Genomic DNA, 65662 nt, shown 5'->3' with positions numbered 1-65662 from the left:
TGCCATGAGACAAATTTATAATACCAAAGGTATAATTAATTAGCTGGACCTAGAATTTGAGGCAAAACTGTACATACATTCCTGTCATAATATGAAACTCAGCCTCTCCTGCCTGTGCCAACCAGCAGGATTAAAACAGACACCAGGGAAAAGGCTCCCAGGGGTGCCCCAAGATTTTTATAAGACCATTTTGTACCTTATAAGTTGCCTTGATAGAAGCTGAAAGAAGTCCGTCCTATAGGGGAGGGATCAAGAAGGTGAAAGTCCCTTTTTTTTTTTTTTTACTGTTTGGCCTCTGTGACTCTCGCCTAGGTGCTGACCTAGCAGAACGCCTTGTCTGAGCTATCAGATCTCCTGGGTGTCCAGGGTTCCAAGGGTCACAGCTTGGTCGTTCTGAGCACCCTCGGAGTCCACGGGTGATAGAGAAAAGTAGGAATCAGTGACAAGAGATTCCCGACATTCCCACTCAGCAAGTGGGGGATCAGGAAGCCTTGCCAGCTAAGAAACCTGTCACCCGAGACTTTAAGAATGGCGGCCTCACGCTAGTCGCTTTTACCGGGCCGACGGGTGCCCATTAATTTTTTTGTAATCAAATAAAGGACAGAGAAAAAGTTTGTGAAATATCTACTGCCTGTCTGAAGCCCCCAGGAAACAGAGAAATAAATCAGTTCCATTGCAAGAGAAGGGAGAAGGAAGAATGGAAAGGGAGAGAGAGAGCAAGGAAAGATAAGAAGAGCCATTCTAACAATCCTAACAGGGATCTGAGGCCAGGGTAGGGTTCTGTGTCGGATCCCGTGTGGTGCTTAGTGAGGAATGACTTTCCCAACTGTCCCATTGGGACCATTCATCCTCCACTGTGTCTCGGCAGCTCCCCCTCTGCTGAAGGCAAGGGAGGATGGCCCGAGCTGCTGGGAGATCAGCCCCTTACGTGCAGCTCTCGGACGGCCTCTACATGACGTATGTGCCTAGCTCTTCGGAGACCGGAGTCCCTCATACGACGACCACCAGACTTTTATTCTTTGACTGGCAGATGGGCTAGACCCCTTACCTGGTCTGGTCACCAGTTTATCCTTCCACAGGAGATTTCAAGTCAGTCGCCCTTTGGCATTTACTGACTGTCCTGTGCCCTTTTTATGGCCTCTTTGATGGCTCCGAGAGGAAGAAAATGTTTAACAAGAGAAGTCTAGGACAAGCTGAAGATAGAAACAATTTGTGCCTCTCGGCTCACTTACCTTAAATCTTGTGAAATCCCGGACGAGCCCCCAAAATGATACCGGAATTGTCAGGCCTAGTCTCCCAGCCAGGAACGGATCCCAGGCTGCAGGGCAGCGCTGAGCCCCAGCCACTAGACCCCTCACGGGTTGGTGTCTCACGAAGCCGCAGCAGGAACTTCGCAGACGCTCAGGCAAGCAAGCGAGAAGAGGCAGGTTCGTTTATAGAAAGAAAAAGTTTATTGAGGAGAAAAAGAGCAGAAATACAGTGGGACTCTCAGGCCAGGGAACCAGGCCTGGGAGGGGCAAGGAAGCCAAAGTGGAGTCGTGTCCCAGGGAATATAGACCTTCTTTCCCTGATTATTCTAAAGCTCCACCAGTCTCTTTGTGATTGGTCAGTTCTCAGCTGTCTCACTTAATTTGCTACTAAGTGGGGGATCTTCACATTCCTTATCTAACAGGTCTGTCTTTCCCCATTTGTTACATCTTTGTCGTTATGGCCTAGTCTTCCCGGAGAGCATCTCCACACTTTATCACCTGAAGAAAACCAGGACCATCCTGGATATTGTCCGTGGTTCTGGAATGTTTGTTTTTCCCATTTTGTTAACAATGGTCCTGGGATGTTTGTTTTTCCCAGTGGAATTGGTTACATTCCCTTGCTTGTCCTTATCTCTGAAGCCTCCCTAAATTCTTCAGAGGTCCCCTCCTGCACTGTCCCTAAAACTGCCTAATTTCTAGCTTGCCCTGTGTCTCACCATGGAGGCCGTGATTCGTTTTCTGCCCACTTGTAAATGAGCACCTCCTCCCCCTTCTGAATCATCCAGTTCCTACCAAGGTTGTTGGCGCCTTGCCTCATGGCATCAGGATACTTCCCCCTTCCGGGACTGGCTGTGCTCCTTTCGGCCCAGTGCCCATGACGACCTCCGGCGCACCAAATAAGGTCATGTGTGTAATCATTGGCTAGGCAGCGTTGGCCTGCTTCTTCCGCTTTTCCCCGGCTATAAAAGCCCCGCTGAAACCGAAAATAAAAGAGACTTGCCTTAGCTGAACGAGTGTACGTGTCTCCCTCCGTGGTGTACACCTGTTCCTTCAGGTCGCTGCTCTCCCCCCCGAGAACCTCGCTGACCAGTCCGCAGGCTCGGACACAAGGTCTCCACCCCGGCTGTGGGCTGGAGCCAAGTTTTGTTATGTGCACAATCCTGGAAACTTCTGATCAGAGAGAACTGAACATGCAAAGTCTCCTTTTCTAAGCCTATCCAACAGCAAGCCCAACTGCTTTCTAGACAGAACCAGGTAAGATGAAGGTCAATGACATTTTATTTGGGGGGAAAGGTGTGTGTGTGTGTGTGTTGTTGTTGTTAGGCACAGAGTTGCAGCATATATACAAGTTTCTGGACTTAAAAGCTGAAGGCCAATGTTCAGTTCTGCAATAGCACTTACAGGTCAGTGGAACTTGGGTTAGCTATTTAACTTCTCTGGTATTTCATCTCCTTAACTGCAAAATGAGGGTAGTGCTATTGAGTGAGGGGGATACATGTGACATATCTGGCTCAGTAGCTCACATGTAGAAGATAATCAGTTTAATGCTGGGCAGTTCTGAATGTGGGGGGCCATGGAAGAAGGGTGCAGAAGGGAGTGAAAGAGTCTCAGAAGATAAACACTTGAAAGAAAACTCCACTCTGAAGCCATTGGTTCACATTCTGTGAAGTGATTTCCTTTTAAGAAAACTTTATTGAAAATATCTAACTGAGAGGTTTTGGTTTCAAATTTGCTGGGCTTTAGAGAGCACCTCAATATTTATTAAGCCCTCACTGTATGCAAAGTGATGTTTGTAAATTATCTTTCAAGTCCTTGTTGGCTACCAGGTGATAGGTATTATTAATGCATCCTCAAGTTCAGACACATAAACATTTATTGAGCCCTCGCTGCATGTAAAGTGATTTTTGTACATTATCTTTCAAGTCCTTGTTGGATACCAGGTGAAAAGGCTCCCAGGGGTGCCCCAAGATTTTTATAAGACCATTTTGTACCTTATGTTTGTAAGTTGCCTTGATAGAAGCATGGCGAGCAGACCTCTGCTGTCTCGCCCACTGCTCCCCTCAGCAGTGTATTTCATCAGTCTGCCTGTTCTATTCCCCGCTCTGTCTTTAGTGGGTCCTCTCACCCTCCTGCGCATCTAGCCTGTACCCCGGTTCTTGTATAAATAAATAACTAAATAGATCTTTTTAAAAAATAAAAAAAGAAGGGGAAACATGTGACCCCAGGAATCATGATGACAAAGAAACTCGAAGGGATGGGCTGTTCACATAACTTTTCTCTTTTCTGCAGATAGTAGCCTGCTGTGTCTTCAGCATGCCTCCCCTCCTGGGTGTACATCACAGTATCTGAATTCATTGGGGTTAGGTGATGGTAAAAGGCTGAAGGAAATTGACTCAAGTTTTCTTGATTGATTCAGTTGTTAAACAATATTGTCTTATATTGAAACTGAGGAGAGGTGACTCAATTGTCTGCAAGGATAAAGTATTTGAAACTCAAAGCTGTTTGCAAAGTAATTTTCTCCAGTCAACAGTCTCATGATCATGTGTTTGAATCTGGAACCTATTTGCAAAGTAACTTTGCTTAGTCAAACATTCTCATGATTAGCTTAAACTATTGTTCACAATCAAACTTCAAGAAGGATCCTTGTAAATGAGGTTCTGCTCCCAAGTAGGGACACTTGTTGGGACCTAGAGAGGCAAAGAAGTTTTATATCATGTGTCAACTCTGATGGATTGTTTGTCCCAGCAAAGACCCCAAGGCTAACTCCAGAGCCAGTAGGGAAGATGCTATCATATTGCCTTGTTTGTCCTGAACATGGTGGTAGATACTTGTCATATACTTATGGTATCAAGTGACAGAAACCCAATCTGTGGCAAAGAAAAAAGTGTTTGTTCATAAAATCCAGGACAGGATGTGAACAAGAGAGTGGGTAGAAATGAAAATGGACCTTGTGAACAATATAAACCAACAACCTGAATGCCTCTCAGATACTCTTTGCCCCTCATTTGCATGCCTCTGTAGATGGTTTTCTTTTCTCCTGTTGAGTGACTATCTCCACGTGACAGGAACCATAACTCAAAATGCACATTTCAGGGTTTCAACCAGGGAATGACTGTCTTATGCAAGCATTGATAACAAGCAATCACACACACACACACACACACACACACACACAATTTGAAAAGGGATCATGATTATTCCAGTTTGAATTTTAAAATCATGGAAATGACTATTAACCCTGGACCAATCAACTTTGGTTGGGTGGTGGGGGATCATGTAAAAACATGACAACTTCCATTAAAAACCAGACAGCTGGGTTCATGGAAAGAGGGTTCTCCAGAGTAAGGACAGCATGGGGCACAAGGCTTTCAAAATGGTGGGTTTCCACAACAAAGGGATAGCAACATGGCTGCCATCCTGGGCTTAAATTGCAAGGATGAAGAAAAGACCCTCCTTGTGTACCAACCTTGTCTACTAGTGACAGACCCTCCCCATGATTTTTTTGCCTTGTGGTTTTGAAGATCCCAGGAGAAGATATTCCCACCTAAATCAATTATGCCTTCCAAGCTCCAGTGAGCTGAAACAAAGCTATAACCATAGCAATTAACTGGGAATGTGCCTTCATTTTGTGGAGGAAATACATGATCAGTCTATAAGCCACGTCTTCCCATGACAGGTGGAGATCTGAGAATCCTGAGGACTGCCCCACCATGCAGTGGCTGACGAGGTTCCGGGGCATCCACAAATCCTTCCATGGCTTTTATACTCAATACATGCGCTGCCAGTCTTTATCAGAAGTCGGAGCCCCAAGATGGAATGATTATGATAGACCCAAGGAATTTAACTTTGCAAATGATATAGTGGACTACTGGACTCAAATGGAGATGGTGAGAAGGCCTCCTGAGTGGGGCTGGGATGGGAGTGGGGAGACAGGGTGGTGAGAAAAGGAATGAGCCTCACTGGTCTTATCTTGTTCCTAGCAGCCCGGGGAGGCAAGAAACCAAGGGCAGCTTCTGCCTCAGCTTACTAGTGTCAGGGAGGGAGTTGATGTCTGGGGCTTCAATTCTCAACCTAGCCATTTCACCACGTCTCTGAGAGTTGATGGTGCCATCTGTGAAACAGAGATAATCTCATTTGAAAAACAAGACAGCAAGTGAAAGTGACTGGTACACAGTCAGTTACTCCATAATTGTGACCAAGTGCAAAAGTTCTAATCACAAGCTCAGCAAGTTGAATGGTAAGTCTAACTGGAATTCATCTCATCAAACTTGGGCTTGACTTCAGGTTACGTTCGAGAGGAAGGGAACAAACTACCAGATTGCATACCTGAGTGTCTGACATATATAGCTAAGTTATGTCATCCATCCTCCTATGAGAGTGGTGAATCCAACTGCAATCTCCCCTGTCAGTGGGGGTTTTAAGGCATATCCAAAAGATCAGTTCCTGTGGTCTCTGGAGGTTACTTATCTCTGCAGAAAATCCTAAGGGCTTGATTTGTTTTGGTTTTGTTTTTTCCCAAGAAAGGTAAGGTAGTGACACCAGGAATTTCAGTAGACATTGGGTGGTGTTCCTGTAACTAAGTCTCCACTAGTGATGTCAGTAGTGTAAAAATTCATCCAGCATTGTCTTTGTACATAAAAGAGCATTCACCTTAGATGGAGTCGATGAGTTAAATAATTATTAAATTCCCAGGAAGATGCATTCATGTACTAATATCTAAGACGTGTGTGTGTGTGTGTGTGTGTGTGTACACACCTTTTACCTTTTGTGGGAGTCCCCTTCCTACTTCCTTCTTTTTCCTTTCTCTGAATTTCTATAATAACTCCAAAGGGGGGTGGGGGGGAAATGCCTGTATTATAGAGAGCATGTTTTTAATGCCAGATCAAACAATTTGCATTTAATACTTTGATTAGATGGGCACTTTTATTATCCCCATTTCCAGATGAGAAAACCAAAGTTCTAAGGGTTTAAATATTCTCAGAAATTACATAACTAATAAATGAATAAGCAGGATTTGGTTCCAGACCGTCTGAATATATAACGCATTATTTAACCCTGTCACAATCTGATGATGATAAAATAGCTGTCTCCAGGCTACAGACTTTTTTTTAGTGGAATAAGTTAAATTAGAAACCTGCTTTACAAGAACTGTGAACCTTGAAGTTGCTGCTTTGAAAGACTCTCCAGCAGGCAGGCACTGCTGTCCACTCTGGCTCCTGGTCCTCATCTTATGACTTAAGCATCACCTGGAAACTGATCCATGGCTTAATCAAAACACAACTCAAATCATCAGGGTAACCGAATTTATTTTGATCCACATTTTAACGCATTTTACTTGTGAAATGTGAAATTTTATGTGAAATCGTTTGCCTTTATTTAGTTGGCAAAGAATCCATTATAAAACAAAAGAAAGTGCTTTGTCAGTCAAACAACATAAACCAAGGGGAAGAATACAGTCTCTCATTCAGGTCACCAGTGTAGAACTCTAAGTGGCCTTGAAAATCAAATCTTTTTTTACTCTAGGCTGCTAAGATATTACATTCAACTTGAATTGATTCCTGGAGCCACCTCCTAAACCTGTTCATAAAAGGTCATATTATGCCCACATTCATTTTTTCTACTTCTTTGATATGGCATTCATTCATTCAGCTGAGACTTAGCAAGTACCTAACGTACAGCACTACTTTCAGAGACAAATATTCAATGTGTATTTAAACTACACTTCTATTCCCATCTGAGCTTCAAGTCATGTGAGACCAGAAGCCCTCAAAGCAGCCCTCACACAACCCAGAACATTGCTAATAATGTCCACCCTTTCTTTTTATCCCAAGTGGAGCAGGAGCCAGAAATTGGGTGGCTTCTTCCTGACCATGCTGCACCACACCAGAAGAGAGGAGATAAGAATGAGCAAATACACCACAAAATTTCTTATAATTTTGAGTATGGATTTTTATTGTTTTGACACTTGTAGATTGCTGTGGGTACTTGGCTATTTTTTGAACTCCCACAAAGATATTTAATTAGTCTGTTCTTATTTATTTGCTCTTTTGTGAGGGAATGAAAACCTAGAGTTTCTTGGTCTGCCTTCTTACTGATTTCATCTCTAGAGTTAGCTTAATTTAAAATACAAATTCTCCCAGATGTTCAAGAATTAAATTAGCCTGCTTTTTTTTTGTAACAGTAATGGTAATTTTATTGAGCACTTACTATGTGCCAGGCACTGTCATATATACTTGACTATTAAGTTACTAAATAATTTAGTGAACTTTGACTCCTTCTAAGCAGTATTATTGTTCCCATCTCAGAGATGAAAAAACTGAGGCATATCCTCAGAAAGAAACCTACTGTCTAAATGGAACTAAGAGAGACACATGGGAGAATGAATTTTAAGTCTTCCGTAGGTTACATGAAGTCTGTTCATGATTTCATGTGACTTGAGAGGAGGTGACTACAGTAGGTCAGAAGAACTTGACTAAATCACACCCATCCTCCAAATTCTCTTTTCTCTACATATACTTTAAAATAAGGTCTCAGTCTTTGACCTGTGCTTACAACAAAATATGACTTGGCAGAGCATTTGCAAAAAAAAAAAAAAGTGCCCTTTTCCTTTGAAACAAGAAATAATATATGGTGTATAATCTTCAACAGGAGGGCAAGAGAGGTCCAAACCCAGCCCTATGGTGGGTGAATAACCAAGGAGATGAAGTGAAATGGAGTTTCAGAGAGATAACAGACTTAAGCTGCCGTACAGCCAACATGTTGACACAGAACTGTGGCCTGCAACGCGGAGACCGCCTAGCCTTGATACTGCCTCGGGTGCCTGAGTGGTGGTTGGTGAGCCTAGGCTGCATCCGATCAGGTCAGTGACTCAAACAGATCCTGGTAACCCTCAGAGGTGGCCTAGCACTAATTTGTCCTGAAGCATTAGGTGTTTTCTTTTTTTTTTTTCTTTTTTTTTTTTTACCATACTTAAACTCAATTTATTTTTTTTTTATTTTTAAATGTTAGTAGTATTTTATTTTATTTTTTTTTAATTTCTTTTTTTTAAAATATTAAATTTTAAGCATTAGGTGTTTTCTCTTGCCTAAACTTCTTTCTCCTATACAATCTTTCCCTTTATTGGACTCAAATTATATATAAGTGTACATGTACATATATATAAAGCTATTTTTTATTGAATACTTGATAGGAACCTGCAGATAAGAACCTTCAAATCCATAAGAACATTTGAGGTAGGTACTATCACCCCATTCTGTTTATTTATTTATATTTATTTATTATTGAGATAGCATTGATTTACAACACTGTATCTCTTCAGGACCTGGGCCTTTACCATAAGCCATTGGGCCTCCTCCTTCATTTGTTCCAACCTCCACCTTCCCTCTCTAGTAGCCTCAGTTCTGCACTCATAATTCTGGTCTTTGTTTTGGTTTGGTTTTGTCAGGTCCTTTGTTTTGTTTCTCTATATCCACATCTGAGTGAAATCAGCTAGTACTTGTTTTTTTTCTATCTGACTTATTTAGCATAAGCCTCTCCAGTTCCAACCATGTTGTTCCAAATGGCAAGAATTCATCTTTTCTTTTAATAGTTAAGTAGTATTTCATCATGTGTGTATATATATAGCACATTTTCTTAATCAATGCTCTTTTGTTGGGGACTTAGATGGTTTTCATAGCTTGGCTACTGTAAATAGTGCTGCAATGAACATAGGAGTGTTTTGCCTTACTTTCCTTGCTCTGTGTATTTATTTTCTTATCTAATATCTGTGGGTTATTTTACTTTGATTTTGATCAAAGGATTTTGACAAGGAGTGTTCTTGTCAACATTTATTGTAGGGGAATATCTAGTGTTTGCAAATTCCTTCAACTTTTATTTGAGGTCTTTATTTTCCCCTTGTATTTGAAAGAGAGTCTTGCAATCTTGGCTGGCAGTTTTTATCTTTGAGTATCTTTGAGTACATCATTCCATTCTCTCCTTGCCTTTATAGTTTCTGCTGAGAAGTCTGATGTAAACTTGATGGGACTACATTTATATGTTACTTGTTTTTCCCCCCATACCTTCAATAGTCTTACTGCCTCTGTTAATTCTTGCTAGTTTCATTACTGTGAGTCTTGGTATAGGTGTCATTGCACTTAGGTGTTTTTCAGCTTCTTGGACTGGTATATTTAATTCCTTCCCCAGGTCTGGATAGTTTTCCTCTTTCATTTTTTTCAATAGGTTCTCTATTCTCCTCTCTCTCTTCCTCTTCTGGGGTACCCATTATTCTTATATTGGCTTTCTTGATGGTGTCAGATATTTCTCAAATTGCCTCCTCCTTTTTTTTTAACATATTCTTTGTCTTTTTCCACTTGTGCCATTAGGCCGTTACTATTTTTAAGATCACTGATTTGATCCTCCATTTGATCTATTCTACTTTCATAGCTTTCTGTAGAGTACTTTCTCTCATTTATTGAACTCTTTACCTCCTGGATTTCTGTTATTTTCCTGTTAAAACTTTGATTTCTACCTTCTGTTCATAGATTTTATTTCTGAGCTCATTAATTTGTTTTTGTGAGCTTTGTTGTGTCTCTTTGATTAACTTTTTTTCCTTATATTTCTTTGACTTGTTTTTTTCTGAGTTATCTTGTATTTCTTTGGCTTGCTTTTCTGATTTTTCTATCTCTGAGTTTATTAAAGCAGTTTATTAAATAAGCTCTATCTAGTAGGGAGATAGAATCTTCTATCTTTTCATGTTTGAATTCTGGAGAAATGTTCTCACTTTGTGATATCATACTCTCAATGTCTCATACTTGAATGTGTTATGTTGTTCTGTCTGCCCATTTTTTACTTGAAGTTTCCCTCTGTTATCATTGTTTTAATATCTTTAGATACGGGGGTTATTTAAGTCTTTGCTGGATTCTATATGTACTAAGATTTTTTTTGTAGCTGTTGAGTCAGTAGGGTGGGGAGAAACTTGGAGAGATCCAGATGTTGATATGGATGAGTCAGGGTGGAACTGGCTCATATTTGTGGTACCTCCAATATCCTTCATCTCTAGGGTTTCGAATGAGAGACTCTATAGTCCCTGTGTTTTCTGTGTGCTTCCCAAAGTAAGTACCAGTCCCAGAGGGCAGGAAGGAGGAGTGCAGATTAGAAAACCTGCTCTGATATTATCTTTGTTGGGGACCCATCCTATATGGTGTACCCCAGCTCTTCCACAATGTTTCCCCTTTTTCATGGGCGTATGCCTCCATGCAACCTCCACTGCTCCCTGCCCAAGAATTCTGGTTGAATTGACAGCCTCACTACCAATGTTCCCTACTTCAGACCACAACCCACAGCTTCCTTTTTCCATCTACCTCCTGTTCAATATATCATGAATATCTTCAGTGTGAGCCATGTTTAAATCTGCACTAGGCCCTACTGTCCAAGGAATAATCAATCCTACTCCTATATGGGTGACTGTCTGTCCAAATAGACTGTCTGTCTGGCCTCTGGCTTGCTTCTCCAAGGGCCACCCTCTAGGAATTTGTTGTAGACATTGTAATACCTATAAATTACAGCTCAACATCCATAAACATTGGAGCATGCATCTAAGATCCAGGACATTCCCTTCACCTAACTATGATAGGGTTATCACACAAGAAGTCCAATATTGATACAATGTAGATGCCTGAATGCAGCCATAGCCAAATTCCTCAATTGCCTCAATAATGTTCTTTATAGACAGTCTTTTTCCTTAAACCCAAAAATCCAAACTAGCATCATATGTTGCATTTACTTGCCACGTCTCCTCAGTTCTTTTAATCTGAAAGTATCCCCTAGCAGTTTCTGCATGACAGTTATTTTGTAGGAGTTGTCTTTCTCAGTGCATCCCACCAGGAAGTATATGATGGTGGTTTGGTCCAATATGAGTTGTATTATTCTATCACTTTAATAAAGTGATATTCACCTTTGTAAATCTACCTTTCCCCTCTGCAATTAATGAGTAATCTGTGCTGAAACATATAAGAAGACTATGTGAATATCTTGCACCCCAACAGTTTTTTACCCTATGGTTTGGTTATTTGTTGATGATTCATGACTGAATGGCATGGTTTTAAGGTGGTTGTATATGAGAATTTTCTATTTCTAGCACTCACTCTACATTTATTAGTTATCATTCTTCTGTGGAGAGTTCCCTTCCCTTTCAGTTTATCTGTATAACTTAGAGCCAGAATGGGATTCATAGATTTATTACTCCAGTCCTTCTATTATGCATGCTCACACAACACTCTGTTATGCTCTTGTTATATGTATATTTATACATACTCTCCCTCTCTCCCATTCTTTCACAATACAATTGTTGATGCAGACATCAAAATCATGTGGAATCAAGAAGTAACTGCAATGGCAGAGGGAGTATAGAGAAGCTATGTCATCTGTAGAACTAAGAGATAATCCATAAGAAAGCTAAGACATGGGCTGAGCCCCCTAGGGTAAGCAGAATTAAAAATATGTAGAAGCAAAGAAAGCAAATTCTAAGACTGGCCATATCACATGCAAAGGCTTAGAGTCAGAAGAAGTTTGTATGAAGAATGAGTAATTGGAAGTAGAGAATAAAGTTGTGGGAGAGAAAGCTGGAGGTTGGACAGCCTTTCAATGTCAGGATGGGGCGTGCAGTGTTTTCTCGAAGAGAGGGCACAAGAATTAGTGAAGGGGAGACATGTGGAGAGAAATGTTAGTACTTTGTGGAACTTAAGCAAATAATAATATGGAGGATAGGTAGTAGGAAGGTTCAAGACACAGCATCCAGGGAAGAGGTTAGAATCCAATGGGGGCACAGAAAGACTTTGACTAAATGTTGGTGTTGGAAGATGGAAGAGAATGTAGGAAAGTTCAAAGGATAGTGTAACTAATTTTGGGTGTGAGGAATGAAGGGAAAGATTCAAGATGACAACAAATTGTCTGAGAGAGACGTGAAGGGAGAAAGATGGAGGCAGGGCAGGGAGGCAGCCAGTTCCGATGTCAGAGACACTGTTCTGCTGGCATAAAATAGGACCCACCTGCTTACTGGATAGGTCCATCGAGAATAGAAAAGGTTCTAGCAGTGTTTCAAAATTTAATATGCAGAAGGTTCACTTGGGGCTCTTGTTAAAATGCAGATTCTGATTCAGCAAGCTTGCAGTGGGCTGTGAGTCTGTGTCCCAGGTGCAGCTGGTGCTGTGAGTCTGTGGACCACATCTGAAAGCGGCTAGAGGATTTCTATGCAGATAAGTTGGGCTTGAAACTCATGTTTGTGAAAGAAAAAAATACAAACCAACAGTTCCTTCTCCTTCCCAGGAATCATCTTCATGCCAGGAACCACTCAGTTGAAGGCCAAGGACATTCTCTACCGACTACAAGTGTCTAAAGCCCAGAGTATCGTGACCACAGAAGCCCTTGCCCCTGAGGTGGACTCCATAGCTTCTGAGTGCCCCAATCTGAAAACCAAGATCCTGGTGTCCGATCATAGCCGTGAAGGGTGGCTGGACTTCCGCTCATTGATGAAGTGAGTTTCTAGTCTAATAAATGTGCTTTCTGAGAAATGTTGAGAGAAAGTTATTCACCCCGAAGTTCTTGGAAACAGACAGTCATGGTAGGCAGCTCCCCAGGTCTGACACCAGAAACCTCTTCCCAGATCTGTCATTGATTTGCCGCCTGACCCTTGGCTCATTCCATTCCCTCTCTTGCTGTGACTGCTTTATCTTTAAAATAAGAAAATGGAATTGCATCCCTCACTGAAGTATAATCACCTCTGGACTGCACAAAGGAGATGTGGAAAAATCAGAGGGTTATTGTGTTGTATCTTCCTTTGGATGAGGGATTTGAAGTACTATTTTCATATAAAAACAAGTATGTGAAGAAGTTGAAAAAAAGTGAATTTTTTAAGGTGATACTTGAGTCTGAGTCACAGGTAGTTTGGGGAGCAAACACTTTCTGTGTCCCAGGTGCTGGGTGCCTTCAGGAATACCTTGCAGGATATGTTAGGGAAGTAATGGACAGAAGACAGGCCTCTTCTATCTCCAAAGTTCTGATTCAGAAAACCTTCAGGCATCTTTCATATCACACATCAATGGTGCTGGATTTGTTTTCTTGAAATTTCATGGCTAATATTACAGCAAAGTCACATCTTATGCTAGATTCTAAAATCAGAGGAAAAAATGACCCCAAATGTCATGTTGTTTCTTTTGATGGGCAAATCAAAGCTGTGACTTCTCTCCTTTGCACTAAACCCTATTTTCAGATCAGCATCCCCTGAGCACACCTGTGTTAAGTCAAAGACTTTGGACCCAATGGTCATCTTCTTCACCAGCGGGACCACGGGCTACCCCAAGATGGCGAAACACAGCCATGGATTTGCTTTACGATCCTCCTTCCCTTCTAGGTAGGAAAGAGGAATCTAACTCAGAGGTTGGGCCACATTCTGGGACAAAGTGTGTGTGTGTGTGCGTGTGTGTGTGTGCGCGCGCGTGCGTGTGGAGACCTGAATAGAACCAACTCCATTCTGTTTCTCCTTTCTGCTCTCTTTGGTTCATATTGCTAAGGGTCTAAGAGGTAAAAACTGGAAACCCTGGAGGCATGACAGAGGCACTTTTGGGTGTGAAGGAAATGTGGGTGGAGTCAGCAAGCACAGACAAGCCACACAAAGCTCTTGTGTTGCTGTCAGTGATTCCAGGGTTTGGTGAAGGAAAGACAAAATGTTCTAGCAAAGTGACCCAAAGTGATAGAGCCTCTCTTCTCCCCCATCATAGGAAAATCAGATGTGGAGTTTCCCAATCACGTGCTGTTAGAAAAAGTGATTCTTGAAACCAAGTCACGCAAGCCACTACACTAATCTAGCACAAAAAATCACAGAGGCCAAAACCTTGGGTTAATCATTTAATCAATTTTAAACCAAACCTCTTCTTCACGCCCCTCCCCCCAAGTAGCAACATTCATGCTAGGCCAATTTCCACATAGTTTGCAATTCGTTAACCAGATAAGTTTGCAGAGAAGGCTCTTTGTGGACAACAGGTATCTGCATTGATGATCATGGGTGTGGAGCCAAGTCCTCCATGATGGGGGTAGGAAGTAGAGGAGGGCTTTCCTGGCAGCCAAAAATAATACAAAGGAACAAAGATATGGAAAGTAGCATACAGAGATTGAGAATAGTTGGAATCTGGGGAGAGACAGAGACCCGGAGATGGGAAATGAGTGGAGCCCAGATCAGGTGTGTCTTGTGGACATTGGTGTAGAATTTGGAACAGATTAGAAAAACACGGGAGATTTTGAAAAGTTTTCAGCATAGAGAGGACTGATCACATTTGCATTTTGAAAAGATCACCTTGGAGGCAGGATGGAGGATGTGTGGGGTGATAGGGAGGAAAAGTCATTAGAAACAACGGTTAGAGGGTTTTAGAATATTTTGGTACAAGATGGCAGTTGCTTTAACTGAGTGCCAGACACAAGAAGGGTGTTAGCACATTTGATATTTTAAGAGGTGGACAGGACCCACTGGGCTAGATGTCGGACAGAAGGTTAACTACCAGGTTTGAGGGTTAGGCAGTTTCACAGACAGTGTTGACAGGCACCGAAATCCAGAGTCCACAGGAGAATGAGTCCAAGAGAGGCAAGAGAGACCAGGCTCTGCTGGGCATGAGGTGCCTGTGAGACATCCCACAAGAGATACCCAGCAGGTGCCTGGGTCCAATTACTAGCTAGAGAGATGGCCCTAGCTAGAAATTTCTGGTGGGTGTGCCATAATCCTCAGAAAAGGGATGAGAATATATGGGTGTCTCATCAAAACCCTCCCTACCAAGAAAATCTCCACAAAGCCTTAGCCTGCTAGTGAAGAATTGTGATTTCTCAAGAAGTTATGCATCTAGAGATCCCTCGGAAACAGAAAGAGGAAGGTAGAGAAATAAAGTTCCACTCACTTCATGTTCCTTTGGCTTATGATTGTTTCCAGTCCTTTGCCAATATGAGGTATTAATTAGTTCTCTCTCTCTCCCTGTCTCTCTACATTCCAAATGACAGAGGGCCCAATCTAAACCTCTTGAAGCCAAACACTGATTAAGGGAATTTATTGGATCATGAAACAGAGTTCTCCAGGATTTGCCTGTAGTCATAGCTGGAGAGTCTCCGGATTAGGTTTTTATCTCTCCATCTATCAGCTCTGATACTCAGGTTTTGATCTCCTGAGAAAGCCTCATCCCTTATTATACAAAAATGACCACTGGCATCACTTGGGACTCTATCAGATTCAAATCCAGGGAAAGAACAACAGACGTTGACTCTGTGTTCCCTGTCTAAAGGTTCATTATGATCGAACCAGCTGATGTCACTCAAGACCAGGAACTATAGTTTTACAGTCTTTGGGGGGCTGGGTGGGAACAGATCTTGAGCCCACACAAATCACATGAATGGAGTGGCAGGTGGATCGCGACCCCAAACCCAGAGTCCCCCGCCTTGGATTACATCCTCCTGGGAGCACACAGTGAGGCTGTTGTATTTTGGAGTTAGCAGGAGATTACTGCAGCTGAAGACGTCTGATGTCTTCTGGTGTCTGTCAGACCCAGGCTGGATTCTGGCTGTTTTTGGGTGCTTGCTTGAACCATGGACAGCAGGGTCTACACTCTTCATTCACCATCTGTCCCAGTTTGAGCCCAAAGTCATTGTAGAGGTAAGAATTCAGTACCGTCCACCATCACAAACTCCCAGAAGAAACTCATGTTTCAAGATTAAAAACTGGGCTTCATGGAAAAGATTTGACTTAGCAAAGGAGCCCATGAGCATAATCTAACACCAGCCTGGATTTCTCAAAGTGTGAAGCACAGAGTAATACGATCATTGCATAAGACTCACATCAAGAGGCAACCTTGAAGAAGAGGCTTAGATTCCCCAGATCCATGCATTGAACTGTGTGGGTTCGAAACCCAGAATACACATTTTGAGAAATGGAAGCAAACCAGAGTGAGGTCATGTCTCCTGGATGCCAGGTCCCGGCTGTGCCAGTGTGTGGTTGGAGTATGACACATCATGTTTCTTAGTGCACTTTGGACATTTATTAATGGTTTACTTATGACCCTGAGCCTCAGTTTCCTTATCTGTGAAATGGGTGTTTCCATAATTACTATCTCACAAAATTGTTGGGAATAGTGATGAGGTGGCACAAGCTGGCACCGGGACCACACTCCCCAAGTAAGTGGCCGCAGTGGCTGTTGTCTTGTGGTGATAATGGGCTCCTTCCTTGCATGTCCCTACCCCTGAAATTGCTTTTTGCCTCCCCACTTGCTTCCTTCTCAGAGGCAGAGCTGCCCCCCTCAAAATCTGAACCCCTGCTGATCCTTTCCTTCCCCTCCTGTGAGGAGTTCCTCTCCATTAATCTTTAATTTGTGAAAACTTTGCTCTGCCCCTTCAATCTCTTACCTGTCATTTATTGACTTTGCTCCCTCAGCCAATAAACATGCCCAAAGTTCCCCATCTTTGAAAGGCTTCCCTTTACCCTAGTGCACATTGGACCTGCCCTCTTTCCTCCCTTAATATCAGATTTCTCCAATGAACTTTCTCCCCTCCCTGTGGCCACTTGATCCAGCTGACCTCACAGTCCTCCAGGTGTCTGCCCTCATCTTGCACGTCCTTCCTTAGCAGCCTCCTTCGCTTCCATTCTCCAGCCAATGGCTCTCAAAGGTGTACCTTGGGTCTAGCCTCTCTCTTGAGGCTAATTCCCCTTGTGTCCCTCCAGCACCCTGGTCGATATCTGCTCTCCACTCCACTCCCCTACTCCATCATTACCTCCTGCTGCGGGTGAAATCCCCCCAGCAACCCTGAATCCAGCCCCCATCACCAGCTGCCCCCAAAGTCTTCGTATGTTTTAAGCTTGAATTATTTCAAAGTATTCCACAAATTTCCCCCCCTCCCAAATCCCATAGCATTTTAAAGTTTATTGATTGTGCTTTATTTTCTACTTATTACTTTTGTGCATTTCAGTAATGAAATATCTATTGTTCCAGCCTCTCTTAGTGAAGACAGGAGATGTTGACTAAAACAAAGAACGTTTAATTAAAAATGTACTGTTCCTGAGCTGGCACACCTTCCAGTTCCTTTCTGCCCACCCCCCTCAGCCAGCCCTTCTCGCCAAGTCTGTTGCAAGAGCCCCCTGCTCCTGGTGCCACTCTCCCTGGGAAGCCGGGAAACACAGAGACGGGATAAAGTACAACTTAGGTGATTACAACCAGAGCCAACATTTGGTGAGGACGTAGTCAAACACAGGATGTGGACAAGACTCTGCCTCTAATCCTTATGTGTGAGCAATGCTCCCTGGGGTGCACATAGCAGAGACCCACTTTGAAGTGGCTTAATGGGAAAAGGAATATAGGCAGGGAGGACACTGGGGTTTGTTAAGAATACAGAAGAGAAGATCGGCTGGTCATGATGAGCGTCTTGAACGGGAACCAGGAAGACACCAGGAGTCAAGGCAGCTTCCTCTCTGCTTTTCTCTGTGTTTCTGTTCCTTTCTCTTTTTTTTCTAACATTTATTTTATTTATTTATGCATACAAGAGCTGGGGTGCAGGTCAGAGGTGTGGGGGGCCAGTGAGAGGATTCACCAGAGACAGAGCGGATCCACTGAAATACACTGCTGAGGGGAGCAGCGGGCGAGACAGGAGAGGTCTGCTGCACCACATGGGTAGCTCCCTGGCCACCAGGGGATTGAACTTGTGTTTTGCAGTGCCTGAGGATAGCTTGATAGTGCTGCGACTTCACTCCTTGCGCCACCAGGGAGGCCCCTCTGCTCCTTTCTATGTATAAGCCTGCTTGTGCTTCTCCACGCAGTCAGGACCAACATAGAGGACTCAGCATTCCCAGGTTGGCAGCCCCCCCTTTCCAGATGACCAGCAGACTAGACACTGAGTGACCCAAGTCACCAGCCCAGTGAGCTACTCCTGGGCAAGATTACAGGCACAAGACTGCACGGAGTGGGATAGGGTAGGGCTTGGGTGGTGAGGGTAGACTTAAATTTTGCCAAACGGACGTGATTGTGAACTATGGCAGAGGGAGAAGAAATGCAGGCTGGGCTCAGAAAGAGGGACCAAGAGTAGAGGTCGCTTTCTCCAAAGTGTCCATTACACCACATGGTGGTTTTATGTGGAAAATATAGATGTTCCCACTTTACAAAGGAGGAAACAGAGCTGCAGAGAAATGATGTGATAAGATTTGAATTCAGGTCAGGCAGACACCAACACTCACCTTTGCTTCCCTTTCAAGTCCCTGCTCTCACCTCTACCCTGATCCGGAACTCTGAAAGATCCCCATCTCTAACTAAATAATGATGAATTAGACCCTAAATAATCTGGCTTCTCCTAACCCCAGTTTTCCTAAATGTGCCTCTTATTCTTCTGTATATCTAAATAAATGATATTTTTTGTTTCTTATTACATCCTTACTGGGTTTCTTCTGCTCCTGAGACTTGGCTCCTGCTGTCCTCTGTCTTCAAGGACCTTCCCCACTGCTCTGCCTAGACACACTGCATTCATGTGTTGAATGCCTCCAACAAATGCCACCTGGTGCACTGAGCCCCTGTGTCATCTATTCACAAGGAACTTCCAGAACTATCTTCAAATCTCACTTGTGACATTTACCAATGTCTGCCTTATCATGTGAGTCCTGTTTTATGTCCTCAGTTAGCACCTATTCTGCACAAGAGCTGGGACTTCATCTTACGCTTCTGACCTCCCTCCGCAGTACCCAAGGCAAGCTACGTACAAAACTCATGACACAACAAATAAATAAGTGGGCTCTCCTAGAGAAGAGATCAGAACGAAAATGCTAATCATCAGCTAATAATTTTAGTCTTAACCTAAAAATAAAACTTTTCACTTTCTATCTAGACATTCTTCAAATATCCCATCACCCAGTGCATTGCTGCGCCAGGGGTGTACCGGATGATTCTGCAGAAGAACTTTCCCAGGTATGGTACAAGTAGCTGTGGCTGGTAACAGATTTCTAGGAGGAAGATATTAAGGAATCTGATGCATTGTGATCTAATATTTTCTAAGTGTGGGTTTTTTTAGGTGTGTGCTTGTACATGTGTGTGAAGTGTTGATGGTGATAATTATCATCCAGACTAATTATTTCATTAAGCGGAATCAGAGATACGAGTAAAAAAGCATCCTTAGTTTTGCACTGTGGGTTTGTTTTTATTTTTATATTCCCCATACAATTGCAACCCCCTTATTTTGACCGCAATCCCTCCTTTCCCCGCCCCCCATCCCCCATAGTGTGTCTCTGGTTCATAGATGTTTGTTGATTTTGATTTTTTCTTTCTTATAGTTATTCTTTTTCCTGGTCCCTTATTTAGGTTTTCTAGATTCCTGCTATGAGTGAGATGATCTGGTATTTTTCTTTGTCTTTCTGGTTTATTTCGCTGAGCAGGATCCCTTCCAGCTCCATCCATGTTGCTGCAAATTGCATGTGTTTATCTTTTTTGAATGCCGAGTAATATTCCATGGTATATATGGACCACATCTTCTTGATCCAGTCATCTATTTTTGGGCATTTGGGTTGTTTCCAAAGCTTAGCTATTGTAAACAGTGCTGCTATAAACATAGGGGTGCAGGTGCTCTTTGGAATTGATGTTTCTGTGTCCTTTGGGTAAACACCTAGGAGTGGAATTGCTGGATCATATGGGAGCTCTATCTTTAGTAGTCTGAGGAAACTCCAGACAGCTTTCCATAGTGGTTGGACCAGTTTGCACTCCCACCAGCAGTGCAGGCGAGTTCCTTTTCTCCACATCCTTGCCAACATTTGTTGTTGCTAGTTTTTTTAATATGTGCCATTCTCACTGGTGTAAGATGGTATCTCATGGTAGTTTTGATTTGCCTTTCCCTGATTGCAAGTGATGTTGAACATTTTTTCATATGCCTGTTGGCCATTTGCATTTCCTCTTCAGAGAAGTTTCTTTTTAGCTCTTCTGCCCATTTTTTGACTGGATTATTTCTTTGTTTTTGTTGAGTCTCATCAGCTCTTTGTAGATTTTTGTGATCAGTCCTTTATCATTAGTGTTGGTACACTGTGGGTTTTAATCTTTGTAAATATTTTTATTTTGAAACAATAAACATAAAGAAAAATTGATGACATAAATTTACAGATGAGTGAGTTGTTGAAAACATAACGCCTTTGTAATCATTCACGAAATCACAGAAATGGAACATGGCCAACACCCCAGATATCTCTCACTTCCTAAAGGAATCCATGGTCTTGACTTTTAAGTCCAATTCCTTCCTTTCCTTGAGAGTTTTCCTCTGAAGGAAATATTCCTAATACTCATGATTCTATTTTACTTGTGTTGGAACTTGATGTATGTAACCACATATTATTCTGTAATACATGGCTTCTTTTTCTTCAACATTATGTTTCTAAGATGGGTTCATGTTGTTTAATATTGCTGTGGTTACATTTTCATCGCTGTATAATATTTCACTTTATCAAGGTACACATTTTTATCAGTTCTATCATTAATGGGCATTTGGGTAGATTTCATTTTATACTGCCTTGAATTTTTGCACTTGTACCCTAGTGCCTATCAGCATGTACTTCTGTAGAGTTTTTCTAGAAGAGGAATTTCTAGGTCACATTGACATTGCATACTATCTCCCTGGTTTTCAGAGTCTTGAACCACTTTGTATTTCCACCAGCAGAATAAGAGAATTCCCATTGTTCCACCTCCTTGACAGTATTTGTCAGAGCTTTTCATTTTTGTCAATCTGATGGACGTGTACTGTTGCTATGGTTTTATATTTGCATCCCTCCATATTTGTGCATAATTTTAGCTAACTTGAAATATGCTCTTTGAAATTTGTGGGCACTTATGTATCATTTAGAGATCGTAAATTGGAAAGAGTGCCTTCAAAAATCAAAACTAACACGTTTCAGAGTTAAAATATCAAGGAGTTCAATGACTGCCCTTATGAAGCTTATTCTGAAATAGAGCATAATTTTATCCCTGAAGCCCCAATCTGGCTGGATCCTGTTTCCTTCTAGATGTCAAAGCTTAGCATTCCGGATGATGACTTTGTCCAAACCCAGTAAAATCCAACCAGAGTGTAATTAATGACTACATGGGAAACTCCACCCACCTGATCTCCTTTAGCTAAAGCTGCAGAAGAATGAGGAAGACTTCCCCCACGACAACCACCGTCCTGTCCCTCACTCCTCTCTGCAGGTGCCAGGAGGGAGAACCCAGCCCACTCCAGCTGCTACCCACACCTTAGTCACTTTCCCCATTTCCATCAGGAAATCCATCATTATTTTTATGATTGTTTTTGTATTATTTATGGAAAACTGCAGGGGAAAATTGGAGGAGAGAACTTGTAGGCTGTACCTATCTAACTACTAGAAATGTTCGCATCAGATTTTTCTATTTTCTCTGCAATTCCTTCTCTCTCTAAGGCTGTTACCATTCACCCTTTTCCTTTCCTTCCCTACACTCGGCCCATTATTGCTGCATGTCCTGAGCAATTTATTTCCAACCCTTAATTTATTTCCTCCAGTTGGAAAGATAAAAACCCTCGGTTCACATAACTCCACTCTTCACAGAAGGCAGTGCCGTTCACTTGGGGGTTAAGTCTCACCCCTCTATGATTGATAAGAACACCCCTCTTAGCCACATTGAACGCTTCCCTAAGAGGAGTACCAATAAACACATTTCCACCTTTTTAACATCCAAAGCTTCTGTGAACCCATTAGCCTCACCACCACCACCCACTTGTGACCAGCTCACAGGAGGTGACAGGACGTGGGAGACTTCCACTTGGCCTTGGCATCAGTAAAATGCCCAGAAGGCAAGAAAGTGAAGCAGTGTAAATGGTGCAGGTCACACGCAGAGAGGCTTGGCCGGGGTAGGGTGCCCAGGCCCTCTGACCTGAAGCTGTCAGCAACCCGTGTCCCCTAAGCCTCAGGTTCCCCTGCCTGGAGCACTGCAGTACTGGAGGGGAGCCGCTGCTGCCCGAGGAGCAAGAACAGTGGCGACAGCGGACAGGCATCCTGATCCACGAGGTCTATGGACAGTCAGAAACGGTAGGTGGGTGGTCCTTTCTGGGCCAGTCAGTACGGGCTGGGTGACCGAGCCCGATGGAGCCTCTGAGCCAGGACACCAGGGAGCTCAGAAGCCCCGCTGGGTGCAAGGTGCTGCTGGGAGCTGCTGGGAGGCTCCAGAATTCTAGGCTAATTATGTCCCACGTCAGTTTGCAGCATGGCAATTCACAGCTTGTTGCCTAATCAAGAGACCATTTTGGACACACTTTAAAAGGGGGTTGAGGTGGTGATGCACCGCCGCCCTGTGATCATCAGGGGCAGCAGGACGAGGAGGCGCTCACTCTCCGGTACCTGCAAGCCCCGAGACACCCCTTCCAAAGGCAGCGGCCCAAGCGGCAGGCTGGAGCGGACCTCAAAAGTTCATTTCTGGGTGTTTATGAAGACAGCATGCAAGTTGGATTGTGGGACACCACCAGGAGTAAATAGGGAACAGAGATGTTCTGTACACACCACACACTCCCCCCACCCCCTCTCACACACACACACACACACACACACACACACCACAGAATGTGACCCCAAAGAGCACCACCGCGCCGCAGCCCATCACTGCTCAACAGTCCCAGGTAAATGTTTATGAAGTGGACTCGCGGCTTCCCCTGGCAAGTGGACACAAGCCTGGCACACAGTGGGTACCCCACACCCCAAGTGACATGCCCACAGCCCCAGGTACCCCACTGGCCCCTGTAACCCCACACCTAGCACAGGCCCGGTCCAGGTGGGGTGCCACGTAGGTCCACTGGGGAGCGAGCCTAGAATCCAGGCCTCCTGGCTGCCCCGGGGGCACCGCATCAGACACAGCAGGGCCACCCTGTGATTCTGGCTGTTCTGTCACCAGCCTGGGCCGCGTGGGCACCTCCAACCCTCTTTCTCTTGTGGACAGGCACTGTGCTGTGGTAATCTCCGGGATGTGAAGCCCAAGCCCGGCTCCATGGGGAAGGCCTCCCCGCCCTACGATGTCCAGGTCTGGCCCCCGGGGTGCCGGCAGGTCTGGCTAGGGCTCGGCTGGACTCGGACTGTGGCGTGAGGGCCGGTGCCCCTGCCCCCCAGCCTTCCGCCCCTCCTGCTATTTGACCTCTGATTTCCCAGGAGGTTTTGCCGCCCGGCCACGGGCAGGAGGGCGGCTCACAAGCCTCGGGCACAAGGGGTGGAGAGGCGTCCTCCGCGTGGTGTGCGTGGCTTCCTCTACCAGCTTTTAGTTTTTGCTGATTTTTTTTTTAGCTCGAAGACACATTTGCGGTGTCTGTCTGTCTGTCCATGAGACAGAGAGACTCTTGGCTCGGGCTTCGGCCCTTGTGGCTTTCAAAGACTTCTGATCATCTGATTCCATTTCTGGCAGGGTTTCTCCACCACAGCCCCGGCCCTCGTTACCCCCGCTAGCGTCACAGAATAAGCTGGGGTGGGGCGGGACTTGGGGTTACGCTGCTGGGGGGATTCACAGGCCACTTGCTCCAGATCATTGACAGCAAAGGCAACGTCCTGCCCCCCAACACTGAAGGGAACATTGGCATCAGAGTGAAGCCCATCAAGCCCATAGGCCTCTTCATGTGCTACGAGGTAAGGCCGCCCTGTCTTCCCAGCTGCCCCATCACCCCATTCTCCCCTTCAGGCCCCAAGGGCCCCCCAGGAGCTGTGTAGGTGACAAGGGAGTGATCACTCTGCTTTCTGAGACTTCAGATCTTCATTCACTCCAGCTCAATCAGTGAGTCTGTTCCCGTTAACCTCAAAGCCCATCCTGTGCCCCTGCGTCTCATGCTGTCCCGCCCTCTAGCAGGACAGGACGGGGTAGAAAGAAGCCTGGCTTCAGGGCCACCAGGCCTGGGTTCTAACACCTCCTGTGGCTGAGAACGCAGACTCGGTCTGGGTTCAGCTATTAGCCTCCCACTCACCAACAGGGAGCAAACAAATTTATTAAGCAAGTTGAGCCCCAAGGGGCACCACTGTCCACACTTCACAGAAGAAGGAACTGCAGATTGGAAACCTTATTTATCTAATGATTGGCTGGTCTAGGATTTTTTTTTGAAAAAGATTTATTTATTTATGCATTTAAGAGCTGGGTGTGTAGGCCAGAGGATTCACCACAGACAGAGTGGGGAGCAGAACAGGCGGATTGACTGAAACACTCTGTTGAGGGGAGCAACAGGTGAGACAAGAGAGGTCTGCTGCGCCATGTGGGTAGCTCCCTGGCCAGGGATTGAACTCAGGCCACAGTGGCTGCTGATAGCTTCATAGTGCTGTGCTTAACCCCTTGTGCCACCAGGGAGGCCCCTGGTCTAGAATTTAAATGGATTTGTTTGGGGCTCCAAATCCCAAATGAGAAATCTAGGGATTGGCTCTAAGGTGACCTGCTGAAACTCTTGATCAGAACAACTTAAGCGAGCCCAGGTCGGTAGAAGCCACTCAGAGAAATTCTCAGCTCTTTTTAAGATGGACCAGGGAAGCGTGGACAGACCCTGAAGTCGATCTCAGATTTTCATGTTCTTATTGGTCGCTTGTATGTCTGGGTATTTGGCGGGTGGTGGTGAACCTTTGACTCTATTCCAGCGCTCCTCCAAGATCAGTTCCGACAATTGCTGGGGGGTTTTATGTTTCTGTTGGGGGAACAAGACCTTAGAGGGCCATCCTCCCCAGCAGCATGTTTTAAAAGCTCAAGGCTGAGAACTCACTTGAATGCTTTTGTGGACTTTCTGAGCCTCTGTGGAGGCCTTTCTGTGATGCTGTTCCCTGAGCTTCAGGGGCTGTTCTCTAGCCCTGAGAGTTGAGAAATCCAGAGCCCGACGCACAAGATTTCCTTCCCAGGAAATGTGAGGCCCATCTTCCAGGTCCCAGCCTCTGACCTTGACGACTGGCATCAAGAAAGTCTGTTCCCTTCAGGGAAATCTCACCCCAGGGTGTGTCAGGCCCTTGGCATTCAAACCCAACTCACAGAGTTGGCAACAGCTCAAGGGGTCCCCGCCTGGGGTGGATCTTGGCTGAGCTCTGAACACAGTTTCCAAAATTTTAGTCATTCCAGTCCACATCCATGGTTTTGCTATATCCATGCGCTGCTCTGTGGTTGCTGAATTTTTCTCTCGAAATCGACTTATTCTTTGACCTTAAAACACTTGTTTTTTAAACAGTTGATCTAGTATCACAGCTGAAAACCAGTGTCACTTGCCAAAATAGGAGGCGATTATAATTATAATGCAAACAAAACGAATTCCTTAAACTGTGGCTAAATCCCGTTCTCACTAAAAGGTCTGCTCTTGAAACTTAACTTCCTCGTGGCAGTTCCAGAGCTTTCAAGTACATGTCAGAGTCAAATAGTCTCCTTGGCACAATCAAAACAATTGTCAGGAAATCCAAAAAGAGATATGATTTGATGTTTCTAAAAGTTATTTTTTCTGGAAACTGCTCACATCATTTCACATTCTTCACGAGGGAAGGTCCTAATAGATTGTCAAGAGCATGGGTTTTTGAGCAAGAAGTAATTTCAAATGCCACCCCTGTGACGCGCAGAGTGACCTTGAACAACTTATTGCGCTCCTTGGAGCATTAGCTTCCTCTTCTGTGAAATGGATTATAAAACGCCAGTGTCACATAAAACCTGTACACAAATGTTCAATCGTTTTGCTCATAATAGCTAAAAACTGGAGACAACCCAGCTGCCCATCAACGGGTGAATGATTAAACAAACAAGGCTTCATCCAGAGCATGAAATAATGTTCACTAACGAATAGATCCAAGTGTTGATGACCACAGAGGCCTGGACAATCTCCAGTCCCCAAAGGTTACATAGTATAAGATTCCATTTATATAACATCCTTAAATGACAATATTATTAAATGGATAATGGATTAATCATTGCCAAGGGCTTAGGGTGGGGGTGGGGAGGGGATTGAGGAATGTGGCTGTGGGTACAAAGGAGCAACAGGAGAGTCTTGGCATGATGGGACTGTTCTGTGTCTTGATTGTGGGTCCTCTGCCCTACACACGTGCTACAGCGCAGTGTGCTAACTTCTCTGTCTGTCTGTCTGTCTGTCTCTCTCACACATACACAACACACACAACACACACAGAGGAAGTAAAAAAATGTTATCAATGTTAATAACCGGGTTGTGATACTGAACTGTAGTCTTATAAGCTGCCCCTGCTGGGGGAAACTGAGTGAAGGATACATGGATCTCTGCATTATTTTAATTGCATGCAAATCTACAATTATCTTAACATAAAAAGTTGAATTGAAAAATACCAGCCTTACAGACTTTCTGTGAGGATCACCTGAGGTGGTATTTGGGGAAGAAAATTCACTGGGCGTGTTTATGGCAACCACCCAACCACCAGACGCTCTGTGTAACTGAGCTGCTGACAGCGAGTAAGATAAACAGAGTTTATGTTCTACTCGAGATTTTGCCCTGTCGGGGTGCCAAACAAAATGAGTTATGATTTTGTTCGTTGTTCTTGAGCCATCTTAACCCTGTCCACTGAGCGGGCAGTGCAAGGAAGACAGGTTCAGAGAGATTTCAAAAGGTTAGGGTTAGGGTTAGGAAGGAAGACTGGTTAAGAGAAATTTCAAAAGGTGCCAGAAGCAGGATCCAGAAACCCCAACTGGTGACTCTTCACCTCTTCAACAAAGGGGTGCCATTGTCTTCGCAGAACGACCCAGCCAAGACAGCCGAGGTGGAGTGTGGGGACTTTTACAACACTGGGGACAGAGCGACCATGGATGAAGAGGGCTACTTCTGGTTCCTGGGGAGGTCTGATGATGTCATTAATGCCTCCGGGTAGGTGCTGCTGACCCCAAGCCCAGAGCTACACCCTCGCATGCCCTGACATTCCCCCATGCCTGGTAACCACCCTCAGCCTCATTCCCAGCAAGGCCTCGTCTGGGGTCCTGGCCTGGGGCGTCTGTGCACCTCCCCCAAATCCCTCACCCAGAAGAATCAAGCAATATGAAGCTCAAGAAGGTCCTGCAGGCAAATCATAATAAGACATCTTGCAATTTAAAGCTGATCTGGGAAGGGAGGCCTGACTTTGGTCCTGTTTGCTGGAGGCGCTTATTCTGTGTTTGCACTGCTCTGTGGGGTTGTAAACTCACAGCCAAACAGAGCAGCAGAAGTAGTAACAGTAACAGGTCACCTTCAGGCAGCTGAGTAAGGAAAGCCCCTCTCTCTGCTCTGTGCAAGTCACTGCGTGTCGTTCTCCTGAGGAAACTGAGCCCCTGGGCAGTGAAGAGAGTCTCCTACGGTTTGAAAGGCAGCGCAGCAGACAGCCAGGGATTTGAACCCAGGTCCTCTGGCTCCGAGGCCGTTGTCCCTAACCCTTCTGGATTCAGAGGAATAACGGCCCATACCAGTAGCAAGTTCCCTGGGACATTCCAGGGGAGGGAAGTTTATTTTATTTTCAATTTCTAAAACAAGGGCAGGTAGGACGAGGAATAAGACGCAGATTTTGCATGCTGGAGATAAAACTTGAGGCTTCGGAGAGGTTTCCTGCGAGTGGCATTGCTAGAGCCGAGTCCTCGCCCACCCCACCCCCAGTTGCACACCCACTGGGTGCGAGGCGAGCCGCCCTGAGCACCTGAGCCTCGCTTTTCTAGGGTGCAAGGCGGGTCTCCATCTTGCGTCATATTGCACAGCCATTTCTGACTCCCTCAGTGCCAAGGGAAGATGTGACCCTCTAAAACATGAGATTGGGGGGCTTGGGTCACCCCTGAGCGCTTGCTCGGAACCAGAGACGGAACCAGTGGTCCCGCAGGTACCGCATCGGGCCTGCAGAGGTGGAGAACGCCCTGGCGGAGCATCCAGCGGTGGCCGAGTCAGCTGTGGTGGGCAGCCCGGACCCGACTCGCGGGGAGGTGAGGATGCCCCCGCGTCTGCGGGGGCGCTGGGCTGCAGGCGCAGGGAAGCCTGCGGGGCCTGTCTCCCCAGCCTGCTCCCGGGAAGCGCGGGGGCGGCGGTGGGCGTGTGCACGTGCACGCTGTGGCCACCAGGGGGCACTGTGGGCGCCTCTGGGATCTAAGGGGCTGATGATGACGGTGATAGTTAATGAATTACTATTGGGCTCATTTATCCTTCACGACAGCCTAGTGGTCTGGGACTGCCCCTACACCCTTTTCAATGACAGGAAAACGAGCTATAAAGAGGCTGGCTAACTTGCCAGATAACACCGTTAATACTGACGAGGCACAAAGGGAATCCCCGCAGCCTGTCCAGAGCCTGCATCGATTAAAAAGTGTCCGTGTGCACTACTGTGCACCGGGCCCTGCGAAATTAAGTGGCATCATGAGTAATAATATAAAAGTAGTAAATTAACCACAATTATGAAATGTCCACGAAGTTCCAGGCATAAATTGTATACAGAGTAGTAGTAAAATTGGTGACGATAGGCATAATAACAAGTTCAAGCTAACTTCATAATTTTTTAAAAAGATTTATTTATTAATGCATATAAGACCTGGGGTACAGACCAGAGATGCAGGGGGTGAGAGGATTCACCAGAGACAGAGTGGGGAGCAGAACAGGCAGACTGACTGAAATACACTGCTGAGGGGAGCAGCAGGCGAGACAGGATGGGTCTGCTGCGCCATGTGGGTAGCTCCCTGGCTGGCTGGGGATCCAAATTATGCTGAAGAGGCTGCGGACAGCTTTGGACAGCTTCACAGTGCTGCGCCCAACCCCCTGCGCCACCAGGGAGGCCCTAACTTCATCATTTATATGTATTATCTCGCCAAACTTTTCTATAAACCTGATCAGCAATGAACCTGTATTGTCTCCATTTTGCAGAGAAGGATACTGAGATTAAGGGGGGGGTAAGTAATTTTCCAGTCCTGTCCTTTACAAACGTTCAACTGTCACTAGTTGGCACTCACCCCGTGCCTCTGCTCTGCTCTGCTCTGCTCTGCTCTACAGGTGGTGAAGGCATTTGTGGTCCTGACCCAGCAGTTCATGACCCATGACCAGGCCCAGCTGACCAAGGAGCTGCAGGAGCACGTGAAGTCAGTGACGGCCCCATACAAGTACCCCAGGAAGGTGAGCAAGGAGTCTGGTCACCCTAAGCTGTTCCCAGTGAGCCCCAATCCCACAGGGTGGCAGGATGAAGCTTAGGGGGCCAACCGCACTAGGATTTTTCCTCTGCAAATGAGACAGTTCAGCTAGCGGGTGGGTGGGGGGTGCAACCAACTTAATGTGATGGAAACTGTTCACTGTGTCAGAAGCCAAATGAATGCATTGCTGGCAGGTTAACCTAAAAAAGTATGCCCAGTTGTCCAAGAAGATTTATTATAATCTTTCAACGTTTGAAAAAGAAATCCAAATTGGCAACTTCCAAATTTTTTAAAAACTATTCACAGTAAGAAACACATTCTTTTTGTAAATAAATACCTATACATATACGTATATATACACAAAGAAAATTCACAAAATGATATTTATCCTTACAGTGTGCAATGCATTCTGTATTTTTATTCTACTTTATTTGCTTTAAATGTCACTTGCAATCTACAACAATGTCCAACAATAGAGAATTGATTAACTTATTCATAAAATGGGATATTACCCTGTCATTTAAAATGATGAACTGTATCTTTTATTTTTAACATAAAAGCATGTAATAAAATTATTACTAAGAAAAACAGGCTATGAAAAAATATATATTATCCTATTCATTTAACATTAACATTTGAAAGCTTACTGAGGCTGAAGAGTGAACATTTCCTTCTTTTTAAATCATACTTTGCTGCCTTGTGTGAATATTTACCATACTGACAATGCAGCAATATGTATGAAGCTGCTGTGTAGTCAGCACTACTTCCTAAGTGTCAGGCCCTGGGCTTTTGGCTCTAAGTACATTATTATTTCATTCAATCCTTCCACAGCCTCAGATGGTATAACAATCCTCTTGTCCAGAGAAACTGAGGCTCAGAGACTTGAACTGGCTGAATGACGGCTGCTAACAGCTGGAATTCAAACCCACATGTGTCTGGCACCAAAGTCTCAGTGCCTGTGGCCAGAGAGAGTAGAAAAGGGTGTGTCCCCACTGGGAACACCTAGCTGCCATTGTGGGTAACAGGCCAATCGCGTGGCTGATGAGGAAGGCTGCTGCCCTGCCAGTGCCAGAGTCCACCTTGGCTCTCTGCTCCGCGTAGCCTATCCTGGGAAAAGGATAAGGAGCGGCCACCATAAAGGGACTTGTCAGGTGCTATAAGAGATCACCAGAGAGGGTGTCCAGTCACGGTAATGCCTAGCTCCTCAGTTAGAGGTGACCCCGTCACTCCCACTATCATGCCGGGTCACAGGGCTGCGTCCAAGTTCATGGGGTCAGAAGAGACCCCAGCACGCTTGGTGGGGGGACCATGAAGGCCACCATGTGGTGCCAGTCTGTCTGGGGGGCTGTGCAGGTGCAGAAGAGGGGTGCGGGGGCCTGGGGGAATTCCAATGGTGCTAAAGCCATGATGGGTTCGCTTTATCCTCAACCAGGTGGAGTTTGTTCCAGAGTTGCCCAAAACCGTCACTGGCAAGATTCGAAGGAGCGAACTGCGGAAAAGGGAGCTGGGTCAGAAGTAACCTGCAGCAGATGAGAAGCCACCTTGACCTCGGCCAGATCCTGGGCTGCCTCAGATTCCCTTCCGGGGGAGGGTGAGGAGGGGCGCGTTGAAGTTGACTAGGACGCACATCAGAAGGCCCAGCTCTCCAGAATAAACAGCAGTCACGCTCCTGCCTCCACGCCTCCTGTCCTGGGGGATGGCAGAGGGCCCGGGGCCGAGGCCGCAGGGAATAAGGCACTGGCATCGGTGTCAGTTTGCCCCGTGCTGGGTTTTCATCCTGTGGCTGAGCCTGTGGTAGATTCTGCCCCACTGGGCTTCACCCCTCCCCTCAGAGCTAGCGGGGCTCCCCACTGCTGGCCATGGGGGTCTGCGAGCCCAGTAGACGCATAGGGCACAGGGCCAAGGCTCTGAGCAGCTCCTGCTCCTCTAGGTCCCAGCCTGGACCCCCTGGGTGAGCGATGGACATGCCCTGGCGATCCAGCAGGACCTCGTGGCTCTCCCAGCCCTTCCTGGGGCTCCCAGTCCCTCATTTCTACCCAGAGCCCTTGGAGTCTGACTCCTCACCTGTTCATCTTGCCCCAGGGCCCAGGAATCCCTCCAGCCTTCCGCAAGGGCCCAGAGTCCCTCCCCAAACAAACCCCACCGCTGTCCAGCCTGCTCCTGTCCCCTGCCCTGGGGCTCTGCAGCCTGACCCTTCACCCCATCCATCCCCGGGGCCTGAGATGGGGCCACAGGCGCCTGGGAGGAGCAGAGGAGGAAGGGCCCAGCCCGGGGGTGGGGGATTGGGCGGGGAGAAGCACCTACAGTCCCCTTCCTGCCCCTCGGGGGTGCTACCCTCAGGGACGTTCCCTCTGCAACTTCCATTTCTGGGGTGCACACACATTCACAAGGAAATATACAAATCCCATGGCACGGAAACATGGTTGGAATCAGGCCAGCCTCATCTGGTGGCAGGCCCGAGGCAAGTGTGGGGTTTCAGACAACAGGGAAACCAGTCCCCTCGTTGGGCAGATGCTGTAAGTCACAACCGCTGTGAAAGCTGAAGAAACAGCCAACACCAGAGTGAAGTCCCTCGAGAGAAACCGGCCCCGGGTCAGACCCGAGGGGCTGCCCTCCTGACAAGGGAGCACAGAGTCGGGGCATGGACACTGTCTCCCCAGGGCACTCACCATTTTTCCAGGGCGGGAATGGTTTTAAGTCCAAGTGGCAGCTTGCTGGGCTGAGGGAAGAGGCGGGTGTCCCATCGCAGCCCCGAGGATGGGTCTTCCCAGGGGGGTGTGGTCTGGGGGCCTGGACCAGAGCTGCTGCGCCATGTGGGTTGCTCCCTGGCTGGGCATCGAACTCGTGCTACAGAGGCTTCAGATTGCTTCATAGTGCGGTGCTTAACCCCTTGAGGCCCCTCTCTTTTTTTTGATGAAGGAAAGAGAAATTTGAAAAACAGTGTAAAGGGCGCCAATTTTTTTTTATTTCACCCAAAGAATCTGGCGAATCAACAAGGTTATCTGCTGCTTAGCGCAGGAGAAATTGTAGTCTCTGTTGATGAGACTGTGCTTCAGTGTTAAATTGATGTAAAAAAAAAATTAATTCTCTGTTTCTTTTGACACTCAAAAATAAGAGTTCTTTGGCTCCCGGACCCCGTGGGGAATTCGCACCCCAGCCAAGAGAACAGGCTTGGCCTGAAGGGTGCACCGCGGCTTGGAGAGGTGCTTCCCAGAATGGCCAGGAGGGGGCGCGCGGTCACCATGCGCGGGGAGCGGGCCGTTCCCCGCCGTGCGCGGCAATGTCCGGCAGAGGGCGCCCGCACTCTCCTTTCTGAGCCAGGGGCCCAGCCAGCGCTGGAGCACCCCATAGTTGGGCCTTAGGGACTGGAGCAGCTTCACCCTGAGAACAGGAGCTGTGCTTCTAGCAGCTTCTGCCCCCCCCAACCCCCGCCCTGGGGATATGATGTGGAGGCTTTGGTGCCTTCTTAGTCTTTTTTCTTGTAAGGTTTATTTATTTATGCATACAAGAACTGGGGTACAGGCCAGGTGCACAGAAAAAAGGACAAAGACCGTGCACAGGACTGCAGGCCTCCTACCCCACCTCTTGGGACTGGCGCTGAGCCCCTGCGCACGGACAGAGGAAGAGCCTCATTCTGGCCCCAGAGAGCAGCAAACCCCAGCCTCCAGGGCGCTCCCCTGCTGTGATGCAGCAAAAGCAGGTTCAGGACACAAGAAACTAGCAAAGGTCAAAAAACTGAAATCAAGCCAGGGGAGGCACTGCCACCTCTTAGGAGCCCATAGGCGGGGACCGCACGGCAGTCCCAGCAGCGGGCTCCCCCCTGGATGCCTGGCAGCAGCAGTGACAGCAACTCCTAGTCGTACTTGCCCGCTGAGCAGTACCCAGGCTGGAGATGCTTTGCCAAGCACTGTGACTGGCACACCAAGAGCCCTCGCTTCCCCACATCTTGCCACCACCACCAGGAGGCAGGCGGGGCTGTGTCCAGAGCATCACCTGTAAGGTAAGGACCTGGCGGGAGATGATAGTGGCGAACACCTCGGCCTCACCCCCCACCAGTGCCCCGCACGCCTCTAAGAGAACTCGCCCTCATCCTGCACCAAGAGCCTCACCTGCGTGGTGTTGCCTCCTGTAGCTCGCCATGAGACCTTGGTGGGTGGCTGGATCCAGATGTGTAGCCAGAGTTCTTCAACGCCTGGAGCAGCCTGGACGGGAACGGCCAGCCCCACAGCACTGGATGGGAGGGGACACTTAGCCTTTGCTGCAGGATAAAGGTTACATGGAAACACTCGCTATCCACCTCTAACCTGTTACCTCTGTGTAGGCACCTCTGCAGTCAGCAGCCAAGAGTCTTTAGCCAACTGGCTGGACAGTGGTGTGGGCCCAGAGCTTGGAGCAGGGATGCTCCAGCAAAGCCCCGGTGGGGATGGTGAATGCTCGGAGCTTAAGGCGATTTCCTCCCCGCTCTCATGGGCTACAGTGCGTGCAGTCTGTCTCCATAACTATGGGCTCGGGATAAGGACTCAGAGGCCAGGTGCCCCCACACCTGGACAAACTTCCACCCCAGGGCAGAGCAGAGAAGGGAGGCTTCAGGACTGGGCCCAGCTGGCCACTCTGAGAAGGAAACCCTACCCGAGCACTGAGAGGCTTTTTCCAGGTTTACCGTCAGCATCTGGGGCTTCCTGAAATATTTGGGCAATGTTAGGGACTAGAATTAGCCCCCGGGACTCACGTCATGAAAATTCATGGAAAGGAAAAGCATCTTGGATTGTTTTCAAGCCATTCCAAAAGAGCAACGATGTCGAAGAAAAGACTATTAGACACGCTTCAAGGGGAGCAGAGAGTCAGAGAGAAAGAAGCAGGCAGGGGCCGGCTGCCCGCACTGGGCCAGGTCAAGGGCTAAGCACGGTCAAGAGCACAGACCCCCTATCCGGGAAGCACTGAAGTCTTGAGCGGTTCCACCTCTCCATGCAACCGTTTCCTGTCCAAGTGCTCCAAAACGAGGCAAGAGGAGACTATGCCGCTGAGGTAGAGACACAACAAGTCTTAATAAGACGATTAAGAAATTTTCTCTTAGGCACAAAAGAGCAATATACACTCCTATGATTGGAGGTGTTTATGTGGGATGATTCGGCCTCAATGCAAGGGTTGTTCCTGACCCCTGGGCCTTCCAGATCCTTCTCTGGGAATCTGATATGCCAATAAAAACAATCCTATCGATCTGTTATCAGATTCTCTCTCTCTCTCTCCCCTCCTCCTCCTCCTCTGGGGGTAGAGGTGCTTTTTTAATGAGTGAAAATTTTCCCAGCAGGATTCTGACATTTCTATACAGACAATTCTAAGGCCTAAAGGTCTAAGGTCTTCCTACTTTGAGTAAATCAAATCTGCACATTTTACTTTAAACATCTTCTTCTATGATAGACAGGTGTACATTTTTAAAATTTTTTTCAATTCTCTTTTTTTATTTTATATATTTTTACGCAATGGAATATTACTCAGCAATCAAAAAAGATAAACGCATGCAATTAAACATCTTCTTAAAGGAAAAAAACAGCCCACGTTCTCCTCTTGGTCCTGTCACTCCTCACTGCCCATTATGAACCGCCCCCAGGCTGCAGCCCTTCTCTTACCAGGCCCACCAGGCTCTGCACCCCCATGACCTGTCCTCTGGGGGCACTGAGAGGGCCAGGAAGCAGGTGTTCGGAAGAGTCTGAGAAGGGAGGGGGGCAGAGTCAGAATTGAGGTGCGTGTGGCAGGAATGGGGTGCTGGACACTGGGAGAATAGGAGGGTCAGGGAAAGAGCAGGGTCAGATCAAGCCCTCAAGGGGAGGGAGGAGGACTCAGGTCAGCGGGTCAGCAGGACACAAGTACAGGGGGCTGGGACTCTTGGGAGTGACACTTGGGAGCAGGTGGAGGGGGCGGGATCTGTTCTCTTTCTCCTTTCTGGCTGCTGCCTTACCCGGGTGATTTATATAGTCTCCCCACCAATTCCAACTTTTGCCCCTTTCCATCACTGTGGGCTCCCTGGCGCCCTCCCCACACACCTGCCACCCCGATGAACAGCTCCAGGCCTCACAGACTGCCAGTTCCAGCCCCTCCTGCCCCAGGTGGCTTCTGCGCCACTCTGGCTATTCTCTTCTTCCTTGCCCTTGGGCAGCGGCTGCAGAACAAAGCAGAGACAGAACCAGCAGAGGACCAAGGATGCAAGCAGAGGCGGTTCCACACGCCTCTCTCAGTCTAGACATCTTAACACCTGACACAGATGGACAGGGCACTCCCCTGTGTCACCCCGCTGCCTGCCAGCCCAGCCCTTACACCATGAACCTAAATGGGAAACAATCCAGCTGACTCTCCTGGGTGATCTCCAGTTTCTCTAGGAATGTGAGGTTTTTTTCCTTTATGTTTTATTTTTTCCTGAAAGCTGCACTTATCTATGCTTCTGTGGAAATACAGAAAGTATGCAAAAGTGTCTGGGAAGAGAAAAAATTACTTATAATGATCATTATACTATCGAGGCAAATATTGTCAACATCTTGACACTTTCATCTACACAATACTCCTGTTAACATTCTTTCCTTGAGATGTTATTTTTTAGTGTATTTATGTTAAGCAGAAAAAATAGAATACATCTCAAGGAATGAGACTTTTTTTAAGAGAGTTCACCAGCTTCCCTCTTGGAGGCTCAGGGACAACAGCCAGGGAGCTTCTCCTTTGGGGAAACAGCCATTAAAGATTCAGATATTTAAAAGCCACCATATAAGCAGGGAAAGTTAGAGATAAGAAATAGGAAGCATTTTGGTCTCATTTGAGTCTGGGTAACTAAAATGAAGTGGAAGCCGGGGGTGGCTATTGAGAATCAGGCCCCATGTCCAGGCATGTGCAGGTATGTATAGACACAAAGACCTACTGGAAGGAAATGTGAACAAGCCAGCCCACCACAAACCACTCAGGATTGCAACTCGACCAATCATTGCTCAACTAACTTTTCACCTGATCTGGATGTTATTGCCCCAGTTGGAACCAAACTCAAGCATAGCCTCATTTTCATAATGGGCAATCATTCTGGAACCTGATGGACTTGTAATCCTTATTCAAACAGCTGACAGAAGTGACTATAATGCCAACTTTTCTGTGTGGATATAAGCCTTATCCCGTTCAGGCAAATCAAAACACAATTCAAGAGTTTTTTGAATTTGTGTCCTAGGCTGAAGTCTAATAAAATTCCAAATAAATGCTTACAGTTTGCTTTCACCAGATCTTGTTCATTCTGAATGATAAAAGTCACTGTGTATGTCCACAAAAAGGCACAAACCAAACTGAGAAAACCTTCAGTTTATGCCTCAGATTGAGCCTCAGTACAGAGAAAGCCAAAACAATTTCTTTGTTTGGCCCTGCCAAACAATTTCTTTTTTTTGGCCCTGCCAAAACCTGCAGGGCCTCCCTGGTGGCGTAGTGGGTTGAGCGCAGCGCTGTGGGGCTATCCGCAGCCTCTGCAGTGTGGGTTCGATTCCTGGCCAGCCAGGGAGATACCCACATAGCCCGGCAGACCTCTCCTGTCTCATCCACGGCTCCCCTCAGCAGTGCTTTTGGTCCGTCTGCCTGTACTGCTCCCCGCTGTGTCTCTGGTGAATCCTCTCATCCTCCTGCGCCTCTGGCCCGTACCCCAGCTCTTGTATAAATAAATAAAAATCTTTTAAAAAAAGAAAACACCTGCAAATCCCAGGTAAGGAGGAGAATCAGATTTCCACCATTATCATATTATTAGATTCAGATATCCAATGTTCATGGAATCATTACAACTGCATTCTGTTGGACCACAGCACGTCACAAGGTTATGGAGACCAAGGCCCAGCAACTTGTCATGTGAAAGCCAAGCCACCAGAGGAGATTGCTACAAGGAAAGCAGTTTAGCCAGGTACTGGGGACCTGAGAAGATGGCAGGTCCCAAGCAACCGTCTTGCCTCCTTAGGCTCAGTGAGGGCTTACTATGAAGGGGGAGGGGTCACATGTGCTGACTTACTGGCATCTGTGGTTGCTTTTCTCTTAGAAACCTTGTTAAGGTCTTAGACAACACCGCTTTTTTGCAGAGTTTGCAAAATTCTGGTGAATTTTGTTATGGTAAGTGCTAGAACCAGCCAGTTCCTCCCTCGGGGCATTTGATTGAGATAGGAGAACTAGCTCCTGATTTCTGTGTCATTTTGATTTCTGGGTTTTCAATTCCCAGCCAGCCTTGAGATCAGCTCAAGATTTTTTGATAAATTTCCACTCTTTTCAGTGTCTGTAATCAAGTCTCAGAAAGTTTGATAAGTTAGGTAAGATTTTTTTTTTTTTAATGTACTCTTAGGGTTTGAGAGAAAGTTAACCCTTCAGGCTTTGTCTCACCCACACCCTCCCATTTTCAAAAAAGTAGAAAAATAGGATTTACCTCTTAATAGGAGACTCTTCTAAGGGTTGTTGCCATTTTTTGTAATCTACCATATAGGGTATCCTGGTCTTCGAAAAAACTGGTGACTTGTATTCTTTTCCTCCAATAGCTTCTAGTACTAGAAGCTCAGCCTTTGTCAGGGCCTCCCTGGTGGCAAAAGGAGTTAAGTCTCAGCACTATGAAGCAATCTGCAGCCACTGCAGCACAAGTTCAAACACTGGCCAGGGAGCTGACCCACATGGCGCAGCAGACCTCTCCTGTCTCGCCCGCTGCTCCTCTCAGCAGTGTATTTCAGAAGATCCACCTGTTCTGTTCGCCATTCTGTCTCTGGTGAATCCTCTCACCCCCTACACCTCTGGCCTGTACCCCAGTTCTTGTACGCATAAATAAATGAATCTTTTGAAAGAAAAAAAATTTCAGCCTTTGTGCAACCAGACTTGTCCCAAAATCTCTCCTTTTCCTAAGCATATAAGGGTAGGCTAAAGATCTGACAGCTATGTAGAGACACATTCACTCTGCTAGTTTGCGAAAGTCTGAAATTCTTTGAACAGGGTCAAGAACACTCATTTCTTAATTCAGGATGAAAATCTTTAAATTTATTGTTGTGTCCATTATACACTTATTTAAGTGCTCCCATTTTTGGCTGGCAGTTACATCCATTATTTCATAAGATTCAAATGTGTCAAGAATCTCCTGGGGGCAAGCAATCCTAGAACAATACCTGACTTTCACTATGTAATTGAATAACAATGACTTTCATTACATACTTCTGTGTGCTAGTTTTCATTTTGAGCACTTAACATGTGAATAAATTTACTCTTCATGGTGACTCTATGAGATAAGGACTCAAAGATCTTGACTCATACAATTTACAGGTGACTGGAGGCTCAGAGCGGTTAAGCAGCTTTCTAAAGGTCATCCACTAGCAGGTTAATTCATTTATTCCTTCCATAAGCATTCACTGAATGCCTTCTCTGCTATGTGCTGGCAATGTGACTGGACAAAATTAAGTGTCTGTGGGGAAAACAGACAAGAAATCAGGAAATAATTGCATTAGGCCATTCTCATGATGCGGTAACCCAAGGCATGGAAATGTTTAGAAGGAACAGTACCTTGGGTCAAAGGTAAAATGAAATTCAGGTCTAGGAGAATCAAATTCTGAGATTTTTAAGTGATATTTTCTTGGAAATAAGGACTTTCTTTGTGTGGGGAAATGTTCTACAAATATGTTTATGAATAGTTCTTTAAATAATTAACATAGTTTGAACTACATTTATTAGGACTATTTTCCACTCTAATGTTAAGTAAATGTATGATATGCCAGTATCATCAAACTAAAACCAGTAATCCCGGCTTTCTGAAACTTGAACAAGTCCACCCATCATCCAAGGCAGTCATTGTTTATTCTCTCCTGGGTTTGGTGACATGGTTAGGAATTGGGGTGAAGAGTATCAACCCACAATAACAAGGTTACACATCCCATAGATAGAAAAGTAAAGTGAAAATCTCTTCAAAATAATACATCTTTAATATTTTATTGGACAAACAAGTATGTAATATCAATACCTTTCAAATAAGCTTTTTAGATTTGGCTAACTTGACCCTCCCCTCTTCTGATGAATATTGTGAGGTCTCCTTTCCCTACCTGAATGTCCCAAAATTTCCACCACCTACTCTGTCTGGAGAGGCAATCACTATTTTAGAATAAGCAATCCATATTTAGAAATGGGCACATTTCTAAAAGAAAACATCACTTTTTAATGGATTAAATATCCACTTGGATTCAATACCATTAATTCCCTTTACCTGCTGATCAATCTCCTTCCTGTTCTACAATATTGCGTGATAAAATCCTATGTAAGTTCTGTCTTTTATAGCCTATCACACTTGGCATTGCAGCCTGTGACCTACTTCTCCTGGCATTATATTAAAAATCAAGTTGCATCTGTTGCTTCTTCTTACCTCATTGTCCTGAAGCCCCACCTCCAAAAAGCAAAGGTGATTATCTTTTGGGCTCAGGAGCCAATGAAAGTCCACCAAGACTTGTCTGTTCTATGGTCAGGAAGATGCCTCTTTCCTCAGAACTAATAGCCACTTTACAAATTGTAAGTAGAGGGGACAGAAGACAACAGTTCCACCCTCCTTCCAACACCGGAAGCTCCCCACACAGACTTTTGACATTGGTAAATATTTACACTAATCTGCTTCCTCTTCAGAGATTTGTTGCATGCATTCACATGAGAAATGTTGCTTTATGGATTCATTCTCAGCACCCCAACCTCAAATTTATCTCTCTGAGCCACCCATCCACCCTGCCTTTTCTTCCATTTGCCTAGGCAGTTCCCCGTCTGAACCAAATGAGGGGCCAGCTCCAGCTCTTCTCTTTGGTCCAGTGTGCCCGAATGGGACGTGGAGCCTGCTGCAAGCCAAAGAGAAAATTTGCCACTTGGACCTTCAGTTCTCTTGACCACAGGACCCTCGGCCAAGCAGTGCCCCAGCACTTTAATTTTGCAAAGGATGTGCTGGACCATTGGTCCCAACTGGAAAAGGTAAAACTTGTGTTTTAACTTCGAAATATTGGCCAGGGCCAACTGGAGGGGTTTACAACCAAAGATGATAAAATTCAAACCCTCTCTGTGCCTGGTGCTAGAAAATATAAATCCAGAGGAGAGATGTTATAGCAAAATGCTAAGAACGCAGGCGTGACAGCCAGACAGACCTGTGTTCAAATTCTGGCTTTGTGAAATCTGAGCAAATTTTTTACCCCTAAAGCCTAGTTTTCTTATTGGTAAAATGTAAATGTTAGTTTCAAAGTGTTGTTGAGAAGATTAAAGGAAACAATTAATAAAAAGTGCCTAGCATAGGATTTAACAGCTTTCAAATACTCTTAACGTTTTTATCACCACTTGTAAATATTATTGTCAGAATGATATGATTTATTTCTCATTCAACAAACCTATTCTGAGCATTTCCCAGCACTAAGTTTTAGAGACCCAACCCCAGAGTTGCTCACAGTTGGATGCTTTCTTTTTTTTTCTCTAAGCAAGAGAGAACCACAAAGGGTAAGAGGCAGGAGGGACAAAGGGAAATAAGTTTACATCTGGGTGATGGAATTTAGAAAGATTTTGTAAAGCGGGGAGACAAGACTGGATCCTGAAGAATGGGTAGAATTTCAACAAAGACATATGGAGAAAGAAGCTGTAGGCAAAGAAAATGTGAGTAGAAATAGGACAATAAGAAACTATGAGAAATATTCAGGGGTATATTGACTGAGTATAGGGTCATATAAAAAAGTAGTGAGTTTTTTTACACCGATGTCTTAAAATAATAACAATACAAAACACCACAAAACAAAAGCAGACAATTATAAACCAGAGACATCCTGCAGGGGAGGTGGGAGAGGGATCAGAGGGAGGGAGGGAGGCACACAGGGGACTGAGGGGCTGGTGCACGGGTGCATTGGGGAAGGAAACTCTATGGGGACTACACCTGGGGCGGGGGGGGGAAGAAAATATTGTTGAAAAATGAACAATGATGAAAAAAAAATAAAAATAAATGAATATATAAAAAGTAGTCAGTTTTGAGGGGGGAAAGGCAAGAAGCTGTTGAAACCAAAAAGGGCCTGAAGACTGAGGGATGGAGTTTGGAACTGGTGTGATTGGGTGTCGGGAGCTACCGAAGGATTTTGAGTTGGAACAGAGTTGCCAGAGGTCAGACAAGGATATTAGATCAGGAACATGAGAAGTACTCCCACGGCCTCAGGAATAAATCATATTGCAGATGGTTTCATATTTAACAGCTCACATGAAAACTTCAGGAAGCTGGGGAAATAGCTATGGGTTCTCGGCCTGGCCCTGGAACACCCCCCCACCCCACAGTCCTCCCCAAAACCCCCCACCCCTGCCACCACCAAAAAAAAAAAACCCATCATTGATAAGCAAACAGAAAATTGATGGAGAGAGGGTCTGGGTGTGTTATCCTTATTCATCATGTGCGGAGGACGGATTGGGGAACACCCTGCCCACTCCCCATTTCCCCTGTTGTAATGATTGGTTCTAAAATGGCCAAATGGAGAAGGATCCTGTGGACCAGGCCAATGTCAGTGCAGGAAAGAGGAGAAAGGTGAGATAAAGAGACGGAGGGAGGAAAGAGGTTGACAAGGGAGAAAGAAGTGGGGTCAGGGAAGAGGAAAGAAGTAGGAAAAGAGAAGAGGAGAGAGAGGACAGAAGGGAAGGCCGATGAAGAGGGTGGGAGGAGGAAGCCACTTCTCTTCCTCCATCATCCAGAGGGAAGGGAAACCCACCCTTTAGAATGGAGAGGAAAGCTTCGTCGGGAAGGAGATGCTTACAAGGGCTGGATCCTTCATCTGTGCCCCCACGAAGCAGTGTTGGAAAATAGAGGCTTTCTTTCTCAAAAATTGCCCCACTGAAAAATAAATTGCAGTAGTCAATAAGGTATGTTTGGGGGCCAAAATAAAATTAGAATGGGTCGGGAAGAAGACGCTCTTTCTCTCCAAACAAGATGGCGCCCTGGGAAGTCTTTGCCTTCTTCTAGGCAAGGCTGTTTCAACACCGCCAATGTCGAGTTTCCTCTACATTTGTTGAAACCCCTCAGTACCAGCAGGCCAGTTGCTTAAACATTAAAATATTTCATGCCTCTTGAGAAATAGTCGCTGCTGCCAAGGCCCCAAGCATCCTGGACTGTCTTTAAGATCTGGCCACTCAAGAGTGGTATCTGACCAGTATGGGCCTCCAGGAGCCATGGTCCATGTTGACTAATAGCAAATATTTTGAATATCATCCCGCTTAGGATGGACACAGGGAGGCTCACCCTGCTCTCTGGGAAGTCAATACCGAAGGAGAAGAGGATAAATGGAGCTTTGAGAGGATGAGTCATTTCTCCCAGAAGGCAGCCAGCATCCTCTCAGACACCTGCGCCCTCAACCGTGGGGACCGGCTGATGATAATCCTGGGCCCCGCACCGGAAACCTACTACATCTTCCTGGCCTGTGTGCGGTTAGGTGAGGCTGGGGAGGGACCCCACGTGGGAGTTCAGGTGGAATCTTGGCCTCAAATCATTCACGCCATGGAGAGGTGTTAAAGGGATGGCCCTCAATTCCTGAATTTCTCTCATGGTATCGGGGTCTTTAAACAGGCCTTGGTTGAACCCCACTTCAACCACTGACCACACTTACAGTGTACTGTAAGGCCACTCTGAGTCAGTTTCCTTGTCTATGAACTAAGCAGAGAGATAGAACCAGTCTTATTGCATTTCTATGAGAATTAAAAAGCAAATAATCCATGTAGCATGCTAGGCTACCAGGCCATTCGTGGCTTCAAGGAAATATAAAGCTCTGTCCAAGCACAGTCAACATCAAGGAACAGAACAAACACCCCTCGCCCTCTTGGGGTCTCAGTTCCCACATCTGTAAAGAGCGTGGGGACAGTCCTAAGAGGGCCCTCTCCATTCCCATATTGGACAGTCCTGGGGAACCCCCAAATGATCTTGAGGTGAGGTTTGGGATGCTTTTAGGATGTCCTTCCCCTTGTGGCATCTGACAGGCCTCTGAGACTCACTCTCCAGCGAAAATATCACCAGCAGGAAATGCCTCCATCATGGGCAATCTCGCAGGGGTACTGATGTGAGGGTACTGATGAAAAATCCCACTCTAATTCAGGCCTCCTTGTCTTCTCCCCTCACAATACAGAATACAGGCATCCTTTTTTTTTTTCTTTTTAGTAATTGGGAGACTCCCGTGAAATTCAAATAATTGTCTCTAAGATGGTCCAAGCTTGCATCATTAGGAGTTGTCCAAAATGACGTAGTTGATTATTGCCTTTGCCTGCTAACAGGTTTGTTAGTCAGGAAAACCTGAAAAAAGTGATTCAAAGAGCAAATTCCCTTGAGAATGCCAGGTGGTGGCACAGACCGAAGAGAAAGAAGTGAGTCGGGGCCTCCCTGGTGGCGCAGTGGTTAAAGAGCTCTACCTGGCTATGGCCAGCCACTGCAGCACGAGTTGGATTCACCAGCCAGGGAGCTACCCACATGGTGCAGGAGACCTCCCCTGTCTCGCTGCTGCTCCCCTCAGCACTGTATTTCAGTAGATCTGCCTGTCCTGCTCCCCACTCTGTCTCTGGTGAATCCTCTCACCCCCCCACACCTCTGGCCTACACCCCAGTTCCTGTATGCATAAATAAATAAATCTTAAAAAAAAAAAAAAAGAAGTGAGCCAGCCCTACGCTCGTGTACACCCGGGATCCCAAAGTCTTCCCAGTTCCCACTGGACTAGGTTATCCTGAGGGGCACGGACCCGTTTGGCCCGGGCCCAGCGGCTCTTTCATTTGAGGTCAAGTTATATGAAGGGATTTCTGTGGCCGTGTCCAGCGGAGGCTGCAGCTATCAGTCCAAAGCAGGGTAGGGGCCATTTACATGGTAATAATTAAAATGATTTACAGTGATCAATGGATATATGAATGGTTCTGCTTAGTTCATCTGTTTGGTTTTTTGGTATACCACGTATGCGTGAGAGCATACAGCATGTATCTTTTGCTGTCTTGCTTATTTTGCTAAGTTCACTAATCCCCTCTAGGGCTAGCCATACTCTCGCAAATGGCGAGATCTCACCTTTTACAAGTTGAATACTATTCCATTGTGTATAGACAACACATCTTCTTTATTCACCCACTGGTCAGAGGGCACTTAGTTTGTTTCCAGCTCTTCACTATTATAAATAATGCTGTAATGAACTTGGCAGTACATTATGTCTCTTTGAATTAGTGCTTTCCTAGTCTTCTGATAAATAGCCAGAAGTGAAATCTCAGGGTCATATTGTAATTATGTTATTTTTTAAAAAAGATTTATTTTTTTATGCATACAAGAACTGAGGTACAGGCTAGCAGTGTGGTGGGTGAGAGGATTCACCAGCGACAGAGGGGGGAGAAGAACAGGTGGATCTACTGAAATACACTGCTGAGGGGAGCAGTGGGTGAGATCAGAGAGGTCTGCTGCACCATGTGGGTAGCTCCCTGGCCAGCCAGGGATCAAACTTGTGCTACAGAGACTTCTGACAGCTTCATAGTGCTGTGCTTAACCCCTTGCGCCACCAGGGAGGCCCTGTAATTATGTTATTAATTTTTTGAAGAATTTCCATAAGGGCTATGCCAATTTCCATTCCCAGCACTTACAAGGGCTCCCTTCTGTCCACATCCTAACACTTGTTGCTCCCTGTCGTTTGGATAATAGTCATGTTATTGGTTGTATGCTAGTATGTCCTTGTTCTGATTTACCTTTCTCTAATAATAACAGATGATGAAAATCTTTTCATGAGCTTACTGGACATCTTCTCTAGAGAAGTCTATTCAGATCCTCTGCCCATTTTTTAATAGGACTGTTTTTTTTGTTATTGAGTTTTATGTGTTCTTTGTATATTTTGAATATTAACCCCTTGTCAGATATATAATATACAAATAGCTTCTCCCACTCAGTAGGATATCTTTTCGTTGTAATGCTGGTTTCTTTTGCTGTGTAGATCCTTTTCCGTTTGATGTAGTCCCAATTGTTTAGTTTTACTTTTGTTTGCCTTGCCATTGTAGTGAGTACCAAAACTCATCTGAAGGCTGATATCAAGGAGTATGTCATCTATGTTTTCTTCTACATATCTTATTGTTTCAGGTCTTATATACAGGTCTTTAATCCATTTTGAATTAACTTTTGTATATGGTATTAGATAGTGGTGTAATTTCATACTCTTGCCAGAAATGCAATACTCTTTATTAAAGAGACTTTCCTAGTTCCATTGTTCTTAGCTTTTCTATCAAAAACAAGTTGTCCTTATATGTGTGATTTTATTTCTGGGCTCTCAACTCTGTTCTTTTAATCTGTGTGACTGTTTTTATTCCAATACCATGCTATTTTCATTACTCTCACTTTGTAGCATAGTTTGAAGTCAGCAAGTATGTCACCTCCGTTTGTGTTCTTTATTGTCAGGATTGTTTTGCTACGAGGACCTTCCGTAGTTCAAAATAAATTTCATCATTTGCTCTGACTAGCTAGCTTAGTTGGTAGAGCATGAGCACAATGTTTTTAAGATTTGCCCATATTATAGCATGTATTAATACTCCATTCTTTTTCGGATGTATAGTACTCCATTTTACATATATACCCATGTATGTGTGTATTGTATTTTGTTTATCCATTTTAGAGGAGGTGGGAAATGTCTGCACTGGTAAACCAGATCCTTTAGAAAATTAGTAAGTCTGTAACAGGGTGTATAAGCATTATGGTAAGACAGGCAATATCATAATCAATTTTTCCAGAAATATTCAAACTCTCCAGACCTGAGCAGTCAAGGGAAGCCTCTGCTTGACACAATCGTAGAACAATCTGGGGCAGCAGACACACCCAGTCTGTGCCTCTCACCTAGTTAGCCCAAAATAAGTATCATATGGATGAAAGGAAGATTAAGGAACAGCCCATGAACAGAGGAAGGACATTTTGTGTCTAATGCAAATCCAGGAACCCACACACCAGCCATTGTCGGGCAAGGGAGAAAGAACAAAGAGGGCCTTTCTGTAACCCCCTTGCATCACTCAATTTCAAAATCAGCCTACATTTCAAATAACTATCTGACCCATGAAAAGTAGCCCATGGAAATTATGGGCTGCTTGAAGGGGAAAAGGTAAATGATAACAAAGGTCGGTGCCCCCCCACTTCTCAGTTGTTCGCTGGCTGCCATTTTGTTGCTGGCCCAATGGCGAGGTTATATCCCAGAGAGAGATAGTATTCAAGAGACCACCTGTGCTTGCCAGAATACTCGAGGAGATATTCTCACTTAAAAAATATGAATAAAATCTTCCTTTGTGGCTCTTGTAGGAATCACCTTTGTGCCAGGAACACCCCAAATGACTGCCAAGGAGATTCTCTATCAGCTGCACACATCTAAGGCCCAATGCATTGTGGTCAACGAGGCTGTGGTTCCACTTGTTGACTCTGTGCTGTCCAACTGCCCCACCTTGAAGACCAAGCTCTTGGTATCAGATAAGAGCTATGATGGATGGTTGGATTTCAGGGATTTGATGCGGTGAGCGGGCACTGATACTAAACAGGGCACTAAAATCAAGAAAATGTCCGACTTTGGAAGGCATATGTGAGAAGCAATGTGGGTAATGTGGAAGGAGAGAGGGGAGCAGGTCAGTAACGTCTGGTCAGTAATGTCTGTCTGACGGGAGAACACTCCCAACACAGGAATGCCTGATCTGTCTTACAAGTTCTCAGTCTTAGTGAAAGTCTTACCTCCCAAAATTGGGAGTGTTAATTCTGGGAGAAGGTTGACCAAGAAAAACACAAAGAGGTTAAAATAAAGTAATGGCATTAATTTGGGAGCCTTAGATCTGAAAATTGGAGAGCGCAAATTCAAGTCTTAGCCCAAATTGTGTCCCACTGAGGTCTTTGTTCAGGGATTTTTTTTTTTTTAAATGACAAATGATAAATGAGCAAGACAGACTGCAAAAGAAGCTTCAAACAAAGCGGGGCAATGAGAAGGAGTAACCTGATGTGAGAGGGGAGCATTACTTTAGATTTAGTGGCTTCTGGGGAGAGAACATTTAAGCTGAGATTTGAATGCCAACATGGCAACCTTTTGAAAATCCATGGGGACCATGTTCTTGGCACAGGGATCACTGAGGGAAAGGAGGGCCGGATGCAGGAGTGCCCTGGATCTGTTTTGAGGAACAGGAAGGATGCCAAATACGGTGAGTAAGAGAGTGGGTGGACAGGGTTGAAGAGCAAGAGACAGTGACACTAGATGCCCTGTAGATTATGCAGGAAGCCATCTGGGAAACCCTGGAGAGAAGGACTTGATTGGATTTACTTTGTTGACACCACACTCTGGCAGTTGGAGGAACAATAGAGCACAAAAAAGGGAGTGCTCTAATAAGACCGGGACGCAGGCTGGTGCAGCTGTCCGGGTGAGAGGCCACCTTGGCCAAGATGGAGCAAACTGACAGGACTTACCTCTGGCACTAAACTAAAAGGAACACCCAAATACTCAGTGACAGAGAGAAATACCATTTGAACTTTAAAATAAATTTTTAAACATGCATGCGTTTATAAAACAATCAAAAAACAATTTGAAGTTTTAAAATCTATATTTGTATCTAACTTTTGATGTTTGTATTGTAGATTTAAAGTTTATAATTACAAGGTCGTCTTGGAAGTCTTTTAAAATCCAATTAATTTTTAATATTCTCTGAAATTAAAGAAAATCAAATTGGCAAACTACCGTCCTTGGACTAGCTGCTTATTTTTTTTAAAGATTTTTTATTTATTTATGCATACAAGAACTGGGGTACAGGCCAGAGGTGCGGGGGGGCATGAGAGGATTCACCAGACAGAGTGGGGAACAGAACGGGCAGACAGACCGAAATACACTGCGGAGGGGAGCAGCGGGTGAGACAGGAGAGGTCTGCTGCACCATGTGGGTTGCTCCCTGGCCAGGGATCAAACTTGTGCTGCAGAGGCTGGGATTGCTTCACAGTGCTGTGCTTAACCCCTTGCGCCACCAGGGAGGCCCTAGCTACCTATTATTATAAATAAAGTGTTTCTGGATCCAGGGATGGGTTAGAGTGATCAAGTGAGGTGAGTCAAGAAAGTGCTGGGTTGGGCACCAATATACATTCGCACCAACAGTGTGCAAGAGTCCCTTTCTCAGCACCCTTGCCAACATAGGCTGTTTTCCAGTCTTTTTGATACAGGCTGTTCTTACAAGTGTGAGGTGACCAGAGAGAACCTGCATGTAGAACTCACTGTTGCCTCTTTTGTGACCTACAGAGTCGCCCCTCCTAAGCAGACCTGTGTGGGGACCAAGAGTCAAGAGCCAATGGCCATTTTTTTCACCAACAGAACAACAAGTTCTCCCCAAATGGTCGCATTATCCCACTATGGTTTGGGAATGGGATTTAGCCAAACCTCAAGGTACGCTCCTCACACAACCTTTACAGGCCTGAGAGCTCTTTCCTTGTACAGGCAAGAGAGTGTTTCATGGGACTAGAACTAAGAAGTTTCTTACCCATGACTGCAGAAAATGTCAATACTGAGAGAAGGAATAGGACTGATGAAAGAGTGGAAGGGTGTACATAAAAAGATGAAAAGTGAATTATTGTAGATCCAGAAATCTAAGACTCTGAGAGACAAAGGAAGCGCAGTAAGTTCGTATAACTAGGGAGGGGCCCAGGGCAATTATCCCAAAACAATACACTGCTATATGTTGCCTGTTCTGTTACAGGCCCCGGGATGAGTAAGAGTGACAAACACAGAGGTTAGAGTCACAGCTAATGAAGGGTTTGGGTCTAGAGACAGCATCTAAGATGAAAATCCCATGTCAGACAAGCCTTTTAAAAAATCTCTAATAGCTCTAAATGTTTTTCATACCGTCTCTCGGTAAATCCAATGCACTAAAACGGATTTCTGTCTCTTCAGTGGGATACTCATTGAAGTAATTGATTTAGATGTTTTAGCTTGGTTTTGAGAGGGCTTAGTTTCCCAAACATACTGTCAATCCTGCCTGCGATGAATCATTTGAAGATGAGTCAAGTGTTTTTACCCTCAAAAAGTCCATAGACTCATCAGCAAGCAAAGCGTAGTATGTGAGTAACTATAATACATGACAGAAGTCAGGGTTCTATGGGAGAGAGAAAGTACTAGCAGGGCTCAGAGGAAAGAGCCATCATTTTCAGAGGAAAGGAGCATATAAAGGATTAGAAGTGAACTTTGTATCTGGAGTTCCATCATATGGCTCTGAGGGTGCCAAAGAGCACGCAAAGCAGAGCAGAGTATAAATGGCAAAGCATGGAAGAGAAAAAGCAAGGGGCTAGAGAGAGCGCAGGGTCCCCTTGACTGCAGTCGAAGTTGTGGAAAGAGAAGAAGGAGCCACTGAGGGTTTTTTAAGCAGGAATATATTATCATATAACAATACTCTAGAAAGCGCGATGAATAGATCAGGAGGCAGAAGGAGTGGCAATTTAGCTTCTAACAGCCAGCACAACAGCTGTGCACATTTTCTAGTCTTCTTCTCTGCCTGCTAAACCTGGATATTTCTTTGGTGACACTACTTTACTCTGAAGAAGCTCTAAGTCCCAGGAGGTACCTGTTTCCAGGACAAGAGCGAGGAAAGTGTCGGCACTAAATGGTAGCTCAGGTGTTAAACAGGTAAGGGTTCAAACCTCAATTATGTCAATGACTGGTGTGAACTCAGGCATGTCATCTCAGCTCACTCCAGTGTCCTCATGTGTTAAATGGAATAATGCTGCATTTTATGGACTCTCAGATGCACTTTTTTTTTTACATTTCACTCTCTAAATTCAGCAAGTACCTTACGACCAATAGCATGTCCAGGTTTAGCTGGCAGTGCTGTCAGTGAGAGTAATGGCATGACTTAAGCATAACTGAGTCTCTTCCATGGAATAAAAACAGTATATCTGCCTCCTAGACTTGTCAGATTTAAGTGAGCTATTAAAACAGCATGCTTAGCTCTGTGTCCGGCATGTAGTTGGAGCGGAATTCACAGTAGCTACCATAACATGGACAAGACTGATGGAACCCAGACTATCAATGGAATTCACTAGACCTGGGTTCCTATCCCAAGTCTGCACTCACTGCCTTGAACGAGCTATTTCATACCTAGAAGACGTTCCCGCATCTATCAAAATGCCAATCCAGTAGGCTTTATTTAAGAATCAGGTCTACTGGAGGTAAATGTTAGCAGCATTTCTCAAGATTACAAACTCACGTGCCCTTTTACCATCAGCCTACTTCCAGGAATGTTTGCCATAGACTTGCAGCCACATGTCCAAAATGTCAAGATTCCATGAACAAGATATTCTTGTAACACTGAAATAGCAAAAGGGTTGTGCTAGACAGCTGGAGAAAGAAATAATGCATTACTATCCAATGGAATATTATGTCTCTATCTCCTTGCTATGCAAAGACCTTCGGTATGAATTGGCCAGGAAAACAAGGAGTAAAGGAGAGAGTGTTGAGCATGTTGCTATTTGTGGAGAGGAAAATATGCAGCTTCTTATCACATGTAAAGCACTTGTCACAGTACCAGTACATGGTGTGAGAGCTTGCACATACACGTCGACAGTGGCCAGGCCACGCAGAGAAACAAGGCTCTGACCCAGCATCTGTAGCAACCAACTCAGGAATCCAAACCTTCAAATGCAGAACGTGCCCAGGAAGCCAGCTGCTGGCTCTAAGGGAGGCTTGGAGGACATCAGACTCCTACTGGCAGGGAGTCAAATAACCCCTGTAATAATGAGCCCCAAACGGTCAAGACTTGATTAATAACTGACACCTTCCCTTACTTTTTCCTCCCTTCTAACTTAGAACCAGCAGAGAAAGTCACACCAATCACACAGAACAACTCACCTCTAGCTAACCCACCTCTTGCTTTTCCCTCCCCCCCACCCCCACAATCCCCCAACCCCTCACACCCCCACCCCCCCACACACACCCCCACACTCCTGTCCTTCCCAAATTCCTCCAGCCAGGGCACAGGGCACGCCTGAAGTCTTCCCCTTTCCCACTACAGAGCCTTCTCACTCCTCTGCCAGCCTTTGCATCTCTGCCAAGATGCAGGTGATGGTGGCTGACTCCTTTGCCACGGCTCTGAATAAATAGCCTGTACTTATTCTCATTTGAGTGGTTAGCGCCTGATAGCTAATCATTATATTGTTGTTAGTACTGCCACAGGGGAACTCAGAAGTTTTTTTTTATTTTCTTTAGACAGTGGATGGACCTCCAGCCGACAGATGTCTTCTGGTATCTGGGGGATGCCCTCAGTGGAAGCTTGTCACTGAGCAGTGTGCTGGGAGCTTGGCTCCGGGGGGCCTGCGTGTTTCTGCATCACATGCCAACCTTCTGCCCCGAGACTGTTCTAAACGTAAGACCAGTTCCCAGTGTGGGCTGGAGCCAGGGCCAGAAGGGAAGCACTAGCAACGACCCAGTGACTCAAATGTCCCAAATTGGGTGAACCAAGAATTAAATTTGGAATGTCATTTGAAGATATTCACTACTTCTGAGAACAATGTCCTCTTACTTCTCTGAGCCATGTGTGGTGTCAGGACTTGGCTGCTTCAGTGAATTACCGAAAAATAAACTTTCAAAAAGCAATAATGATAAAGATGATATAATATTAATATCAGCCATCATTTATTGACCTGATGTTGAAACTCATTTCAACATCATTTCATCTCCCCAGCAACAGTGAGGGAGAGACTAGGAAAACTGAGGCCTAAAAAGATTGAGTAACTAGCTCAAATAATCATAGTGGTGAAACCAGGATTTAAACCCTGGTCTGTTGCACCCTATCCCATGATCCCTAAACTACCTCCACAATCCCAAGTTTTACTAGCAACATCTAGGCCTATTATTCTAAACAAGGGGTTCCTGGGATCCAGAAGTAAATGTCTAGCTGTGTATCCATTCAGTTACCATCTGATGAACACAGTGTTTCTTAGATCCAAAAAGGTAAAGTGAGATTCTCTTCCTTAGCTCATCAAGATAAGGAAGTTGTCCCAGCTGAGTCTGGAAGTCCGTGATCCTCTCCCCTACACTTTTCCTCCAACATTCTCATCCCCATCTTTACATGTTGATTGGCTTTTTCTTTGGGGTGCAGGCCTTGCACAGATTTCCCATCACCACTCTATCTGGAAATCCAGTGGTATACCAGGAATTGCTTCAACACAAACATTTCATCAGGTAAGAGAGGACCTTCCCAGAGAGAGTCCATGTCTACTCAGGGTATCACAAACAAGACTAGGAACCTTCACTTTATTAAAGTAGACCCAATTCTACCCTTCACTCATTCACCTTTCTTGTTGCCATTTTTAACAATAAATCCATTTAAGAGTTCAGGGATTTTCTTCCCTTATGACTTTGAAAGTCCATATCTTCTGGCTCCTGAATATAAGACTTGATTGTAATCAAAAGATTGGGTGTGGCTAACTAATTTGTATGTCTACCTTCAACAAGATAAATTTTATAGACAAATATATTGAATGTAAAATATAGGTCAGCATTAAAGCAAAGGCCAACTCTTCTAGTGAATAGAGATACTTCTAGACCTTTAAAAAATAAATTTATGTCTCTATCTACCTCCATAGAAATATATTCTAATTCTGGTGAGAGATTAAATAGGGAGTATCACACTGTATTTTTCACTCCACATTGTACCTTAGACCTTCCTTCAGAAGGCTGGCCACTTTCTATCAGTCAATCATTTCTATCAGTTAAATGATCCATTCACTTTTAACACTAATGCTTCTACTCCAGAAAAACAAATGAGAGTCTTCATGGAGACTGATCCAAGTGGAAGGTCTGAAATATATTTATTTAATAAACTAGAAATAAAAACATCAAGACCACTTCATGAGTACCTCCTATGTATTTGGCAATATCTGTATCATTTTCCCAAGAGTCTTCCTTACAAGAGACCTGTTATTGGTAGAAATGTTCACCAAGCCTAAGAATAACTTGTGATGACCCTCCAGCTACAGATCCAAGAGCCTGAAGCATTGTGTGTCTGCAGGAGGACCCATAAGCCCTGGGATGATAGCAAACTGGAAATGCATCACTAAGTTGAACATCTACGAAGGCTATGCGAAGACTGAAACTGTAGGTTGATACTGGCCGGTCAGTCAGTTAATACTGTCATTTAACCACACTTGTCCATTTACTATGTAAACACTTGGTCAAAGCACCAGGTGCAAGTGCAGATAGCTGGATCTTAAATACATGAGGAGAAAAATGGCTTAAACTAGAGAGACTCTTCTTTGATCATAAGACAAAGGATTATGGGCAAATGACATATCCTCTCACACTGGTGAGAAAGGAACATGTTTAAAGACACCGAACAGCAAGTGCTAGAGAGGATGTGGAGAAAGCGAAACTGTGATGTTCTATTGTTTGCTATGTGTTTGCACCGGGTCCACCTGCTGTGATGAGTTGATAGTCTTACATATCTTTAGTCTTTGGATTTCCTCATTATCTCTTTTTTCTCTTTGTAATTTGTTACTTGAAAAAGGTAACAAATTGCTGAGATGTTGGTCCTTTCAAATATTTCCCAGTCTGGGTTTTGCTAGTTGCACCCTTAAGGTGTTTAACATGTTGGGGCTCCTCTGTATTTCCTTACAATTGGTAGATAGATCTGGAGGTGTAATCATATCCCTGCTTTATTTTTTTCTTTTCCTATACTATTTCTTAGGTCATATAATATTCTTCCATCAGGAGGCATGTAAGGTGTGGTTATCTTTTTTTTTTCCTGGCGACATCAGATATTGGTGATTAATGGCTAGGTCAATTTATTCACTCCCTTTTTAAAGGCAAAAACTTTTCTGTATTTCTTTAATGCAGGGGCTGCTCTGTGCCACTTCCAAACAAATGAAATTAAAGCCAGGTTCTCTGGGGAAGCCACTGCCACCTTATATTGTACAGGTAAGAAATCATAGGTAATGAGTATGACAGTTATTGTTAATTGAGCTCTTACTAAGTGCCAAACAAGGTCCTTACCACTTAGCAATGTTATTTCATTTGCTCATGGCCACAATCCTAACACAAGAGTATCATTACTATCCCCAATTAATGGATGACAAAATTGAGGCTTAACAGGTTAGAGTAACTTTACCAAGATTACCCAGCTAATAAGTAGCAACTTCCACTTTCAATCATGACTTCACTGGTGTAAGGACAACCAACATTTGAAGGAGAATTAACAGCAATTCTTCACAAATTCTTCCCAAAAATATGAGGGGGAGTTTTGATGGCTGGTCTCAAAGTGAGAATATCAAATGAGGCCAAGACAATCCAACTGCCGATATCAAAGAGCTCACAAGAAAAGAAAACTACACAGTAATCTACCTCAAAATACTAGCAAACATAACTAGTAGCATATAAATGGATTATATACCACATGGAAGTGGGATTATTCTAGACATACAAGCTTGGCTCAACATATGGATATCAATCAATATAACATAGCATACTAATAGAATCAAAGAACAGAAATCCATGATCATCTCTATAATGAAGAGAAAAGCATTTGATAAATTACAACTATCAATGATGGTGAGGATGTTGAGAAAACAGAAGCACTCTTACACTGTTGGTGGGAATGCAGACTGATCTCTTGTGTGACCCAACAATGCCATTCCTAGGTATCTACCCAAAGAACACAAAAACACTAATTCAAAGCAAATATTGCTCTCCCATGCTCATAGCAGCACTAATTAAATAGCCAAAATGTGGAGACAACCTAAATGCCCAAAAGCAGATGAGCGGATCAAGAAGAGGTGGTATATCTATCCAATGGAATACTACTCAGCGATCAAAAAAGATAAATTGATGCTGCTCTTGGCAACACAGATGGAGCTGGAAGAGATTATGATAAGCTAAATAAATCAGAAGGAGAAAAACAAATATCAGATGGTATCACTTATTAGTAGAATATAGAGAAACTAAACAAAGGAAAAGATAAAACCAAACTTAAAAACTAACTCTGAAAAATTGGTTCTAGAACTGAGGAATCCAGAGAAAGAAGGGAGCGATGAGAATAAAGTGGTAAGGGAGCAGGGTGGATTGAGGTGGTGGATCCCCAGGTGCTTTGGTGATGGGTGAGCCATAGCAATAATACTTGAAGTGTGTGCAGAAGGGGGCGGAGGGAGGGAAACACAAATAACCATATAAACCAATATTATAAACTTAATGCAAAAAAAGTGTTAAAAAAAAGGAATAAAGGAGAAGTTTCTCAACAGGATAAATAGCATCTACAAAAAGCCCAAAGCTAACATCACACTTCACAGTGAAAGACTGAAATTTTCCAAGATCAGGATTTACAAGGGAGTTTGCTCTTACCACTTTTATTCAGCACAGAGGTTTTATCCAGGGCAATTAGACTAGAACAAGAAATAGAGAGCATACAAATTGGTAAAGAGGAAGTGAAACTATCTCAATTCAAGATGATAACAATTTGCAAATAGAGCATTTTAAGGAACACACACACACGTAATAAATGATATCAGCAAATTCCATATGCTAGCAATGAACAATCCAAAAATGAAATTAAGGAAACAATTCCATTTACCATAAAATCAACTTCTCAAATCTCATTTGAAAATTGATTCGCCAGATAATTCATTTTGTCTGCTAGACTTGGACACCTGTTTTTCCCCCATAAAGCAAGTTTGTCTTCGAGGCATGAAGTCTTTCTTACTGCCCCAGAGACTTTCTGACTCTTAGAGCTGGCTGTTCCTATAGAAAAAAATCTAGAGTATTCAGCAAGGACAATTCAGAATAAGAATGAATATTTCTTTCCAAGGTGACAACTTGGAAGGGTATAACCCTTAAAATTGGGTGTGTATTTAACATTTATTCCAAAATGTTATCAGAAGTCTGGAGATACTTGCTACGAGGTGAAAAATCACTGAGTAGAGGTCAGGATGTAACTTTTGCCACTTCACTCCATGATCACACCTGCTCTTTCCCTGCAATTCCTGCTTCCCAATAGTCTGTACTAGTTGGATATTTCATCTTATCCTCAGAATAAAATTCAGAGTGTTCATTTTCTAGATGAGGAAATTGAGCTTTAGTGAACTGAAGGATCCAGGTTGTCAATGTCAGTGGTGGAGAGTAGACAGTCAAACCCCGCTCTTTCCCACTCTGTCCCTCTGATGCAGTAGCCACTGCCTCTCAGTTTGCTGTCTCTACACCAACCAACCAACCGAGCAATTTCCTAGATCCCTGTGGGGACAGTGAGGTGATAGTCTTGGCTTTAGAGCTCCTGGTGTTTTAGGAACAGAACAAATGTTGTGCAAGGAAAAATCCCTTCATGGTTTCTGAATTTCAGATTGTGGATGAAAACTCAAATACCTTGCCTCCAGGAGAAGAAGGGAATATTGCCTTTCGTGTTCAGTGGAAGCAACCCAGCTCACTGTACTATCCACACATGGTAAGGAAGACTTTCCTTTCTCTAAACACTCCCACTGTCATTACAATAATGGTGTCGTCAATCTAGACCATTGCATGATTTGCCAGATACTTTTGTGTCAACATTAATTTTGCAAATTGTCAAATCTACAAAATTTTTTTTAAAGATTTATTTATTTATTGGGCCTCCCCTGGTGGTGCAGCAGTTGAGCGCTAGGCTGCGAGGCTGCCTGCAGCCTCTGCAGCACCGGTTTGTTCCCCGGCCACCGATGAGGGTCCCACCAAAAAAAAAAAAAAAAAAGATTTATTTATTTATACAAGCACTGGGTACAGTCAGAAGAGCGGGAGGGTGAGAGGATTCACCAGAGCCAGAGCGGGGAACAGAACAGGCAGACTGACAAAATACACTGCTGAGGGGACCAGTGGGCACAGCAGGAGAGGTCTGCGTGCCATGTGGGACCCATACCGGCAGCCGGGGATCGAACCAGGGCTGCAGAGCCTGCGGGCAGCTTTGCAGCCCAGCACTCAACCGCCGCGCCACCAGGGGAGGCCCTACAAAAATTTTTTTAAAAATAGCACAATGAACACCTGCATGCTTCTCAGCTATACACACATTGTGAGTATCTTGCCTCATTTGCATTTATATGATTTTGAAGAGTTATTTGGGAGACAGTGCAAATACAACACTTTGTCCTGAATTGCCATTACCTGAGAAATTAAATACAGTTCCTTCATTTTATCTAATATTTGTTGTATATTTCTATTTTTTCCCATTGTCATCAAAATGTATTTCTTAGTTTTTGTAAATCCAAAATGTGATCAAGGATCATTTATTTGGTTTTCGTGTGTCCAGTTCTTTTGCCTTAAAACAAAGCTGACCTTTTTTTTGGTTTTGATAACATAAACGTTCTTGAAAAGTAGAGACCTGTTTTCTTGTTAAATGTCCCTAATTCTAGATTTATCTATTGTGTCCTCATAATGAGACTTGGAATATCCATTTCTAGCAAGGCTATTACTTAGGTGATGTTGCATATTTCTTATTTCTTCTAATTGGGGAAACTTTGTGTTATCCCACTTTGGAACATGATAATTTTGATCCTTTGAGTTAAGGTTTTCACTACCAATTCTCTCCATTGTCAAGATGCATTCCCCCTCTTTTATGATTATTAAGTAATATGTGGAGTAACCATGTGAAATTCCATGACTATCTTATTCTCCAATCCACTGTCATCCAGTAATTTTCTGATTCTTTCCTGGATCAATTATTAACATACAGGATGCAAAATGGTGATTTTAAACTGCCATTCCTCATGCATTAATTAGGTGGCATTTTTCTACAAAGAAGAACTTTTCTTTTTTTTCCTTCTAATGGAGAATTTTCTTTTAATTATTCTTAAACAAATATATAATGTAGTCAGCCTTTATGGCAATAAAACTGATCTATGTTCAATATAGAAGATGTTGAAAAATACAGAAAAAGGCAAGGAAGAAAATTCTTTTCACTCATAATCTGCAATTATTGCCCACTGCTAATATTTGGGTGTATCCCCTTCTATTATTTTTTGTTTATATATACTGTTTTATGAAATTGTGTTTTCACTTCTACCTGATATTGTGTAACTTGCTTTTTTACTTCTCATGATTTTCACAGATCAACTAATCTTATATGACAAAAGTTTTATTAATTTCACAATATCCCACCAAATGCATGATTTATTTGACATATCCACTCTTGGTGGAAATTTTAAGCCCTGAGATTTTATCTTATAGATATTCCTTCAGTGAACCTCCTTTCTCAACTCTTTAAATGACATTTTAATAATTCCCTGTGGAAAAATAGCAAAAACAGAATTCCTGAGTTAATAACTAGGTAAAACATTAAAAATATTTTAATACTGTAGATTTCCCTAAGAGGCAATGACCAATACTTCCAAACTATGACAATGTACCTTAAATACACAGAAACCTAAAAATGTCTTTCTCTCCCAGGGCATGGGAATTTCAAAGAAATTATCTCCTATGCCTACTGGGGTATTTTTTGCACTGTTTGGGAATGAATTGCTTACATAGTGTTTTACAGAAGTCATTAGAACTTTAATAAGTGGTTTGTCACTTAGATCTAAGAATCTGGACAAATTCGCCATGTGACTCTAGCAGCCGTCCCAGTCCAGTGCTGTTAGAATCTGTGGATGTCCTTGAGATGTGATGAAGCAACATAGGTGTTGGGGGGTGGTGAGAGGATTCACCACCTGATGGTGCAAAGGGGTATAGGTCTGATCACCCCATTGTGCTTCTGGTGTAAGAATCTCAATCCAAACCCACCTTCTTCTGATGGAAAGTCTGTCATGGGCAGTGTGGAAATTAAAGGCAAATTTAAAACAGTGATTGTGTTCGATGGATGACAAGCCTGAGCAGAGCAGCCGGCATCCCTGCACACACTGTCTAGACCCACGCCAAGCATCAAGCTTGCGTTGCCCCATTATGGCTCAGGTACCTTCATTATTCCTATTTCCTGCTGGATAAAGGGGGAACTGATGCTCAAAGGGGTCTCCAAACAAAGGAATTTTCTATGTGGGACGCCCCTGGAGAGGGGAAATCTGTGAATTTTTTCCATCTCTTTTTGGGACTAGCTACACTGCTCAGTGCCATACCATTAAATGTTTGTGGAAATGGAGTAAATCTGTTTCTGGATTTCTTATTCCATCAGGTGAATTGGGAGGAATACACTTCAGCAAGAGACCACATGCTTTACCTCACAGGGGACAGAGGCATCATGGATGAAGACGGCTACTTCTGGTGGACTGGTAGAGCTGAGGAGGCCATCCACACGGAGCCACCTGCCATGAAGAATTGTGGATACTGCTACTGAGCCTGGGGGCTGGGAGGGGCAGGGCGGGGTCTCTAGACTACCTCAGAAACAGGTGTATGGAGTTATCTCAATTTTTAAAAAATAGGGCCACCCTGGTGGTGCAAGGAGTTAAGGCGCAACCTATGAAGCTATCTGCAGCCACTGCAGCATAAGTTCGATCCCTGGCCAGGGAGCTACCCACAAGGTGCAGCAGACCTCTCCTGACTCGCCCGCTGCTCCTCTCAGCAGTGTACTTCAGTCAATCTTCCTGTTCTGTCCCCCACTCTGTCTCTGGTGAATCCTCTCACCACCCCCCAACACCTCTGACCTGTACCCAAGTTCTTGTATGCATAAATAAATAGATCTTAAAAAAAATAGATCTACATTACAATCCAGCAATTTCACTTCTAGGTATCTAGAGAAAAGATGCAAGAACACTAATTTGAAGGGATATATCAGTCCTCTGTCCATTGCAGCCCTATTTACAATAGCCAAGTTATGGTAACAACCTAAGTGTCCAACAACAGATGAGTGGATTAAGAAGAGGTGATATATTCTATATGTATATGAATACTACTCATATATATGTATGTGAATATACTCATTTCTAAAAAGAAAAAATCTTTTGTTGCCATTTGCAACAATATGGATGGAATTGGAAAGGCTTGTGCTAAGTAAAATAAGTCAGAAGGAGAAAGGCAAACACCAGATGATTTCACTCATATGTGGAATATAGAGAAACAAGACAAAGGAATAGAAAAACTAAACCAAACAATTCCCAGAAGTCTGAGTGTGGAATAGAAGCTACCAGAGGCTGAGGGTCAGGGAAGAGGAGAAAAGGGGGGCTGGGGAGTTCAATGGACCGTGGTGTGAACATATGCCCCCATCATATGCAATGCTGCTGTATCTCAATAAAAAGAATACAATAAAATAAAAATAAAAATAAATTCACTGGTAAAGTAAAAAAAAAAAGTTTTTTGTTTTTCTAGGGACAAACTGGGCAAATATTACAAAAAAATAAAGAATTAAAGTGAAATCAAAATTAAGAAAACTTAGAAAATGCTAAAAAGCAAAAATCATTCACAATCTTATATTTTAGAGTATCATCTTCCAGCCTCTTTTCTTACGTATAAACAGAATCTAGTAAAAGTGAGTTCATTAAGAAACATTCTAGCACAACTTATCTTTTTTTCACTCAACAAGACAACAGAAATATTTTTCTGGACAATAAAATATATAATACATGTTTAAATTTTAACTGAGTAACCTGCATGGTAAGTCCACAAATCTTACATCAATAGTTCAAGGCATGTTTTCACATGGCCACCCATATATCACCATCCAGAACAAGATGTCTTGATATTTCCAGCTGCCAAACATGCCCTCTCGTGTCCTCACCCTTCAGGAAGTCTCTCCTTTCAGAAACTTTTGACGAACCTTCTGTCTGTGCCTCATTTGACCTCAGGAACTGAGAAAAGTAGAATAAATTCCAAGGAGAAGTAAATTCTGTGGATCATCTGGGGCCAAGACCGTCCTATAGGTTATCCTGACTCAGAGCTTGCGGATTCCCAAAGTCACAGGAATATTGAACTACAGCAAGGAGAGGAAGCACCCCTCCCTCTGGGTCAGCAACTGGCTTTCCCACGCTTTTCTTCACCGAATTAAAAATAATAAATCAACGAAATTTTGCTCAGGAAGCCACTCTTCTTCAAGTGCTGCTGTAGCAGCTCTGAAGGAAGTGTTCGCCTTCACCTTGAACTGGTCTCAGCTTTCACTCTTAGCCACCTTCCCCCACCATTAGTAACCATTATTCTGACTTCAAAAACCATAGATTAATTTTGCCTGGAATTCATTGTTCAGGGTTTTAAAAAGTAACTTGTATTTGCAGCATACAATTGGAATCATACAGCCGATCATTCAGTGTGTGATCTTTGGTGTCTGAATTCTTTATCACAAACTTACACCTGTGAGATTCATCTATGTTGTTGTCTGTCTCTGTTTCAGTAGTTCCTTCTTTTTCATTGCTGTGTGGCATTCCATTGAATGAATATACCTAGAATTTATTTACCCATTCTACCATTGATGAGAGTTTGAAATTGTTTCCAATTTGGGATAACACGAATAAATCTGAAATGAATATTCTTCTACATTTCCATTGGTAAACATATGCAGAGATTTGATCCATACAGATTTCTGAGTGAAAATATTGAGTCATACCGTATATATAAAATTTTTCTAATTGCTAATATATCCTGCAACTATGGTGGAATAAAATGTTCCAGCTTAATGAAAGTTCCAGTTACTCTATATCCTCACCAACACATGTTACTGTGAATCTTTTAAATTTTAATCATTCTGATTCATGTTAGTAGTATTTATTATAGTTTTAATATAATTTAGGGACACATAGTTATTCATTCTGTCAAGATACTAAATTTTTTACTTTACCAATTCCTGCTGATCATTCAGAGTCTTGATTGCTTGTTTTATTTTCAATTTTTCACTTAAAAAACACTTGAATAGTCACCTTTTAATGTAAATTGTCTGTGTGATAGTATCAGGCATGAAAAAAAAGATCTTATACACTTAAAATCATAAGAAATCTTATGAACAATTTTATACTCTAGATGCAGAATTTTCTGGGTCAAAGAATATAAAAATTTTAAAGTGTGCTACTAAATTTCCTTCTAGATAAATGGCCTCATTTATCCTCATACACACATTATGGAAAATGCTAGTTTTTCTGAACCTTCTGAACCACGGATATTTTTTAAGTCTTTGTCAATGTGAAAAGTGAAAAAATATTTCCTCATTAGTCTTATTTGTCCTTTGGTTCTAGTAAGATTGGAGTTTTCCTCATGTTTATTTGTTCTTTACCCACTTTAAAATCTGAATGTCAGTCTCTTTCTTACTGTTATTTAAGAGCTTGAGATAAAGTGAAGATATCATGCTTATAATTATCAAATTTGCTGCATATAGAAGTTACTTTTTAAAATCCTGAACAATGGGTTTCCCATGACAGCTGTGTGCAATAGGCAGTAGGATGGAGGGAGTTGTATGGCTTATGCAAATAAAAGTCATCAATATGCAGCACTTCCACCTACCAGCTATAGCCAAAAACACCTGTTCACTAGCAGAGAACTTTTGCATTGTTATTATTTTGAAAGATCACAACTGTGGGAGGAATGTGCCACTAATCCAGTTCAAGGAAAACCATTCCATTGTATCAAGACCACTTGCTAGATTTTCAGTAGCACCAGGAGATACCAGGAGACAGTAGATACCAGTAGATACCAGGAGATACAATAGGGTCATTTTCATGGAAAAAGGAAATAGGTCATAAAGAATCAGGATTAAAAAAAAAATCTATAAAGCCCCATAATGGAGGAGTCCCTAAGCAGCCAGATTATGTGGAGAAAATGAAGCAAGACAAGCCCTCAAATTTGGAAATACTCATTACAGGCCAGGGCTCACAGCATCTTTATACATAAAGGAATCTGGATTTGCAATGACAAAGGAAAATGTAGTAGGACATACTGTAGTGTGTGGCTGGAAGTTATTCTGGATATTGTGTAAGAATCCCATAAAAGACAACTTTGAGTAAAGCCAGGAAGTTGCTAACTACCTACATAAGGAGAGTGGGCCAGGGCTTGCTTTTCGAATAAGAGGGTTATGCAAGTTTGGGGCCAGAACTGAATTGCTTCGAACCGAGCAGAAGAGACTGTGCGTGTCACTTATGTTTTTTAATTCCTCTTCTCCCACACAGCAAATACTCTTGCCTCCAAATAAATGTTGAACAAATATGAAGACTATTGGTTGAAGAACTAACAGAGGGATGACACATGGAAAAGACTGGGAAGGGAAATGGAGAGACACCAATTTTCATGGGACTCACTTTAATTCTCAAGCTGCTCCCTCCTCTCTTCCTTACAAAAGACAGAGAAGATGAAAAGAAGGTAAAGTCAGGGTGAAAAAACAGCTACTCCCCTTCCCTTGCCTGTAAAGTTAGAGATACTCCACCATCTCTTATCCACAATTCCCAAATCTGAGAAGCTCTGAAAAACAAAAATGCCTTTTTCATCTCATTTGGCAGCAAAACCTGACCTGACAGGGAGAGAAACTATGTATAGTTTTCTTTTGTGCTGCTTGTGGGACTATTCCTCATTTTACTGCAGAATACTTATGAGAATGATTTCAGCAAGCTGTCTCAGACCCTGCTGGGGAGTAATGTGGTTCTCTTTCTAAAGGCTGAAAAATTCTGAATTCTAAAACTTGTTCACTATCTGGGTCCAAAAAAGGAATAATCTTCGAAGAAATGTCAGAAGTTGCAAATGAAGAAATGTTCATGAAACACCCAGAATAGTGCCTGCCCTCCAGAAAACAGGAGCTTCATTTCCCTCTGGCCATATCTTTGCCTCTGTGAATAAGAGCCTTTCTTCAGATGTTAATTCCAGGCAGGCAAGATTCAGATATTACAAATGTAATTCTGGTTGAAAAATACCTACCACTTACATAATGTACATAGAGCTAATATCCCTAATATGTAAAGAGTTCTTATAGAAGAAAAAGACCAAAGTCGATTATAGGCAAAATACATGAATAGAAAGTTCACAGAAAACGATGTTAAAAATGGGTCTCAGATATAAAAAAGAAGCTGCAATGTTTAATTTTATTTGAAAATATCAAAAAAAAATTTAAATTGTATTTCCCAGCTCCTTGTTCTAAAAGACCCTAGAAACAATAGCATCTAATAGTAAAGAGTCCAAGTAGAGTCTAAATCTTGATTTTGCAATACCAATCCTTATTCAAGAGGCTCCCAGGAGAAATTGTTGCTTCTACGTGTTAAACAGAAAAAATACCGAACAAGTCTGGACTATTATATTATAACATAAAAACATAATCAAAGAATGATAGGGGTATGTCAAAAGGTCAGCTCGAAAGGGCTCCTAGTGGCCAAATTTGAGAAAAGTTGGGTTTCATAAAGGACAATTGCTGCAATTGGTTAAAAGCATTGAATTTTAAAATTCCAGTAGTCTGCAATGCTACTTAGAGAGGGGCATGTCAAGGAAAAAAAAGTCTTTCTAAAGAAAAATGCCAGATATTAAATGTAGAAGGAGTGATAGAATTTGGAAATCTACATGTCACAGCCTCCAACGTGGAAACTGAGTTAGACGATGATTATTATTGGATGCTACTTCCGGTAAATGAAAGTTATCCTGGAATAGTATATTCATACAGAGCCAACCATTATCCCACAAATTGCATGCTTACACAAATGCTCCTTCACAATGAAGAAATGTGGCTGATGACCAAGGGAACAAATGAAATACAGTTAGTAGTTGAACAAGCTGATGGCATGCGCCTGCTGATGTGAATTAGCAGTTCTTGCCAAAAATGTTGATCCTGTGTCAAAACACTGATCTAAATCTAATCTCCAGCTTATAGTAAAGAAGCACGTTAAGTGAAAATATGAGTATCTTAGTCTGCTTGGGTTGCTGTAACAAAATACTACACACTGGGTAGCTTATAAACAACAGAAAATGATTTCTCACAATTCTGAAGGTGGAGGCCCAGGTGAGGGTGGCAGCATAGTTGGGTGAGAGTCCCGTTCCTTTTGTATCCTCGGAAGGTGAAAGAGATAACTGGTCCAAGACAAAATTGTGAAGTAAGAGAGGATGGACAGCATCCTGAAGCATGCATCTCATACAGTAGTCTACACAGAACAATAGCGTGGCCCTTGGAAGAGATCAGGATTAGCATCAGCAGACTGATGAAGACTGAAACTCTGGAGTCTCTTTTATAACAGCACTAAAACTACTCACTGGGGCTCTGCCCTCAAGACTGCAACACCCTAAGCTGTCTCCTAATCACCTTAGGGATTAAGACTTAAACATATGAATGGGGGGGGGGGAGCAAGGAGGAGGGGAGCAAAAGGGGTGAGGAGGTCACAACAGTTCAGACCACAGCAATGAGGAAGAAATTGAACATGCAGTAGATAAAACATTCAGCACAAGTGGCCTTGATTTTTCTTCAAAGGTAGTACTGTTCTAGGGCAGCCCCGATATAA

The 65662-nt window shown here is 43.9% G+C and overlaps 2 protein-coding genes across 3 annotated transcripts; both read left to right on the top strand.

The window, feature by feature from the left end:
• Positions 1-4960: 4960 nt before the first annotated feature.
• LOC311181912 (acyl-coenzyme A synthetase ACSM1, mitochondrial-like) lies at positions 4961-31008 on the top strand (the record flags this gene model as incomplete). 2 transcript variants are annotated; one of them, XM_084250383.1, is made up of 13 exons in its annotated part: positions 4961-5137; positions 7899-8109; positions 12552-12759; positions 13495-13635; positions 15753-15912; positions 19119-19198; positions 22188-22305; positions 23207-23287; positions 23779-23880; positions 26959-27086; positions 28060-28159; positions 29214-29333; positions 30780-31008. In XM_084250383.1, the coding sequence occupies 13 exons, from the start codon at positions 4961-4963 to the stop codon at positions 30864-30866; spliced, it is 1713 nt and encodes a 570-aa protein (XP_084106509.1). In that variant the 3' UTR covers positions 30867-31008. The 2 variants fall into 2 exon arrangements, with proteins under 2 accessions (XP_084106509.1, XP_084106508.1); XM_084250382.1 differs by having other exon boundaries at positions 22182-22305.
• A 9163-nt stretch (positions 31009-40171) lies between these two features.
• ACSM6 (acyl-CoA synthetase medium chain family member 6) lies at positions 40172-59616 on the top strand (the record flags this gene model as incomplete). Its single annotated transcript, XM_084250225.1, has 10 exons — positions 40172-40318; positions 42579-42789; positions 46641-46848; positions 48597-48740; positions 51552-51708; positions 52444-52526; positions 53318-53441; positions 54180-54260; positions 56668-56769; positions 59455-59616. 10 exons carry the CDS (start codon positions 40172-40174, stop codon positions 59614-59616), a joined length of 1419 nt encoding a protein of 472 aa, XP_084106351.1.
• Positions 59617-65662: the final 6046 nt, after the last annotated feature.

This window comes from Talpa europaea (genome assembly GCF_964194135.1).
Source record: "Talpa europaea genome assembly, chromosome: 12".
Taxonomy (NCBI): domain Eukaryota; kingdom Metazoa; phylum Chordata; class Mammalia; order Eulipotyphla; family Talpidae; genus Talpa; species Talpa europaea.
This window is presented reverse-complemented; position numbering and strand designations above follow the sequence as displayed.